The sequence below is a fragment of the Schistocerca nitens genome, chromosome 4, assembly GCF_023898315.1.
Source record: "Schistocerca nitens isolate TAMUIC-IGC-003100 chromosome 4, iqSchNite1.1, whole genome shotgun sequence".
Taxonomy (NCBI): Eukaryota; Metazoa; Arthropoda; class Insecta; order Orthoptera; family Acrididae; genus Schistocerca; species Schistocerca nitens.
This window is the reverse complement of record NC_064617.1, coordinates 929738955-929811043: the sequence shown is the minus strand read 5'-3', so window position 1 is coordinate 929811043 and position 72089 is coordinate 929738955. Positions and strand designations below refer to the sequence as shown.

The 72089-nt window shown below is 37.8% G+C and overlaps 1 protein-coding gene across 1 annotated transcript; it reads left to right on the top strand.

The window, feature by feature from the left end:
• The first annotated feature begins 28642 nt into the window (after positions 1-28642).
• On the top strand, positions 28643-53092 carry LOC126253559 (zinc finger protein 319-like). The gene is made up of 3 exons (XM_049954967.1): positions 28643-28718; positions 52087-52315; positions 52744-53092. Exons 2-3 carry the CDS (start codon positions 52092-52094, stop codon positions 52769-52771), a joined length of 252 nt encoding a protein of 83 aa, XP_049810924.1. The 5' UTR covers positions 28643-28718; positions 52087-52091; the 3' UTR covers positions 52772-53092.
• The last annotated feature ends 18997 nt before the right edge of the window (positions 53093-72089 follow it).

The window sequence follows — 72089 nt, the reverse complement described above, 5'->3', positions numbered from 1 at the left end:
AAACATCGCCACAGTTTAATGCGACATCTTTTTAGCTGTCATCCCGGTGCATTTGCTTAAAGTTGTGTAGGGGTGATTTTTTATTTTAAGATCAAACTTTTCTTCTCCATGTTCTTTTTTTCACCATAAATATGCAGATCATTTAAGTCACTTCAAGCAGTTGTATTAACATGGTATTCAAATATGATCAGAGATGCCTCTCTGTGTATTTTGTTGAGTTTTTGAAGTGAACAATAACTCTTATGTGTTTGAATAGTTACATTTTGCTTTTGTGATACCATATTGTTTTATGATTTTCATCTATACATTATATGCCACAGACTACCAGGGTAGCTGCTATCCCATAAAAGATTACATGTATAGAAACTGGAAAGAATTATATTAAAAAGTGAGTTTAAAAACTTGGCTGAAAATCTTTATTAATATAAATTCACTGTGAGACATTTCAGAGATTGCATTCCTATTATATTTGTAAGCATTGAGAATGTCACATAGCCTACAATATGCATCTGGACTAGTACGATGTAGAAGGTGTGGGAAGCACACTTTTACTTACAAAAGATATTAAATAGGTAAAAAAGGTTGTACTTTAGGATGATGTTTTAAGCAGCAATTCATAATGAAGGACTTTTTTGTCTCTATAAATATGGTTGTAAACAATGAATACACCACTTCTAATTTTATTCTTTGATGAGGTGCCCATCAAATAACCAGTTCCCAATTTATAAAATTACAACTAAAGGTGGCACCACATTACGTAGAAGGTAGTAGTATTTGTACCACGCAAGAATTAAACATTTGTGAAATGAGAAGCGTGCAGTTTGGGCAAAATGATAGTTTCTTTACAAAATACAGCATGTCATTTCTAATGATTTCCCTGTTAAGACATGTACTTTGTGATGACCTACTATGCTGATAACTCCATTATTTTGTATAATATTCTGATGACTGACCTCACCAACATGGGCTACATGTAGTTAACACAGGCAGTTGAACTTGGCTGCTGATATTGGCGTGTTAGCAAAAACGTATCATCCCAGTTTGATTGGACTTCAGGTAGTGAGATGTCCAAGATAGTAGCTGTCAGCAAGTGGTAAGAACAACAAGATAACTCTTAGAAACATTTTGCAGAATAATGAAAATATCAGAATGTTGTGACACCCAGGAGTACATCTATTATGACACATTCTGCAATTTAACAACTGAAAATCCAGTATTGAATACTGATAATATTATGAAAAGGTTAGATTGCTATTCGCCATATTGTGGAGATATTGAGTTGCAGAGGCACAACACAAAGATGTTAACAAGTAAGCTTCTTCCAAATTAGACAACACACACACACACTCACTCACTCACTCACAACTCAAAACCACATGACCACACGACTACTGTCTCTTGCTGCTGAGGCCAGACTCTGTTGGTAACACACCAGTATCAGCAGCCAAGTTCAGCTCCATGTTATGAGCCATAGTGGACCCATCAGATCACATTATGCATGCAGATTCTTGAGTCTCACAGAATAGTGGTCATGTTTGTGTGACTTGCATTTGCGTTAATGGATTGTTGTCTTATTCGTAAGAAGGCCTTTCAACAGTGTTTTTGTTGTGCCAATCTGTGACTCAACATCTCAGCTGTATGGTGAGTAATATTCTGTCCTTTTCATAATGATGACATTCTGAAATTTTTATTTTTTATTAGGATACCTAAGCACACACAGTATATATATTTATGTTAAACTGAAAGTATCAAACAATGTGATTAATAGAGTAAAAATGAGTTGCGGTACAATGTAGGCTGCTGCAAACTGGTTTAAATTTAGAACTTGTAAGCACTGAGTTATGTTTTAAATACTCAAATGCAATACTAAGAAAGCACATTTTAAATTACAAATAAATAGCAAATGATTGACTAAACTTCATCTGGTGTGTAATGATGTCAATAGGAACACTGAATGTTAGATGGTTCTGTGTATCTATTGAGTGGTCTACACACCAGCTGTAAAACATTGTCACCTTGATGCCTGTCACCAATTTATGCATCATGTAACATGAGCATGTGCAGAAGCAGTTAGTTTTTGGATGTTTTGTGAGCTTTTTATTCATAATGACAATTAAAATATATATGTGAAGTGTTCTTATGGGGAAAACAATGTTGAATGGTTTGTCACTCAGACCTTTGGGGGAGGGGGCGACCACTACTATACATTGTTCATCAAAGGCAACGTTGTTTTCTAAACTTTCCAAAGCAATTTCTCTGTCCTCCCTCTGTGTTTGGTGGCAGTATTATAATTTTGTTTTGTGAAGGCAAGTACTGGTCTGCTATGCTCTCAATTTCAGTATTGCACATATTTGACAATGTGAGTTCAAATTAAACATAAAAAGATCCTTAAGATTTTCTTTGATGATAGACCACCTAAGGAAAAATACTAAAGGACAATGAAGAGAATATTATATTCAGTTGTGTTAGTTTGTTGTACTTACTAGTTTAGGACCTGTAATTCCTCCAGTCTTTACTTTCCTCTGTTCTGTTCCTGTTTCGTTAATATGTTCCCAATGATTTGAGACTGAATTCTCTCTTCTGTCACTTCATATGTCATTTAGATTTGAAGCAAGATAATTTTTGGTTGCTGAGGGATAGCGGCCTTGGCGACCAATGTTTCAGATATGTGTGAAAATCAAATGGCAATGTTGTTTTAAAAAATACTAATGGTCTGGAAGAATCACATTAAGGAATTAAATTAAATAATTTTGCAAGAGTTTGCTATATTCTAATGTTTGACCTGTGTTATATGAATATTGGACTGCGACTTGTAAATGGACGAGCAAAATGTGTTTGTACAAGAGTATAAAAGTAGTGATAATTTATGAATATAGAATTATTCCTATTCTTTTTCTGTATGTTCTGATAGTTTGCGCCAGCCGGATAACACCTAAATGACAGGACATGTTTTACAAACCGAGGTAACTAATTTGTAAGAAATTTCCTTTCTTGTGGGAGATATAGCCATTGTCCATTGCTCAGAGAATACTATTTTTGCTCATGGGGGTGAAATTGTGATTCTCACTGCAGCTTGTATTATTGCACTGGGAACTGTAGCTGTGTTTTAATGCGGTCTGCATCGTTGCAGGAAGGCAGTGGGAGTCATGATAGGATAGGTGTTACATACATCCAGAGTGCATACTTTCAGAATTATATTAACATTACTTTTGATAGAAATTGCTTTGTCTCAGGTGCAATGTTTGTGTATTATTTTTGATAAATGTGGAGTAAACAGTTTGCACTTATGCAACATTTAATAACATTGTTGGTGAATTTGAATATATTGCAATTTTACGTGTTCAGGAGTCAGGATAGTATGAAAGCTTTCACGACCGGATGACATACCTTCTGGTAAACCTTCCGGGATGTAAGGTCGTGGTCCATGAAACTCTTCAGCTCCTCTGAAGATGTCCAGCGCAGCTCTGGACGAAACGTTAGGAGCTGAAGAGTTTCACGGACCACGACCTTACGTCCCGGAAGGTTTACCAGAAGACATGATAGGATAGGTGTTACATTCATCAACAGTTCATACTTTCAGAATTATATTAACAATTACTTTTGATAGAAATTGCTGTGTCTCAGGTGTAATGTTTGTGTATTATTTTTGATAAATGTGGAGTAAACAGTTTGCACTTACGCAACATTTAATAACATTGTTGGTGAATTTGAATGTATTGCAATTTTACATGTTCAGTTGTTCGTTATCAATTTAAAAATTCTAAGTTTAATTTTGTTCATGTGGAGGCAATGGTTATGAGGTCTGTATAACTAAATTTAGTGTTTAGTCAGAATCAAATAAATTAATACTATGTTCTGACATGTTTAAAGACATGTGACAAATTATATGGCAGATAGTCTGAAGGCAATTTACTTTTTAATGGTTGTTTTATGAGTGTTGACAGCCATTGAGAGTTGACACTAGCAGTCAACTTACAGCTCTTTGACAAAAGTATATGGGTCTTATATTACCAAAGATGTATCTAGTAGGTTAATTTCTGATGTATAGGTTCATTTCCAAAAGGAAGAGTGATATGAGTTTGGTACATGAAGAGCTACTGGTATTGAAATTGCTTGTGCAGAAAGTATAATGTTAGAAAGATGTTGAGGTTTAGAGATCATCTATTGAATACTGAACAGTGAAATCAGAGACGAAGCTGTTACATAACACTACAGTTGTTTCTGTATTGTTCCAATTCGTAGAACATGTTGGACTAGTACATTTTCTATACACACAGTTTTGATGGTATTAATTTGTAACGCAACAAATATTAAAGGTTGCAGCTGAAATGCAGCAGCATTATTATTGCAAGTTAGTTAATTAGTTATTTAGTTAGTTAGGTTTACATGTTCTATGGATCATTTTGCATGATATATCATAATGATGTGGAATGAGTCATTTGGCAGAAATTAAGAAAATGAAACACATCTGCTGTAAAATCTGAAGAGTATGAACATTGTTGATGAATCCATAAAATAAGTATTGAAGTGTTGAGTTCAATACTTGGGTGTATAAGTTGACGTGGAGACAACAACATAAATTTGATTTAATTTTCATCATTTAATTGATTTTTACCCATCATATTAAAACTTTGTTTGTCATGTTTACATTGTGATTAATATATTCCATAGAAGTGTGGGAATTGCAACTGTGTAACTACAACACTTCACTAAAAGGGCAGATTTGCTTAACATATTAACAGTTATCTTAGTTTTGTAATTTGTTTGAATATTTTCTTTCGTTGTTTTAATTAATTACTGGACACCATCAAAAACTGCAATTCAATACATTTTATTTGTGTTATTGTTCAGGCATTTCCTTACATTACAGCCTGTATGGAGCCTGTCAGATGCCACTTTCTGTATCTTACCAAAAAAGTTAAATCTTTGAACAACTTCATTGGGAATTTGTAATCATTCTTTTGAAACATTGTTTTCTCATAGTATGTAAAACTTGGGTTTTATCTAACAGCATGATGAAAAAGTGTAAAAGATCAACATCATTATAATCATAAATTGCACACAAATTGTTCTGATCCATCACTGAAAGGCACGCACAATAATGATAAAAGAAGACAAAAAATGATGCAGCAGATACTGCTTATACACAATTTGAAAGATACCTGTTTTCAAAATAATATGTTGAAGTAATTTTACATGTAGAAATAGTGTCAACATGAAAAGTTGTCAGGCTTTGATAAATCTTTTCATATAGGCTATAAGGTTGAGGAGAAAAAGGCAGAAAGGACGACATGTAGATGATTTAAAAGAGGAACATCACAAATGAGCTTGTAATTTATGAAGTTTTCTGTGTTTAATTGATGGATAATATATTGTGAGATTCCATTGAAAGATGGTCTGAGCTGCTGAGGTGTAATGCCATGTACTTTTTATTCACAAAATTAATTTCTTATTAACAGCTGTATTCTTGATAATCATAATATATTCAAATATAATGCAGTTCATGGTTGGTAAACTCCAGTATTGGATTCCAAAGCAAAGCTACCATGAAATTGTAGATGTTACACAAGTATTTGTTCAGAATGTATATACTATCTGGTATATTACACATTCTGATAGCACAATGATATGGTGATGTCACACTTGCCCACCTTTTTGCACTTGTCTGCTTGTATAATTTAAAAAACAAGGACTCGTGCTCACCTTGTGTTGTTGTTGATCATATGTTGGAACATAATTAGTGTCAGACTCATGAAATTGCATAATCGGGCCTTTTCCTAGGTGCCATGAAATCATTTTTATTTCCTTATGTGTTATTTAAGTGGCCAGATTCATCTGTGCTATGGCATATGTGACATCACTGTACTGACAATGAGTGAATACTTGTCACATCAATGATTATATGACGTGTTCTCTGAGGCCCCATGACGACAAAATAAATGGTGCTTGAATGTGTGATAATCATGAACATAGATGTTGATAAGAAGCAGATGGTATGAATAAAGGAAAGAAATATTTCTGCATATCCATCTGGATTATCAATTCCATTGATCTGGGCTGTGTTTTGATGACCACTGCAGACATCATCATCATCATCATCATCATCATCATCATTTGCTGTTACTGAGTCTAAGACATACAAAAATGACTGTGCTGACCTTGAAATAGTATGTAGGAGATTGAAATTGTCACACACGTTGGTCAGTTGGAAGTATATTTTTCAAAACCTAGTTTCCAACAGATATGTTAACGAAAAATAAGACTCATCATATTTAACACCTTATATATGGAGTCTGGCTAATGTACTGCACTAGAAAGAGTTGGTTGTATTTGAGAATCAAAGAAGAGGAGAAGGGAGAGAGAAGTAGCTGAAATTCTGATCCCTCCAACATATTTTGGGTTTGCAGTAGATCTCTCAACTATGAGGATAAATAAAAGTGTAATTATTTTGATTAAGGTGTGCATAATTCCTTTTACAATCCTAGAAAAGGCAGAGGTAGTTTCCACCTAATCATTTTGTGTTTGAAGCTTGAAATCTTTAGAACTTCATGTTACATTCAGTGCCACAACCTATGGGTGACATTGGACAGACTGTCATCTTTTTGTGTCCTCTATATTCTTTGAAACATTCGGTTTTATAATTGCGTGACATATTATCAAGCAAAATACCTTGCAAGAGCTCAATATTGTGGTATCATATGACAGTGTACTGTCACACTTTTTTGTCAATGGTAACCAGTTTTGTTTGGTTGCAGAGCTGCTTCATATCAATAGCAGTTGCAGCCACTCAGTTTCTGGTTGCTGTACACATAGTTCATAGGGCACTAAGTCCATAGTTACTTATTATGATGTCCAAACGGATCTGAAACTGATTTCTTGCTCTGCAATTAATGTTTATCTGATGATTTTCTGTAATTAAACAAATCCAATTATCATTGAGGAAAAAATGTGACAGCAGATTCTAATACAAGAAACAGTAAATTTTATTTTTGTAAGATTTGCTGTTTTGTTGCTGTATAATGAAATCTTGAATCCATTTTCCAACTTCTTATCCCATCTCTCTCAAAACATGGAGTTTATTATTTTTGAGTACAAGCTGTGTAAATTTCAGTTTTTGTGTATTTAAGGTAAAACTAGTTCCCAAATAGAGTTTATTTCTCGAAGTATAATTTTCACATTACTACAGTTTGTCTCAGTTTTTTCAAAAGAACTTTATGCCCAGCTTTTATTTCGCACTTTTTAAAATATACTCTAAAGTTTTTCTGATATTGCTTGACACAGAGTGAAATATTCTCATTCACATAATCAGTGGTCAGTTCGAAAGTTACTGCCACAACATGTAGTACCCATGAATGCTGTTGACATTACATTACTTTTGTCATTCCAAAAAATATTTTGATGAAGAAAGTTAGACTTCATCATTGTACAATTTTTTTATTTTTATTTTTTTATTTTTTTAATATTACACCTGATGAGTCTGCACTTCCAACTTATGATACAGTTGTTACTAGGTTTCTGTATATATATATTTATAAGGTACATAGAATTTATCTGGAGATCCTGACAGAATATGCAAAAGTTTTTATTTACAATATGTATTTGCAGCTGAAAAACAGTTTCCATACCATTTAGAATTCTGTCTTCTAAGCCTTACATCGGATTATCTTTTCTTTTATAGTTATTTGTGGTAGCACTGAAGAAATATTTGTGGTCTAAAGTATTGTAATGTCATCACTAGACTGTGTTGTTGCTTGCTGTCTTGACATGACCAGAGAGATGTGATGGTTTTTATTATACTTTGTGTTATGCAATAACATATGTATTTTTAAGATAGTGGTTCATCTGAAGGTAGTCAGGTTTGTGGTTTGCTTTATATATTCTCAGTCTGCCTGTGTTTTTAACAGAACTTCTTTTCATGGAGGCTTTTTAATGCCTTAACAATTGTAGGTTTGCCAGTGGCAGAAGATAACTCTTCTGAAAGGCAGGCCACAGCCACACAGTGGCGTAGTTACACGTGCGCAGAATGTGGACGGTCATATCGACATTTCAGGAATCTGGTTGCTCACCAACGTCGCGAGTGTGGCTTGAAGCCTCAACTGCAATGCCAGTTTTGTTCAATGTGCACTAAACGCAAGGAAAACCTTAAGAGACACATTCTCAGTGTTCATTTTGATAAAGTACAAGAACTGAACATTACGCATGCTTCATCAGCGGACAGTTGTGGTTAATGGCACAGCAGAATTGAAGTGTATAAACATAAACGACATTGTAAGTAAACAATATATATATGTTGTTAAGTTCTTATGATAGTTTTTATTTTATGGAGTTTCTTCTTTTGTGCCGAAAAGACTGTGCTTGTTTGTTTGGTATTCTCAGAACCTTGTGATTGACAGCTAGGAATATGACAGAGTAGTCTCAGTTACCACACCGCTACTGGTATGCTGCAGATTTTGCATATGCACCACTGTGTCAGCGTCTTGTGTCCCAAATTATGAAATGGCTGAAAGTAGAAGTCAAAACTGTTTGAGAATCTGGTTGATCCAAAACTACTATCACAATAGCAACCACAGTGTCATTGTTTAGTGTTAGGCCATGAACCTACTTCTGGTCTGTTACAGAAAAAACCCAGCCACACAATACTTTGATCACTGAAGTTTCAGCTTTGATTGTATGAACTGTTTTCTCCTTTATTACACCCGCATACCAGTTTTAATTTGATGGAAGCTTGAAACGCACTAGGGAATGTATATTCCAATTTTGTTGTTTGTAGAACTAACAAGGGAACCTCCCCATCACACACCCCTCAGATTTAGTTATAAGTTGGCACAGTGGATAGGCCTTGAAAAACTGAACACAGATCAATCAAGAAAACAGGAAGAAGTTGTGTGGAACTGTGAAAAAAATAAGCAAAATATACAAACTGAGAAATCCATGGGTAACATATGCAACATCAAGGAGCGTGTAAGCCCAGGAACACCGTGGTCCCGTGGTTAGCGTGAACAGCTGCAGAACGAGAGGTCCTTGGTTCAAGCACTCCCTCCAGTGAGAATTTTAATTTTTTATTTTCAGACAATTATTATCTCCTTGACAGCTATACAGGACAGAAGGATCAGGCATTGTACAATTTTAGTGTGGGAGAAGACGTGATTACCATTCCTCCAGGGTGTACACCTCTTGTGCAACCAATAGATGTGTTTGGTTTTCAGCAAGTGAAATACTTTATGAAAAGATTCTATGATTTTTCGAAGCTGCACAAGTACACAGAGCAGTATTGTTTACGTGATCGTGTGTCAATTATCAAAGTTCAGGCACTCACACATAATCATCTTCGCTCTCCAAAATTCCAGGACATGTTCAGATTTGCTTGGACATATGCAGGATTTGACGGTCTACACACGGAAAAATTTGAAAACGTTAAAAACACAGGGAAAACTGTGCGACTGTGAACTGTTGCATTCATTTGTTGCAGTTTATGTGACAAACTCTTATGTTTTCATCACTTTTTTGGGAGTGATTATTTCATCCACAAGAAAACCTAATTCGGGCAAGGTAGAAGAATCTTTTTACCCGTTCGCCAAGTGTACAAGTTAGGTGGGTCGACAACATATTCCTGTCATGTGACACACATGCCGTCACCAGTGTCCTATAGACGTGTTTTCCTGTGGAGGAATCGGTTGACCTATGACCTTGCGATCAAATGTGTTCAGTTCCCATTGGAGAGGCATGTCATTTCGTCTACTAATCGCCCGGTTTTGCGGTGCGCTCGCAAAACACAGACACTAAACTTATTACAGTGAACAGAGACATCAATGAACGAACGGACAGATCATAACTTTGCGAAAATAAAATTTTTACTCGAGGGAAGACTTGAACCTAGGACCTCCCAATCCGCAGATGCTGACGCTAATGACGGGACCACGGCGCTCCTGAGCTCATGCTGTCCTTAACGTTGCCTATCTTGCGCATGGACTACTCAGTTTGTATATTTTTCTTATTTTTTTCATAGTTCCACACAACTTCTTCCTGTTTTCTCGATTGGTCTGTGTTCAGTTTTTCAAGGCCTATCCACTGTGCCAACTTATAACTAAATCTGAGGGGGGTGCGATGGGGAGGTTCCCTTGTAAGTACGAAAGCCAAATAGTGCCTTTACTTTTTTCCATTTCTGCGTTCATCCTGTGTAGTTAGATAACTGCATTCTGCAGCATGGCCCTCAGAAAGTGTCAAAGAAAAATTGTTGAGCTAGTATCTCCATAAAGAGAAAACAAATAATCTCGTACTTTTCAACAGTGAGTGGTAATTGGATACTGCTCAACATACTACTATGTCAATCACAAATAATTTAACTATTCACATGTTGTATCTCTAAATGTACACTTGATTTATTATTTTTTGTTTTGTGTAACAGAATTATTTTGGATTATTGTGTTAGAAATTGCTCTTTCTTTTTGTATGCCATGCTAAAAATTACAGTGATTTAATCCCTTGGTTAATTGGTTTTTCCCTCTTTTTCCTTTTCCTTTGCTGTTGCTATTTATCAATACATTTTGGGCTATTCATTGACCTAGCAGATAAAAGTGGACCTGACAGTACAGTAATGATATCATGGTGGAGGGATTCACTTACATTCAGAAACATTGTGTGTTTTTCTCATTTTTTCTTTCTCCATTATGAAAATTCTTGTGCTTGGTTTATGCCATAATTGATATGTTAATTACACAGATTACTAGAATGTTTATGTCTTTGCCCACATATTTTGTTACTCTGTTGATAAATTCTTCTGATAAATGTTTGCATAAAGAAGACCGTTTATGTTAGTCACATTTTATATACATCCTTTTAGTTCAATTTTTAGGATTTTTGTTTTGTGGGGAAGTGTACAACTCTATGCTGATCATTGTCAAATTTTAGCGACAATCCACCTTTGGTAATTTGACTGTTTATGGGCGATATTTTTTGCCCCATAGAGGCTTTGGCTGGGAAGTGGGACAGAATAGAAATGAAAATTATTTTTTTGGATTTACTTTGTGAATTCCCTAACGATGCGCAGGAACAGAGGCTTATGTGGCACTTGTGTAGAGACTTCCCAGACTATTGGCTTATTGAATTACGTTCATTTAAATGTTGGGGTAATTTGAAATAAATACAAATAAATGAGACATTCATATATCAACAAAAATTTAAGGAAAGGATATAATTATGTACATGAGGCTGCATCGAAACACACACACACACACACACACACACACACACACACACAAGCAAAGCGGCTAAATCAGTTTCACAGCAACTGATGCACAGCATGCAGTATTCTTGGATAAGATCACAGACACTCTTATTTACCAGGTGAATGAACATCATCAAACTGTAGCCAGATGCCAACTTGATCACCCAGTTAAGCATATCTTGCTGAAAACAATACAGTGGACTCCAGTGGTTCATTCACAAACTGTTCCATCTGCATCCTCTAGCACTTGGAAGTTTCTTATGTGAATTGCAAAAGTGGGAACCCTCCATTCTATATCTGTTGATTTCCCACAAATCCCTTGGTATGGTTTCTGCTAATCTCCTTCCTCCAACTGCCCCACCCCATCTCGTGTTCCTATCCCATTCCTGTTTATATGTCAATGCCACTCCCAAACATTGCCGGCACCTTTTCTACTCCGCTCTTACCTTTCTTTTCTGAGTGGTCCAGTGGTAAGGTGCCACATCTCAGATCCAGAGGTATCAATCTCAACCCATGGTTAGTTGTAGGATTTTTATCTGTCATTTATCACTTTGTCAATCTCTGGCAATGTTTGTTAATGTGAAAAATGCTAAGTTTCATCATTGTTCAGAGACTCTGTGTGTGTGTGTGTGTGTGTGTGTGTGTGTGTGTGTGTGTGTGTGAGGGGAGGGGGGGGGGCGTGTGTGCTTAACGTTCTGATCACATTTTATTCCAAAATTCACTGTTCAGTCACAACTGGAATTTCATCATTTAAATAAATTTCACAGTTCTTAATAGAGAGTTTCGTAAATAATAAAGTCAATGCCCAATAACCTTTCTGGCAGTTAATCAGTAATGAGCACACCTTTGGGTAATGGTCTAAAACATAATGTGATGAAACAGTTACACTCAACACAAAAATAATAATTCATTGTAATGCAGTTCTTCCTAGAATCCAGCCAGTAAATGTTATGTCATCTATTGTCTCCCTACAACTGATTTTATGCATATGTCCCATTTCATATCACATCATAATATGACCCATAGATATTTTATCAACGTGGCTGAGTTCAGTGATGCTCTTGTTGGAGTGAAAGAGGGTCTACTCTTGTAAAGAAATATTCAACAGATATCAGCAACATATATATGTTTTGTATTAATTACGTTGTTACTTGGTGTATATTGATCCCAATTTCTTGATGGGCAACCAATGTTTGCTCATGATACCCCATAATTATCCAGTTTTGCTTTCTTTTTAAATTTGAAAATAGGAGAATTATTGAGAATAGAATGTTGTTTAAATGTTTGCAAGTGTACTTCTCTTTTTTGTAGCCAATTTACTGGCTCTTATAGTTTGTTCCTTATTCTCCTCTCCGTTTTGAAGAGTGTAAATAAATTTAAAAAACCAAAACAGGAAATAGTGAATGTAGTATAGTATTTAATTTCCTTAATTATTAATTAAAGGTATGTACTAATTACTGAATAAAGACTCTAAACATAAATTAAAAATATGGGTGTCTGTCATGTTAAGTTATAAGGTAAAAGAAAGAGCTTGATATTAGTGGAGAAAGTCAGTGACAAAAATGACTTACTGCCAGATGCTGAATCAAACATCACCTCCATCATAATCAGAACCTTGAGGCAGGTTAATAGAAAGGAATTAGTACAGAAAAATTATATATTAAAAATATTATATTTGGGGTTGAAACCTATTTGTTCATGTCAACTCCCATTCCGTAGACAAATATTTGTATATAAGATTTTATCATATTTTTATGAAAAATGATTTAGATTATTGTAGATGAAGGAAAGTATTTTTTTTCTTGTATGTATTTACCTATAATTGGGTAAATGGGCCCATGCACAAAAAAATAATTATGTTAACAGCCTGTAAACTAGCTTGCTCACATTGTATGTGATCAGAATGATATGTCAGTTGTGTAATTATCAGATATTTATATATAAACCATACAGTTGAGAAGGAAGTTCAGGTATTAATGGAGTACATCCAGGTGTTCAGCCGAGTTTGTATTTCTATTTTCACAGTATTTTGATTTCCAACCCAGTCATCTTCTTCAGATGATACGAGATATGCTGTTATGTGTATTCACTGCCTGGATTCCAACCAACCTGTGAGCTGTTGTTGGTTTCATGCCACTATAACTGATTGTGCGTTTCAGTTTGACTCTCGACACTCTTTACATGCCTTGATGCCCTTTTATTTTTCAGAGCCTGCAACGATTTTCTGTGAAATGCACATTCTCTCAGTGTTTCCATGCTCTGGTGGATGTGATGGATGGAGAGATTGTAATAAATTTAATGCTGGATCCCAAACTCTGTTTAAATTGAAACTTCCAATGTGTTTATTGGATTTTCTGAAAGCTTTATTTGATAGATTCCTTAACTTCACTATCCCAGAAACTTGGTAATTGGATCACAATAGTCACCTCATTATATGTCATTTCATTATTATATTGTATTACTTGTTGGTGGCAGCTGATTTGCTTGGTTGTGTTAGTTGAGTGTGTCACTGATATTCCTTGCGTCTCTGCTAGACAGTTCTAATATTGTGACTCTTCAAGCTTTCCCGGTGGATGTGTTGTAAATAGTTTTCACGGGTTTGCCGCCATATCACGTTGTGCAAATTCCACAATATTTCCTCGGAGCAACTGTCAGACATCTTCAGGTGGTTCAACTTTGCTCGTGGCTAGGTACAGCTGACGGTATCAGCACACCGATGTCCCGTTTTTAGAATACGTGTGCGAAGAATGCGCAGCTGCGGAAATCGCACATGCGCAGTGATTTGCCCTATTCAAACTCCTTCTGCTGAAAATCTCAGAGCTGCTCTCCCGCACGTGCACTGTTTACTGCGTTTGTCAACAGTGCGGCCAGACGTTACTCACCAACAGCCGTACTGTGCCAGTGTTAAGACGGGCCTGTTATCGAAGACTCTTGATTTTCGCATTGTGATTTAGTAGCAGCCAATGCAGGGTTCCAGGCTGTGCTCAGTTGAAATCCCGTATCCTTGTTGATGAGATTATGGATGTATGGTTATGTATTGCTTCCTTAATGACGCAGTCCCAGAAAGATGATGCCGGGGATAAAACTTCCATCTTTTCATAAATCATAAGATGTCCTGTATTCAGGCAGTGTTCCGCAATTGCTGACTTTTCTGGTGGACGAAGGTGTGTATGACACTGATGTCCATTGCAGGGTTCTTGTACTGTGCGGCATGTCTGGCCTATATACGCTGCCCCACACTGACAAGGGATCTTGTACACACCATATTTCCTCAGTCCAAGGTCATCCTTAACTGAACCCAACAGGTTTCTCAGTTTTGCAGATGGTTGAAAAACATACTTAAAACTGTATGTTTCAAGGACTCTTCTGATTCTTGACGACATGGCACCAAAATACAGCAAAAAGGCCGAAGTGGTGGGTGTCTTCGTATCTTCATTCTGCTTCATAGATTGAACTCGCCTGGGCCTGAATGCGTTATGTATATGTCTCTAAGAATAACCATTTTGTCGGAACACTGTCTTCAAATGTTGTATTTCACTCGACAGGCTCTCAGGATCAGATACCACATGTGCTCTATGAACTAACTTACGTAATGCACTACCGCATTGTGCAGGATGATGACAGCTTGTGGCCTGCAAATATAGATCTGTATGCGTTGGCTTGCGGTAGACGCTGTGTCCGAAGGTTACATCTGCTTTCCTTTGTACCAAGACATCAAGAAAATGTAAAGTACCATCTTTTTCCACTTCCTTTGTGAAGTTTATATTCGGATGGAGCGAATTCAGATGCTGAAGAAACATAGGTAGGCTATCAAGTCCATGTGGCCACACCACAAATGTATCATCCACATACTGCAGAAAACAGGAGGGTTTGAGAGTGGCTGACTGTAGTGCTTTTTCTTCAGAGTTCTCCATAAAATAATTGGCCACCAAAGGAGACAGAGGGCTTCCCATTATGACACTGTCCACTTGTTCAAAATATTGGTCTTGAAATAAGAAGTATGTTGAAGTAAGCAAGTGTTTGCATAATGATACTATGTCCTGCTCAAACTTGTTGCTAATGAGCTACAAAAAGTCCTGCAAGGGCACCTTTGTACATAAAGACACAACTTCGAAACTTAGTAATTGATCCGATGATTGCAATCTACGGGTGTTCAGGCGACCTATGAAATATTTCAGAGTTTCGAATGTGATGGTCGTGCTTTCCTACGAGAGGTCCCAATTGTGATGTCAGGTATTTGGCAACAAAGTGAGTATGTGCTCCTATGTTACTTACAATGGGACAGGGAGGCACCCCATTCTTATAGGTCTCGGGTGGGCCATAGAGTCTAGGAGGAACTGCAGCCTGTTGATGCAAACCCTTAGCGGCTATCACTGAATTGAGCTCTTCCTGATGAGTTCCACAGTTTTCCTCTGGATCCTACCCGTTGGATCACTTTTTAATTTTCTATATGTAGGATCGTCGAGCAGATTGTATATCTTGGTGTTATATTGTGTGCGTGAGAGAAGCACAGTAGCATTTCCTTTGTCAGCAGGTAAGATGATGATGTCTTGGTCTTCTCTCAATTCTCTTTAGAGCATTTCTTTCAGCTGAGGTAGTGTTAAACTTGGACCTTTTAGATGAAGCTTGAGTCAAGATGCGGCATACTTCCTATTCATTATTAAACCTACTCCTGCATTACCCCTATTTTATTTTGTATTTATAACCCTGTATTCACCTGACCAAAAGTCTTGTTCCTCCTGCCACAGAACTTCACTAATTCCCACTATATCTAACTTTAACCTATCCATTTCCCTTTTCAAATTTTCTAACCTACCTGCCCGATTAAGGGACCTGACATTCCACGCTCGATCCGTAGAACGCCAGTTTTCTTTCTCCTGATAACGACATCCTCTTGAGTAGTCCCCGCCCGGAGATCCGAATGGGGGACTATTTTACCTCCGGAATATTTTACCCAAGAGGACGCCATCATCATTTAATCATACAGTAAAGCTGCATGCCCTCGGGAAAAATTACGGCCGTAGTTTCCCCTTGCTTTCAGCCGTTCGCAGTACCAGCACAGCAAGGCCGTTTTGGTTATTGTTACAAGGCCAGATCAGTCAATCATCCAGGCTGTTGCCCTTGCAACTACTGAAAAGGCTGCTGCCCCTCTTCAGGAACCACCCGTTTGTCTGGCCTCTCAACAGATACCCCTCCGTTGTGGTTGTACCTACGGTACGGCTATCTGTATCGCTGAGGCACGCAAGCCTCCCCACCAACGGCAAGGTCCATGGCTCATGGGGGGGGGGGGGGGTGTAAATATAAGCATCCCAAATGAATACTAGTCATTATGTGTTTCACGTGATGCCCACTGTCAACAGAAAACATTAGTTTGTTCCTCGTTACTAGCAAAATGTGTTTTTTCTTGTTGACATTTTTTATGCCCATTCTATATTATTTCCTGTAATTAGTCTAATATGATATTTGGCTTAATGTCACTTCTTCACAGGGATGGCAAAACACAAGGAATAAATTGTACTCCAGTAACGTCTATTGGTAGCAAACAAACAGCTCAACATAGGTGGCATACATGACAGAACAAGTTGGACGAGGAACACATTCAAACAAAAGTTTGCTGATATGACAAGTAGAACACTGTAGCTGTGTGTTTTTAAATCTCTGAACATAGTAGAACATTAGCAGAACATTAATGCTTTTGAGAAATGAAACACCAAGTCAGTAAATTTTGAAAAAGTACTCTCACAGGCTACATTAGTTCTACATTGTTACCTCTCCCTTTCATGTTAATACATGCTTTTAAACTGAATATCATACTTACTACTTTTGGAATTATTCCACTGAATGGGCACATACAATTCCCATGTTGTTAGTAAAGGGAAAAACAGAAATTTGGATGGGGGAGGGGGGGGGGGGTGAAGAAAGTCAGAGACCCTGGACATTACGTGAAGTGAAGTGTGATGAGCACTATTTGTGTGGGAAAACTCTATCTACATCATTCAAAATCGAAACTGCAAGCATCTCGAGAATTGAAGAGAAATTCCGCTTTATGCAAGACACCCTTTAAATGGTTGTAATATTATCCAATCACGTTTCAACACTGTAATGGAATTATTTGTTTATTTACTTTCTGAAAAATTATTATTGCATGTTAACGTATTGTGTAGGTTATATGAATTTTTTGTTAAAGGTTATTTAAACTTGCAAAAAAAAGTTATCATTAAGTAACAAATATTTTTCTGTAGTTTGTGTGAGGTATATAGCTGAAGGCCAGCCACTTTGGCCGAGTGGTTCTAGGCGCTTCAGTCCGCAACCGTGCTGCTGCTACGGTCACAGGTTCGAATCCTGCCTTGGGCATGGATGTGTGTGATGTCCTTAGGTTAGTTAGGTTTAAGTGGTTCTAAGTCTAGGGGACTGATGACCTCAGCTGTTAAGTCCCATAGTGCTTAGAGCCAATATAGCTGAAGGCATGTCACAAATTGTGGCATTATTTGTCCACATGTGCTTTACTGAAAGATTTAGGTCTGGGATATTAAATTTGGAAATGAAATGAAATGATCGTATGGCATTGTTGGCCGGGAGGCCCCATTCGGGGGAGTTCGGCCACCGTATTGCAAGTCCTTTTTAGGTGATACCACATCGATGACTTGCGAGTCGATGATGATGAAAATGATGATGAAGGACACACAATACCCAGTCCCCTGCTGGAAATCGAACCCGGGCTTCCTGTGTGGTAGGCGACAATGCTACTGCTACCCCACAATTTGGAAATAATACAGTTATATACAGAGTGATCCATCTGAAGTTTCGGATGAGATTATCTCAAAAACTTAACATTGGGTAAAAATAGAGGGTAAGACAAGTTCGTAAGCTCAAAGGTGGGTAAAAATAGAGGGTAAGACAAGTTCGTAAGCTCAAAGGTGGACATCACCTTGGGTGGGGCGGGGAGCAACTTTTAAATCTTAAATGGAAACCCCCATTTTTTATTGCAGATTCGGATTCTCCATAAAAAAGTAATCAAGTTTTGTCTGAAACATTTTTTCAAACCATTGACAGATGGCGCTGAAATTGAGAAAAATTAAAATTGGGGAAGAACTCCGATTTATTTAGAATGATACAAGAAGGACGCATCAAATTGATACAAAATGTGCACCAGTTCTTTCATTATGCCAAATAAAACTTTTTATTTTTTACAAAATGTATCCCATCCGCCACAGTTTTTGATGGATGGAGGTGGAATGGTATTAAAATCTCATTAGAGAACTCTTCACAATTGCATTACTCACCTGACTGTGGAGCATCCGTGGCCAAACTGTGAACTATGGCTCAGTATAAAGGTTGGTGCAATGTGATCAGGTGTCACTTCACTTTCAAACTGTGAACCGTAAACATCAACTGACGAAAGTAAATTATTCTTTAGTGAAACATGGCTCACTATCCTTCTACAGAGATTGTTGATATGATGTTAATTTTAGATGAATGCCATAACAATTATTCTGCAGCTGTGCAATTGTATGCAGATCGTTTCCCAAACAGACGACATCCAAGTGAAAGCACTATTTGAAATTGCACTCAACGAGCTCAAAATGGATAAATGCACCGTCCACCTCGTCTTCGTAAATACAATGAAAATGATGCTCGTACCCTTACGGTTCTCGCCTGTATTCAACTGGATCCCAAAATGAGTAGTTGTGCGTTTCAGAGACAAACTGGAATACCGAAATCAACTGTTTTGAGGATTTTGAAGGCACATAAATATCATGCGTGTCATATCACGCTGACACAGACATTAATGCCCAAATATATGCAAATATGCGTGCATTTCTGCTAATGGGCCTTGGAAATGATAGAGTTGTCAATGATTTTTTTAAATACGTCATGTTCACCGATGAAGCCATATTCAAAAACAATGGCGAATTAAATTGTCATGATTGTCATTATTGGTCCCCTGTCAATCCACACTTGCACAGACCCATTGACAATCAACACAAATGGTCGTTAATGGTCTGGTGTGGAATTTGAAATGGTTACTTGATTAGACCATATTTGTTTTGATCGAAATGTTACGGGGTAATCTTATTTACAACTTCTCCGCGATCATTTGTTGGAGCTAATGGACGATGTTGGTTTAGAAAATAGGCAACGAATGTGGTTCCAACAGGACGGAGCAGCTCCCCATTATGCTAAAAATGTGCAGAACATTTTAAATTTATGGTGCCCTGGTCGGTGGATATGATGCGGCCGACCAATTCAGTGGCCTCAACATTCATCAGACCTAACATCTCCTAATTTTTTCTTGTGGGGTCATTTAAAAAATATTGTTATGACAGACAGCCCACAACCCGAAACAATATGGAGCAACACATTTTAAGAGCATGTGTAGCCATACCACGGGACGTGCTGCTCAAAACTGTGGACAACTTTTGCAGACGATTGACTTTATGCATTGAAGCAAATGGGGATAATTTTGAACAATTTCTTCGTGGTTAATTTCATTAATTAAGCACCCCAAAGTGTGAGAGGCAAGGGGACTCACACTAATGGAGCACCCCATGGGAACACCATTCTTCTACATTCATGTCGTCATTCCAGGGTAACGCTAAAAGTAGGATACAGTAGATTTTGTACAAAAATAGCTTAATTTGGCATAATGAAAGAATTGGTGCATACTTTTTATCAATTTGATGCGTCATTCTCGGATAATTCTAAATAAATCAGAGTTCTTCCCCAATCTTACTGTTTTCTTGATTTCAGCGCCATCTGTCAATGGTTTAAAAACTGTTTCAGACAAAACTTGATTACTTTTTTATCAAAAATCTGATTCTGCAATAAAAAAAATGGGGTTTCCATGTAAGATTTAAAAGTTGCCCCCACCCCACCCAAGGGGGTGGGGTCTGGAGGTCATGTGTAGTATCATTTGATGTCCCTCTTTGAGGTTACAAACTTGTCTTACCCACTATTTTTACCCGACATATAGTTTTCAAGATAATCTCATCCAAAATTTCAGATGGGCCATCCTGTACATTTCTTCACATACCTCATATGAAACTATTAGTTTTATGTACTGGTAGTTTTATACGTACCATACATTCTACAGCTTGTTATCTGCAGACAACAATACATTTTCTATATTCCTGTTTTCATCCATTTCATGCTGAGTAGTACTATATATCGCATTATTTAGCATCTTGATTACTGTTCTTTTTATGGTGTAGGCTTGCTTCCCTTGTTTAATGTGTGTTAAAATGTTTTAATTACATTTGCTGTTCTTTCATGCTGTTATGCATGCACACTGTTTCTGTCACCATTTCACATGTTGTTTCACTGTGTGTTGTTCATTTGTTTTGTTTGGAGGGTGTCACCCAATTTCAAAGTGTTTTGACATTTGAGATGTGTAGCTTTTGTGTGTGTCGGTGTGTGTGTGTGTGTGTGTGTGTGTGTGTGTGTGTAGTATTTTATCGGATAGTGACGTGTACTCATTTAGTAATTTCATTTCTTGACTTATTGGTTTTTGAATGTGATAATTCTCATCTATTGTCAATTTTTAGTACAAGCTCATTTTAAAAAAATTTAATCAGTTTTCATGTTTGTGGGGTGGTGATATTGGGCTATTAACCCATTATGTACCAAATTAATTTTTTCAAAAAGAATACAAAACATGTCCATAACCATAACCATGTGTGTGTGTGTAGTATTTTATCGGATAGTGACGTGTACTCATTTAGTAATTTCATTTCTTGACTTATTGGTTTTTGAATGTGATAATTCTCATCTATTGTCAATTTTTAGTACAAGCTCATTTTAAAAAAATTTAATCAGTTTTCATGTTTGTGGGGTGGTGATATTGGGCTATTAACCCATTATGTACCAAATTAATTTTTTCAAAAAGAATACAAAACATGTCCATAACCATAACTAGACAGATGCCTTTAACTAAAAACTATCAATACTTTTCTTTTCACACTTCTCACTTTCTCCCAAAAATGCGTTGCGATATGGCAATGCTGGGCCATACACAGGAAAATAATACTCCAACGCATTTTTCATTCCATACTAGCTTTTACCGTGTACAGACATGAGAAAGTTCATTATAAACATGACATATGAACATACAGTAATATTTTACATGTGTTTTGGTACCTTTTTTAAAAATTTTAAATGGTAATTTTATGCATAGTCCAGTTTCACACTTTGAGCATGCAGTTTGACCGATTGTGGAGCAATTTTCACCAGCACATCTCCTTTTCTTCTCAATTGGAACTGGCCAAAGGTTAAGTCCATCTTAACATAGATTTTCATAAGGTGTGTCTTGTAAAGCACACTTGCATTCTGGGCCTTTGGATTTTTCTCCATAGTGGTTGCAGTAGTAGATGGCAATGTGGCAGTGAAATTCTAAGTGAGATATGATATGGTGGGCAATTCTATGTAGCTGCCATGCATTATGCACGCACACATCAACCAACTATGTAAAGATGCCACTCCACCATTTTTTACCACGATTCCCAATTAAATAAAGGTTTACATTCAGGTCCATTCGGCCCTTGCCTCCCATTGATCTGTTCTACTCTTTGATAACACAGGGCTGGTTAACACAGATTTTCTTTTTGTGTTCTCTCGAATAACTCTGCACCAATGAAACAGCACTCTTTCCATATGATGTCGATGCAACATTTACAACAGCATTATCTAACCATTTGGTGACAATTACACCAGTATCCTCCATTTTGATAGAAGTAACATATCCTCTTGGCCTTTTCTTCAGAACACTTGCTTTCAAGTGGGCAGTTTTTCGAAATTCTGTTCTCACAGATAGTTCCTGTTACAGAGGACCCATGAGATTTCAGTTCTGCTGACATTGGAAATCCAGTAAATAAATTATCAAAATAAAATGGACACCTGTTTCGAACTCATGAATCATAGTCACAAGTGGAGCTGCCGATTTTCCAAATCTTGCTTCACACTCTTGAACTGTTTGTGAATTTTTACCCTGATATATTTCGAAATTTATTAGGTAACCTGCTTGTGCGCATAAAGACCAAACCTTGTATCCAAATCACAATGGTTTTCTCCTTTATAAACTGCTTACAGCCATGACGTCCAAAGTACGCTATTGTACTTTCATCAGATGAAAGATTCTGCTTGGGATGGAAATGTTTTAGCATATTTGCTTTCAGATGGTCTGTAATGGGATGTAATTTCCACATTTTATCCCCCTCACTTCCTTTTTTCTGACTGTCCTCAAAGTGAAGAAACTGCAGTATCTGTTGAAAGCAATTTCTTCGCATAGCATTTGAGACCATTTCATTCTTTAGATCACCATCATTACTCCAAAATGATTGTACACATGGGTGATAGTTGTATCTAGTTACAAGTAAAAGACCAATAAAGACTTTCAACTCTTCCTCAGTAATGTTAGTATTAGGCTTCCCAAGAAATAAAGCATACTTTCCTGACTCATCACAATTATGTTGTAATAGAGTGTCATTGAAAAATTTCTCAAATTGTTCATTGGGTGGCATTCCAAAACAATCCTGGTAATTAGCGGGAGGAAATACTGCAGCAATTGATTCAGATTTGTCTTCCACCCATTTGAAATTTGCGTTCTTGTTGAATGATGGAATTGTACATGTAGACCTCGTTGACTGAACACATTGTAACTTCACTGAAGGCTTGCAAGATGGTTTGTTTATAATATCTCCATTATTAGTACTCACAGTTCGTTGAGAACATTCTAAAACTTCAGCCAAAATTTTGTCATCTATTCGAATTTCTGCTTCCATGTTTTGTTGTGATTTCATTTATTCAATAGCTCAATACGGCTGCCACTTTTCATAACTATTTCACAATTACCTTTTAACTGTTCACGGCACACATTATCTGGTAACCCACCTTCTTCATCTCCCTCATCCTCTTCTCTGCTAACATCTCCATATTCGGGTTCAGGGAGTTGTAAATACAATGCTGTTGGCTCGTCATCTTCACCCATAATTTCCCCGAAGTAATCAAGGGCTTCTTTCAGTGAAATGGGCCTAAAATAACGTGAAAACGGAGAGAAAGTTATCCATCTATTGTAATCAAGCTTCAGTTCTAAATAAACTATTCAAAACACCTTAAAATATGTAATAGCGTACCAAAAATGTCAACAATAGGGAGAAGCTCTTTATGACCTAGCATTGCCATATGGCAACAAAAATACAATATACCATAAAACTACTTTTAAAATAGTTTTTTTTTTTTTGGGAAATGACAATACTAAAATAAGCACACATGTATCAACAAGAATCTCCAATAGGTATAATTACTGCATTGAATACGTAAATAATTCAAAAGTAACTTTTACCTTGTCATATACGAGGGATCATCTTTCTCCGACATCGCGCTGATTTTCCAAGTCTTCTCACACTGGTGGCAAAGCAACAACTGACCCAAGCTTGTACCAGATGCCTGCTCAAGTTTCCAACAATGTAATTCTGATGCGATTATCTGTGACGCAACAAGCGTGTAGCGCCAATTCGCAGAAACGACGACGCTTGCGCTGCGTTGCCATATGGCAGTGCTGGGATGATTTGGGTTAAGTGAGCAGCAAATGTTGTTCTGAGATGTTCTGTATATCTCGTTCTAAAAGTTCTACATGTTTGGCTCACATATACAGATTGACAGCAATTACAAATTAATTGGCAGATACAAGATTGGCTGCATTTATCATGTTACTGGTTTGTCTTCCAAGTCTGTTCTGTATTGTGTTGTTAGTTCAGCATGGTAGCTTGAGTCCTTGTTTCTTCAGTATGTTATCTACACTGTGTGTGACTTTCTTGTTTATATCATTATGTCTCATTTGTTACCTACTGTATGCTGATTTGTTGTGTTGTATGTTTTTGTGTTGTGTGCATGTTTCCTGATTATGAGTTATCTGCGTCTGTATTTTGTTATTTATTTTAGCTACTGTCTGTGGATTATAGCCATTGTCTTGTGCAGTTTGCTTTGTTGTGGTTGCTCATCGGTGTTCCATTCATTGTGTTTTTTTTGTGATATGCAGTGATTGGATTATTTGTTGATAACTGTGCTGGTGTTTGTGGGCTTCCTGTATATTGTGAATTCATGTTCGTTGTTTCTGTTGTGTATCCAAGGTCTGAGAAAACACCTGTTGAAAGACCATAGAAAGCATATATACAGATATCAAATGATTCTTTTGGCTACATCATCATGTGCTGCACTTCCTCTTCCTACACCCTGTCTCACACCACCTACCTTCTCAGCTGCACAATCTTCTTATTATTTACATTGCCCTCACATTTATCACTTTCATAGCTACCCAGTGGCTGTTGTTGCCTAGGTTGATACGTCTTTTAAGGCATCTAAGTATGGTCCTCATTGTTCCACATCCTGTATGTGATCTCTTGTTTTTTATATTTGTAATTCCTTCTTTACTCCTAGTTTTGTTTTCTGTCTCTTGTGTACTCTTTTATTCTCCTAAGAAACTTCATTTCTGTAAATAGTTCTTTTTGTTTCATTGGAAGCTGTATATTACTTCTGTTTAACAGATTAGGAATGGATATGGTTTTGTAAAATATTGTCTTTGTCACTGTTCTTTGTGTTTTTAAAATTTTGTAAACTGTGCTGTGAATGTAACTGAACTCTTTCTCACTGCATTATCAGTGTCTCCATCTTAAAAAATACATAGTTTTTAACTTCACCCTTCCTATTTGATTAATTATTTTCAGTTACTGTAGTACTGGTTCTGTAAATGCTGCAAATTTAGTACTGTTAAGAGACAGGACTCAGTTTTTGTTGTATTGGGATTTAGTTTTCTGTCAAGACATTCATATTAGTGTTGTCCATAGTTTCCTTAAATTTCTGGGGGCAAATGCTGGGAAGCAGAATGACTGCTGCAATTGAACCAAAAAACTCATATAGTCTACAATAAAATTTTGAGTTCAGTTTATGATTTATGGCTATAAATGTTGTATATGTTGCTCCTACTTACATGACAGTGATACTGTGATAGAAGATGCAGATTAATCGCTGATGGAAGCAGAGTAGAGTCAAGTCGGGGGGAGTTAATGGAGACAGAATAGAAAGAAGGACTGACAATAAACTTGAGTGATTCAAGGCCTGCGGGGACCGAGGCTACTCAACAGAAAACCAGAGTCAGTGGTGGATCGTACTGATGTCATGGCACCAGGTCTAGAGAAAAATGTTTTCTTGCGTCACTGACTGCAACTTTAACAGAGTTTTGAGAGAAAATTAGTAAATATACTAAACAAAATAATGGTCAGATCAGCTCCAGTGTTAAACTGGAAGTGGCAAATTTGCACAAGATGTCATAAGCAATTTGGTAAGTGTAGGTTGTAATGGGAACAGCAAGTATAGCTAAAATATAGCAAATAGTAGATAAAGTGGGTACTGATCTGGATAAAGTGAATAAGGAGTGTGATGCAGAGCACAAGGAAGTGTTAAGTCAAATAAAAGAAGGCAGTGACAAGTAAATATAGTCTTATTGAGTATAATGAAAATGCTGGAGAGGAGAGCGGGGGGGGGGGGTTAAAAGGTTACAAAGATAAATAGAAAAAAAAATTATATCCTGTAGCTCAGAAGGAAGAGAGGACTCCATCCATCCTGTTCCTTGGTCTTCGCCTGACATGAGTTGTAGTTGCGAATGTTATATCCTTTTATTTCCATCAATGATTCCTCTTTTTCTTTTGTTCTTTCCCTATCTTTATAAGATATTTCTTATTCACTTTCCAAAGTAACTGTGTTACCTATGTCTGTGAAATGTTACCTGTGTCTCAATATGCAAAAACTACAGTCCAGTGAAAGAGTCATCTCATTAAACTGGAAATCGCAGGCAGTACAGAACTTGCATGTAACTGAAATATACTGTGAATATTCGTGTGTGTACTGTTTGTGTCCATTAGGTAATCACATGTCATGTACATTGTACTGTTAAAGAGCTAGAATAGCAATGGCTTATTCTGCATGGACCACAATATGTTTTATTGATAACCAGATGTGTCTCATAACCCAACTTCAGAATCTGAACAGTACTAAAGTGGCCATTGTTTCATGTACCTGCAATACATAAGAGGGAAACTGCTGAACTTTGTGGATAACAAAATGCTATGACTGAATGTATGGATATACAGTTAGTGTATCAAAAGGAGGGTTCACTATAGAAAACTAAAATTATGTTATCTTCAAAAGATGAAATTAAGGTACTGCTGATGGGCACATGTTAAAATACATTACAAAATTTGACAACAATTGCAGCACTCGTGGAATTGTATAGGGAGGACTAACTTTACCTCAAAGCAGCAGATTTCCTTTTTTTTCCCCCATAATGGAGGCACAATAATAGTAGTGTCATATATGTGGTTGGACTGTGGTGATGACTACCTACACAAACAAGCTTAGTGCCATAGTATACTGTATTGCTGTGGTCCACCATGATGTTTCAATTGCTAAAAAGAGCATATAGCATTAGCTGCAGCCACTGTTTTGGAAAAATTACTTAGGACTAAAGTTCACTCTTAGTACTATGTTTCACCAAGATACTATCTGCTTTGCAATATATTCAAGCAAAACATTAACTAAACACTTTGTTGTGAGCAATTTCCAAGCTTCCGTCACGGCATAACACTCACCATTTCATCAGTAGCACCCATGTTAACCGTACTTGTTACCGATACACTGCACATTGATTGAAACTGTTAAAAGCAAGACTGACCGTCATCTTGGTCAATTTGTGACACTGAACTGTGAATTCTGATGAATACATACTGCTAGGCAGGTGCATATTCACTCCACTTTTTCAGCATTGCAACATGAAGAAGCTGTTAATTGTTATTAATGATGGCTTCAAGAGAACTGTTTTGTGATGGTGTGTGCTAGATTTATGTCGATATTTGTAGTCTCAGTGTGGCACGTGTTTTAACTTACAATGAATCTTCACTTCACTGAATGCTCTGAAAAAGAGAAAGAAATTTCATTCTTATATTACTGTAAGTCATACACAAGATAAAGCTCATTCTCTGATATTCATTTATGGTTTTGCAGTTTTCTTATATGAAGACTGCGGAAAAATGGGCTAACTCTCAAACGTAAAAGCTTAGAGATAAGTGTTGCCATCTGTTGCTGGGTATGGGAACTATCAAAATTAACATTTCTCTCATGCCTAAATATCCTAATGTGATATTTAGGGGTGAGACCGGTGTGAATTTTGATAGTTCCCGTAGCCAGCAACAGATGGCAACACTTATCTCTAAGCTTTTACGTTTGAGGGTTATCCCGTTTGGCCATGTGTGTCTTCATATATAGCATGCATTAACGCAACAATGGAAAAAGGGTCTCCATCTCATTTGTTTTAGCTGTGTGCCTCCACATTTTCAGGGATATGTAAACAGCTGTTGTTTATTACTTTAGTTCATCTACACCTACATGACTACTCTGCATTTCACACAAGTGCTTCACAGAGGTTATGTTTAGCAATAAAGAAAAGAGTTTCATTGCAATATCATTCAGTAGAAAAGTGCATTTAGTCGCCCCTAACGCATAGTTCAGTAAGCAAGAGCTGTAAAAATAATGTAGGAAAATAGAATATATATTTCTATACACAATTTCATGCTATTCAGTTTATTTCCTGTAAAGCAAAAGTATCTTAACCACATTATATTATGTGAGTTACCAGTGAACTAAAATATGTTGTGACTTAAAACTGGATTCAGTGATATGATTTGGTGCCAGTTTTGTGACTTAGTATATTTTTTCTATTGATTCAAGCAAGCAGTTTTACAAGGGTTGTCCAATGTTGTGTAAACCATACATTTTCGCTCCACCCTGCCCCAACACATTCATTCATATAATTTACTGGGACTACTTCCAGTCATGTCCTGAATTGTATATAACGTATGTTTTGTGAAAGACTGCTGTAAGTGTGGACACTCAAATATTTACAGCATGATGACCTCTGCCTAGTTTGTTGTCTGTGTTGGATGTCACTGATATGATTTGTAATTCATGTTTAATACAAAATTTCAAGATTGGAGATTGGAAAATAATTCAAAAATAGATTCAGAAAGTATGATCATATCTGAAATATGTTTCTGCAGAATCTCTTAGAACCTGTATAAATAACATCTAGAAAATGTAAAAACAAGGCAATGTTATATGAATGTGGTGAATTGTGGTTCATATTAAAAAAAAGTAAGAAAGAAAGGAGAAAAGAAAATGTGGTAGTGAGAATAATTTGCCAGTCTCTATGTTATACAGATTTTAAACTTGTGTTTTCACAGAGAATCACTACAAAAATTAAAACAACTTTAGTCTAATGTAAAATTATTTGTTCCAGGAATACTGCTACTGAAAGATTGGCTGCCACTGCATGCTGCAGCATGGAGGTACGGGATTGATCAACGCCCAAAGTTTCAGCATGTGTGTCCCAGGTGTAAGAAACAATATAAGTTTCAAACGTCTCTTGCCCGTCACCTTAAATATGAATGTGGTAAAGAACCAACTTTTTCATGCCCAGTGTGTCCGTACAGAGCAAAACAAAAGGCACCAATGCAGAGACATGTCTTGCATGTTCATGGCTTAACATATTGACCATTTCCAAGTAGAAAATCTAGTATTTACACTGGAAAATTAACTGTGGTTTGTTTTATTATTTGTGAAAGAAGAGTAGTGATCAAGATTTTCATCGTGGTATGAATGCAGAAAATTGTTATATTTTTAGTCGATACTCCTTAGTATAATTTTTGCAGATAGAGGTATGGTGTGAAAGACCACCACCTAAACAGTGTGTCTGGTGTGTCTGTTGTGTGTTTGTTTTTGTTACATACAGCATTTGTATATTGTCTAGTGTTCTCAACGTAGTTATGAAGTGCGTCGAAACTCACTCATGGAAACAAATATTATTAACACATGGGTGTGAGTCAGCAACATAGCCTTAGGGTTTTATTGTGTAAATGAGAGTTTCATCCCCACATGTCCAACTATAATATAGATTTTTTTTCTATTCTTAATTGTTTTGTGATCTGATTTAATTTAACAGTTAGGTTTGTCACAATTAGTTTTTTTTAATTCCTTTTCCTAATGATGCCAATTTTTATGTATTTGTGTTATTTTCTTTAATTTTAAGTAAGTTTATTTACTGGATTGGGCTCTTGACTGGCTTTTTTCAATCCTGGTGATTCACTCCTGCCAGCAGCAGCTATTCCCCCCATCCTCTCTCTTATTCACCTGTCTAAACCAAAAATACTTGATAGATGAAATAGTGTGTCTATTTCTGTCCACTGTTTATACCAATACTAAATGGTATTTTTAGTGTGACTTTCTGATATGTGTGTTAACAGTAAGAATGGAATACTAATATTTTTTGTGGACGCTTTAAAGCTGACAGCAAATTTCACCCAAGTTACCCAGCAAGTGATGTTTATCATGTCTTATTGCGTGATTTCAAAACTTGTTGACTCTCCTGATATTGGAATCCTGGAACACCCTACTGTCATGACTGATTATTTTAAACTAAACATACCGCAGTGTCAAAATGCTTGCTTACATAGTTCTCATAAGCTGATGTTTAGATGTCATGAGGTGCCCAACCTGCATTTGTTGCCTCAAAGTTGTACTGTTCTCAGCAGTGGCTTGTATTTCTTAACCTTAAATTTTACTATAGGCTGTGAAACTCTTGTTGTCATCTTTAATATTGGGATTAGCCCACCTGAAACTGCCTGAATGGGAACTACAGCTGTTAATTTTGTACTACTTTGTACAAGTCACTTGAAACTTATCAAAATAAACCTTTGCTCTATGTGAAGTGGGACAGGATACTGTGAATTATTTAAATTACAAGTATTACATTTTACTACGTGATTATGCAGAAATAAAAACTATGTTGTAGCTGCCATTCCAAGAAACAGAGAAAGCGTTATCCCTTTATTGGATGTATGATGTATAGTGTCAAAGTGAGTTTGTGAAGACATCGTTAGATTAGAGAGATCTCCATAGTTTTATTTTGACATTTTGATAATATTGGTTGTCAAGATTGGTGCAGGTATGTACATGTGGAGAATCATGTTAAAAAAAGATTCCTGCCACCAGAAAGTACATTATAATATTAAGGATATTTGTTTTTGCAATGTCATTTATATGATCTGAAATAGCAGACTTAAGAGCTGTATGGAGACTGCCACAAATATTTATAGTCTAAGTTTGTACAATAATGTTAGACTTACTTTTTGTTATGTTATTTGCCATAAAAACATGGTCGAGTCAAAACCAGGAAATTAAAGAAACTATTAAACATATACATATTTATTTTAATTAGTGCTATAAATAATAGTAATGATGATAATAATATTAATAAAGTTAAGTGGTCAAAGAAATTTTTGAGCATTAATATCAAATCATATCAGTTTATTTCTCTGAACATCCATCTATTGTACTGTGTTCAAAATACCGGAAAAAAAAAACATAAAATTGCATCTTGTTCTAAGTGTAGAGGACAAAACAGTTTTATAACACCAACAGTATAAATTGAGGAACTCTCATTATCTTAATTTTAAGCATGAATTGCAACTATACTGTTAGAAAAAGGTCATCGTCTGAAAATGTCACACACTCTCCAATTTGAGACCTTTGAGTAAAATGTTCTTCTTGATTCTCTGATGTCAATCAAATAATTTGATATGTATATTAATCATAAATATAATGTGATTTGGAAATAAATGTTTGTTTACGTAGAGGTAGGTAACATATGTTAATAGAAGATGGCAATTAATTTCTTATGTATATTTTTGTGTGAATTAGAAATACTGTGACAAGATAAGAAGTTTTTTTATCTTTGAGTCGAACATTAATTATTTGGAGTTCACCTAAAGCACTGAAGACTCGTAAGTGATCTTAGCAGTTTTTAACATAGACTGATTTTCTCATGTTACTTTATTGATAACTGGAGCAGTAGTGTTTTAATGTATGAAATATGAAAATTATATTTGACCATCATATCAAATGATCTTTTTATTTCAGTGACTTTCTGTTAACACTTTCTCCATGCGATGTAATCATTACAGCTCTTTGAACTCTCTCATCTCACTTTCTTTGAATGTTCGGCTTTCTGAACACAGAGCCAAATTAGATGAGTATATCTAATCTCTACTGAAAAGTGTAAAGTATGAAAACTGAAAAGTTGAAATTTGAAGTAATACAGATTTCAGGTGTCTACCTGTTTGCTATCAAGACTGTAACACATTCAGCACAATTGTGAAACAGTGATAATCCCTAATGGAAGTATGGTCAGTGAGCAACATTTATGCACTGGATCTGCTGTAGGTGTTAAACTTAAGTTAATTATTGTACTGAATATTTTGTTCTGTTTTCAGTGTGAAGCATACATAAACACAAAATCTTTTAAATGTCAAAGTTGGAATAGTTTAGATAACAGCAACAAATTGGTTATTTTTTTAAACAATATTATGTTAACTTTTTCATAAGTTTCTTTTTAAATTTTGCTCTGGAGCTAAACATCTAGATTTCTGACTCCCATATGCATTTAACGTGCTATAGTGTGTGCCAATTTTCATATATAAATATGTATTATTCTGTTCTCTTATTAGCTGTTTCGTTGCTTTTGTTCAGTTTGCTTTTTCCACACTTTGGTAATAATTGCAACCACATTAGCTGGTTACTGCCCTAGGGATACTCCTATTGGGAAGTGACTGGTATTTTTAAATTTTTGGCTTTCATTGTTGTGTTTGTTTATTTATTGTTTTATTTATCAGCAGGATGATGTATATTTGTGTGTGAGACATTCCCTTATTGCCGTAAAAGAAGAATGGCTAGGTTTTCCGTAAATTCATTCAGTAACTATTAATTTCAGTAGTGTTTCAGTTTCAGTTCACTTCATTAAAACATCATTCCCAATGTTTTAAACAATACACTTGGTCACATAAAAGAAAAGAGAAAGAAAAAATGAATTACGTTCCTGAATATTTTCAAGGGTTGGTTTCAGTAAACTTGCAAAAAAGTGATTTACAGCAAAGTATATGTTTGCAAGTCAACTGGCATTTACAGCAAAGAATATGTTTATAATCTACCAGTATGAATAATTTAAATATGAAATCATTGGTTTGCTCCAATAAAAATTTATCAACATGTTCTAAATTGTTATTGAAATTATTGTGAGCTTTAACTGTTGTTAAAAATATTGCAAAATTCATTTGTGTTACAAAAATTGCAGTACCATCAAAAAATTATCATAAAATTCAAAATTTCAAAAAAATTCAAAATTTCAACTGCACATGACTTACAGTGATAAACTTTGTCCAGCAAATGTAGACAAACTGGCATTTACCAAATGCAGTATATATTACATCAAACTGAAGAAGATATAAGTGCTGCCTTTTGGAACCAAGTATTCATTAATCAGGTTTACGAGAAATGCATTTTTCAAGTCTTCAGTAACAAAATTATCCAGGACATGGGTCATAAGAGAGATGGCAGATGAGGACATGAAGGAAATAAACAGTTGTGGTGACATGTCATAGTTTTTGTATTTATTATATTTTTGTATTATTCAAGGTTGTTGAACAACACATGATAATTAAGACAGCAGTCAATCTCGCTCAAAGTTCTTTGTTTCCTGCTACATTCCAAAATTCTTCTTACCCAAATAATATTACTTTCCATTTTTTAGATTGCAGGATTGGCTTGCTCCATCTCTAGAAGGAAAAGATAACATATGTAGAACAATAATAATAACTGTGGTAAACTTCATATCTATCTGTTTATAACAGTTTTCATTAAATCACGTCTGAGTAGCACAGAACATCTATATAAGGTAGACAAATAAAAAATCAAATTCTTCTCTCGCATAAAATATACTTAAACTTTTCCAGAATCCAACACTTTATTTTAAAAATTCTGTAACTACTTTATCTGTCTTCTCATCTGGTAAAAATAAAATATATCTCTAGATAAAAATAATATTCAACATCTCAATAAATCAGTACATTACTTCCATTAATATATAACTTTTAATGTGAGTGAACAACACCAACTCTCATACAACTTTTATTATCTTCAAAGTTGGCTGACAAAGTCTCAATGACATATCAATAAATAATGAACTAAGATTTCCCAAATTCATTAACATAATGTTATGAATTCATGATATGTCTCTCAGAAAAAGTAGGAACAATGTGATGAATTGTTATGCTCCAAAAACATCAAGATACACAGAGACAATATGTGATTGTCGCTCTGAAGGATGATAACGTAATGTGTGTTGGCTTGTGACCATTTGACAGTGCGACCCGTCTTCAAAGGCATCACACATTCTTCATGTGATCAGCCGTTACATGGAAACAGAAAAATACAATTTCTCTAATCACAAAAGATACATACATGTAATTAAAAAGATAATAATAATTATTTGAATAAAATGTGTTGAACATATGTGTAATCAGCGATTGTGAAAATTCTTCGTCTTCTTCTTCTTGCATTATGGTCTCAGTAAGACCACGGGTAGCCCCTTTGTGGACTGCATTTTCCTCTTCTTTTCCCAGAACCTCTTCATTCTTTCTCTTCTTCCCTCCCGCTCTTCTTCCGAGATCTTCTGATTCCATTTCTCTTGTTGGCTCCACTGGTGACACTCTGATCTTTTCCTGTATTCTTCTTTGTCATTGATCTCCGGCATATTGGTCATTGTATATTTGTTCCTTCAATTTTCCTTTCCTTCGACCTTGATCCCCAATTCCAACCAGTCCTTCTGAAGTTCAACAACCCACTTGGTTCCTGTCTTTCCCCATATCCTCCCCTTTGTTTGCCACACTCTTTTCGTCATTCAGTCCATACTCATCCTACATGTCCAGCAAACCTTGATCTTTTGGGTCTGATTTCCCCGGATATTGTTCTCATGTTCTGGTACAATTCTTCCCTACGTCTTCTTTGCATCCACCTCTCTTCACCTCTTTTGGGACCATGTATTTTTCTCAGTATTTTTCTCTCTTCTTTCTTTAGTTGATCTGTCCCATTTCTTCCTAGTGTCATCGTCTCAGTAGCATATAATACTGCATTCCTTACCGTTGCCTTGTAGTGGCTTATCTTTTCCTCTGTGGATATATTCTTTTTATTATATATCTCTCTCGTCATGCAGAAGGCTGACCTCATCTTCTTTATCCTCTCTGTTATTCCCTCCTTGCTCCTGTTCCTTCCTGTTATAAATTCTCCCAGGTATTTAAATTTGTCCACCATTTGCACAGTGCCTTCCGGTGTTTCCCAGTCTGCAGTGGTATTCAATGTCTTTGTCTTGTTATAGGCGATCCTCAGTCCCACCTTTCTGGCTACCTTACTTAAGTTGTCGAGTTGTGTCTTTGTGTCTTTTTCCGTCTTGCTTACTATTGCTATGTCATCTGGAAAGGCTAGACAGTCCACTTGAGCCCTGTTGTCCTTTTTGTCCCCCACATGGGTCTTTGGTATTCCCAATTCCTCGTTTATTGCTCTCCACTGCCTGATCACTTCGTCCAGTGCTATATTGAACAACAGTGATGACAATCCATCTTCCTGTTTAACACCAGTCTTGATCTCAAATTCTTCTGACAGCACCCCTCTGAATTCGACCCTTGCTTTTGTGTCTGTCAGAATTTCTTTTATGAGTTCTTGTGTAGTTCCATCAAGTCCTCTGTTCTTCAGGATCCTAACAAGAGTCTGTCTGTCGATGGAGTCATATGCCTTCGTGAAGTCCACGAAGGTTATTACTGTCTTTTTGTTTTTTAATGCCCTATGTTCTATCAGTTGCTTCATGATAAATATCTGTTCTATACAACTTCTTCCCTTCCTGAATCCCACTTGGTAGTCACCAAGTGTACTTTCTGCCTGTTCATTTACTCTCTTGAGCAATAGTTTTGACAGCACCTTGTATCCGACCTCTAGTAGTGATATTCCTCTATAGTTGTTTGCATCTCTCTTGTCCCCCTTCTTATGTCTTGGTACTACAATTGCATTCTTCCATCCTTGTGGCAACTTCTTTGTTCACCAGATCTGCTGAATTATGTTGGTCATGTTGTCTATTGCTTTATTGCCTCCCCACTTTTTTATCATCTGGGCTGCTATACCATCTTCTCCAGTTGCCTTATTAGTCTTTAGATCGCTTATAGCTTGTGCGACTTCATCCCTGGTTGGAGGATGTGACTCTCTCTCTTGTGTGTCAGTCCCCAGTTCCAGCTCTTCTTGAGGTGGTTCACAGTTCAGCAGGTCGTGAAAGTGCTCTGCAAAAATCTGACAGTTCTCCTTCACACTGACAGCCAGCTCCCCTTTCTTATCTCTTATAAACAGTTCTCTACCCTTGTATCCAATCAGACTCTTTTTGAATTTCCCAAAAGAGTGTCTGCTGTTGTTTTCCCTGAAGTTGGTCTCAATCTCATCCAGTTCCTGCTTCATCTTTTGTCTTCTGGTCCGTCTTATTGTTCGGGCAGCTTCCTTTCTTGCTCCTAAGGAAACTTCCCATTTTTCCGGGTCCTTCTTGCTGCTCCAGTCTCTCCAGGCTTTCCTCTGAGTCTCTACTGCTTCCTCACATTCCTTGTTCCACCACCAGTGCTTCCTTTCCCCATAGTTCAGCCTGTTTCACCATATTTCGTTTCATGTCGTCCCATTCATTGAATGATTCAATTCCTTCCTCATATCTGGATTGATTGTGTCTTAATTTGCCTCTGTATACGTTTATGTTTTCTGTTCTTCTATTCGTGTGTGGCAGTCTGTCCCTGTCTGGAATCCAAAGGCACTTAACTTCTATAAGATAGTGATCCGATTCTATTCTTGTGTTCTTTCTGACCTTTGTGTTCATGATCTCTTTAGCATTTGTCCAGCTGATTGCTATGTGGTCGATTTGTTATTCCCAAAGGTGGGTGCATGGATTTGCCCATGTCTTTTTCTTACACGGTTTGGCCCTGAAGTGTATTGTCATCAATCTCATTTTGTGTTCTCGACACAGTTCAATTAGTCTTTCCCCATTTTTATTTGTCTGCTGGTGTGCAGGGTACTCGCCCACTGCTCCTTTATGTTGCTTCTTTCTTCCAATCTGTACATTGTAATCTCCGACGAGTATCTTTACATGTCTATACGGTATGTTTTTCAGTGTATCATCTAGCTCTTCCCAGAAACTATCTGCAACTTTCTTGTCTTTCCTGTTTTTGTCATTTGTAGGTGCATGTGCATTTATTATTGTATACTTTTTGTTCTCTGCTTGAAATGTCAGTGTTGATATCCTTTCTGACCTGCTCTTCATTTCAGTTATGCCATCCTCATTTCTCTTGTCTACTATGAACCCTGTACCAAAGCATCTAGGTGCATGTCTTTCTTTTCCCACTTTAACTCCTGGTTTCCCCTTCAGTATTATGAAGCCTTCTGACTTCACTGTATCTTCATCAGTGTATCTTGTTTCTTGCATTGCTGATATTTCAATGCTTCTCTCTTTCATCTCATTTATTACCTGTTTAAGTTTACCAGTCTTAATCATTGTCTGTACATTTATGGTTCCAATTCTGAAAGTCTTTTAAGTTTTAATCTTCTTTTAGGTTCTTGGGAGCTCCGACTCTTCCATTATGCACTTTTTGGCAGGTCCCCCAGAATCCGAATGCCTGCTTGCGTTGACCTTGCTCAACGGGTCCCCCTAGGGTAATCTCGATTCCATAGTGCAATCCATTCCATGAGCTAAAAAATTTTTTTGATGGGACAGCTCATGTCCGTCCAGTTATACGACTGTAGTTGTTAGCCCCAGAAGATGGGTTCAGGTCGCCCCTGACATGGGGACACAGACGCCTTTGGTAGCTGCCCCTAACATGGAGTACAGCCACTACCTGATTTGTTTCAGTGGCTCTTCCACTCTCTCTGCCGTTGGGAAGCGACGTTCCTTTTCCGCCTTCGAGACTGTTGACTGGGCTTCGCTAGGCTAGGTAGGAGCCCTAACTGGATGCTACCATCCGGAGCCAGATGGACCAGGTTTTTTTACGAGGTTGTTACTCCTCCCCCTCCTCCTTCCCATGGCTTGTGAGATGGGGCACTGGGCTTGGAACCGGCAATGGCAGAGTTCGATTGCGAAAATTGAGAGTCACAAATAAATTTCTGATATCTTGCCACATATTAATTGATTCCTTCCTCCCTTTATTTGATTATAGGCTCATTTATTGATGTCCCATTCATTAATAACCATGTTACTGATACTTAGTGTTTTTTGAATGTACATCAAGCTTGACACCCCCCAGGGGGCTCACATCTCTTTTGTGAGTACGTGCTTGGCCACCACGGGGCCCCAGCCCTTGCAGTGCTACTTCCCTTTCTATGCTGCAAGTCTATCTTTCTCCTATTCTGGTTTTTCCTCTCTACCTTTCTGTTGGATGGTCTTCTTGGTGCCAATTGTGCTTGGACCTGGTTTGTGTTTTGGAACTTCATTTTCTTACCTTCTACAACATTTCGTTATTAATTGTATGGTCCCCTTGTTGCTGGATTTCCCTTGCTACTTCTTTTCTAAATTTCACAGAAGTGCACGTCATGCATGGAAGGCTGCCCAGTGCGGTGTATATTCCAAAATTTTGCCTTTTTCTCTTTCTACCCTTCTTTCTTGTAATGGCTACCACCCAGTAGTCACACCATTGTGCTGGGGAGGGGGTGGGGGGGGGGGAGGGGGAGGTCGCATTGTCAAGTGGGTAGCCCCACACAGGGATCACACTGTTGGTGCCTGATTTGCTGAAAGCTCCCCACACAAGCCTTGTGCCCCCTCCCCCCCCCCCCCCCCCCCCCCCACAATCTGGGTCAGTGGCATGAAACCTTTCTCTGTTCACCAGACTGCACCGTTTTAAAACGTGAAAAGAAAATCGAGGAATACAAGACCCTTGACCACCTCACATATCAAGAGGCCAAGAAGAAATGCAGTCACCTACTTTGTATGCATGTAACAGTGAAATCTCCTACTACTATGAAACAATGAAATCTCCTACTACTATGATGACATTGCCTTCTTTAGTGACTGCGCCATCACCCTCTGTGTCGTCTATGTCAGGCCTCGGGCTGTCCTACTGCTTCTCCCACACACCCCTTAGGAATCATCGACTCCCTATCCTCTGGAGATGACAGTCCCCAGAGAAGCAGCATCCTACTCCAGCACCCCTTACCAGGAAGGCGTCCTTTGGGACACTCCCTTCCCAGAGCTCTACTGCCCTGCAGCTGGATGCCAACAGGTGGCTGTAGGAGCCAAAAGTTGCAGGTTGTAGGACTTGATGTTCCTCCTTTGTCCCAGAATATGGGGCAGACAAGTCCTTGCAGAAGTCTAAATCATCTAAGGACAGAAAGTTGTCCTCCAAAAGCAGGGAGATTCTGATAGCTCCCATGCCATTACACTTCACATGTTCCACCTCTGTATCCAAGGCAGTATTCCTGTTGGCACCTATAGCTCCAGCACCCCCCCCCCCCCCCCGCTTCCCCCCCCCTCCCGCCCCCCCCCCCCCACACACACACACACATGCCTTGATTCGAAACAAATGTGTATTGATTGAATATCTTCATAGCCAGTGGCAACAGGCAGCACTGAGGCATGGCGTGCCTCCTCGGTCCCTTCACACCCCAACAGGATACTGGTAGCATGATGCAATGGGACTGTAGCAGTTTTTTTCACCAAGTGAGTGAACTGCATCATCTTTTATTCACTTCCCCTGTTTTTTGTGTGATCCTCCAGGAAACTTGTTTCCCCAGCAATGAGGACCCCTCCCCTCCATGGCGGTGGGGGCTATTTTAAGAATTGCACTGACAATGAAAGAGCATCAGGTGGTGTTTGCGTGTACATTCTGTACTCTGTCTACAGCAAACAAGTGCCTCTCAACAAGACTTTGGAAGCTGTGACTGTTCATGTGAAGAAGTCTGTAGAATTTACCTTCTAATACCTGACAATGAAACGTCCCAGAATGTTTTGTCTGCGTGGTTTTCTCAGTCCCCCCCCCCTCCACCCCCTCCTCTTTCCACCCTTCCTAATACTGGGTTACTTCAATGCCCATAACCCTTTGTCAAGTGGAACAATGACACTGGCCGTGGTAAAGTTGTTGAAAACTTTCTCGTTGAGCTCAGTCTGTGACTTTTGAATACTGATGTTACCATACACTTCAGTGTGACATATGGGTCATATTCGGCCGCTGACCTTTCTATTTGTAGCCCAGGCCTTCTCCCATCCATCCATTGGAGAGTCCATGATCACATTTGCAACAGTGATCATTTTCCGATTGTTTTGACCCTCCTCGAAAGTCTCTCTCCAAAGCTGACATGGTGCTTTCACAACAGCCATTGCCCTCAGCACAACTGCAGCCATTCTATTTGCAGCTGAGACTTAGCGATCCCCTCTTCCTTGGGTGCCCCTGTTGGAAGACAGTATCTTTGTTGGAAGACAGTATCTTGGTGGACCTCTGAAATCGCTGCAACCATTGGCGATTGCAGGCAAGTTCTCCAGTGTAAAATAATAATAATAATAATAATAAAAGAAAAGAAAAGAAAAGAATAGGCCTCCGGTATGTTCTGCCAGTCGTAAAAGGCGACGAAAAGAACAAACCACTAATATGACTAACCCCCTTTTAGTGTGATGAGTTGGTTCAGGACAGAACTAAAGAAGCCTCGGACAAATGCCGTCATGGTCGGGGACGACGCGTGAACCCTATGCCCGCCCACAATGGTAACAACACTGCTAGCCAACTGGAAAATGATTTAAATCCAAATAGAGGTGTTTTGCAGGATATGCTTCCTGCAACCACCCTAGAAGGAAAACAAAGGCAGAGGATGAGATGGTCCGATGAAGTTAATCGACACCTCATGTTCTGTTATTACCAAGCAACAAACCTAGGAACCAACACAACTGGATACAGATCACAAGTATACACAACATTTATTACCAGATACCCAGAATTAAAATTTTTAATAGAACGACGACTAGCTGATCAGATCCATGTAATAATCAAAAATAACAGGATACCCCAGTCAGAATTAGAAAACATCAAACAACAAGTACAACAAATACTGGAACAAAATAATGTGCAATCAGAAGAAGAAGAAGAAGAAAATACAGTAATGGACTCAAACATCCCAGAGCAAACAAACAAAGAACAACATGCATCAATTAAACAATCAGAGGAAAACAAAATCTTACGACAGCCGCCAGAACAAGCACAAATAGAACACAAAGTGACACACATGTTAGATATAGAAGAAAAATTTCAGCTGACATATATAGAATACAAAGACACAAATACAGACATTAGACCATTCTTGCATAGACTGCCAAGTAACCCACAAGTCGAAACAACAATAAAAACTATCAACACAATCATACACAACAAAATAAATGAAAACACAACTATGGAAGAGTTACAACTACTGGTTTATATAGGAGCACTCACTACACTAAATATACACACTAGGCAGAGATCAGAACCAACCAACACACAGAAGAAACCCACAAAACCAGCATGGCAACACAGGCTACAGATCAGAATAGAAAAACTGAGAAAGGACATCGGACAGCTAACACAATTTATAAGAAATGAAATGTCAGAAAAAAAACGAAAAAAGTTAGGTAAAATCTCACAACAAGAAGCGATAGAGCAATTAGATGAGAAGAATCAGAAATTACAAGCATTGGCCAAACGACTTAGAAGATACAAAAAAAGTGAAAATAGAAGGAAACAAAACCAAACATTCAACACAAACCAAAAGAAATTTTACCAGACAATAGATAACACACACATTAAAATAGACAATCCACCAAACATAACAGACATGGAACACTTCTGGAGCAACATATGGTCAAACCCGGTACAACATAACAGGCATGCACGGTGGATACAAGCAGAAACAGACACATACAAGATGATACCACAAATGCCTGAAGTGATAATTTTGCAACATGAAGTCACCCAAGCTATTAATTCTACTCACAATTGGAAAGCCCCTGGAAAAGATAAAATAGGAAATTTCTGGCTAAAGAAGTTCACCTCAACACATTCACATCTAACTAAATTATTTAACAGTTACATTGCAGATCCATACACATTCCCTGATACACTTACACATGGAATAACTTATCTGAAACCTAAAGATCAAGCAGACACAGCAAACCCAGCTAAATATCGCCCCATAACATGCCTACCAACAATATACAAAATATTAACTTCAGTCATTACACAGAAATTAATGACACATACAACACAGAACAAAATTATAAATGAAGAACAAAAAGGCTGTTGCAACTGATAATAGATGCAGAGGTGACATATCAAGCTAAAACTAAACAAAGGTCACTACACTACGCATACATTGATTACCAAAAAGCTTTTGATAGTGTACCCCACTCATGGTTACTACAAATATTGGAAATATACAAAGTAGATCCTAAATTGATACAGTTCCTAAACATAGTAATGAAAAATTGGAAAACCACACTTAATATCCAAACAAATTCAAATAATATCACATCACAGCCAATACAGATTAAGCGTGGAATATACCAAGGAGATTCATTAAGTCCTTTCTGGTTCTGCCTTGCTCTGAACCCACTATCCAACATGCTAAATAATACAAATTATGGATACAATATCACAGGAACATACCCACACAAAATCACACATTTGCTATACATGGATGATCTAAAACTACTGGCAGCAACAAATCAACAACTCAACCAATTACTAAAGATAACAGAAGTATTCAGCAATGATATAAATATGGCTTTTGGAACAGACAAATGTAAGAAAAATAGCATAGTCAAGGGAAAACACACTAAACGAGAAGATTACATATTGGATAACCACAGTGACTGCATAGAAGCGATGGAAAAAACAGACGCCTATAAATATCTAGGATACAGACAAAAAATAGGAATAGATAATACAAATATTAAAGAAGAACTAAAAGAAAAATATAGACAAAGACTAACAAAAATACTGAAAACAGAATTGACAGCAAGAAACAAGACAAAAGCTATAAATACCTATGCTATACCAATATTGACCTACTCATTTGGAGTAGTAAAATGGAGTAACACAGACCTAGAAGCACTCAATACACTTACACGATAACAGTGCCACAAATGTAGAATACATCACATACATTCAGCAACAGAAAGATTCACATTAAGCAGAAAGGAAGGAGGAAGAGGATTTATTGACATAAAAAACCTACATTATGGACAGGTAGACAATTTAAGAAAATTCTTTATAGAACGAGCGGAAATCAGCAAAATACACAAAGCAATCACTCATATAAATACATCTGCTACACCACTGCAATTTCATAACCACTTCTACAACCCTTTAGATCACATAACATCAACAGATACGAAGAAAGTAAATTGGAAAAAGAAAACACTACATGGCAAGCACCCGTATCATCTAACACAGCCACACGTCGATCAAGACGCATCCAACACATGGCTAAGAAAAGGCAATGTATACAGTGAGACGGAAGGATTCATGATTGCAATACAGGATAAAACAATAAACACCAGGTATTACAGCAAGCATATTATTAAAGATCCCAATACCACAACAGATAAATGCAGACTTTGCAAACAACAAATAGAAACAGTAGATCACATCACAAGCGGATGTACAATACTAGCAAATACAGAATACCCCAGAAGACATGACAATGTTGCAAAAATAATTCATCAACAGCTTGCCTTACAACATAAACTTATAAAACAACACGTTCCTACATACAAGTATGCACCACAAAATGTACTGGAGAATGATGAATACAAATTATACTGGAACAGAACCATTATAACAGATAAAACAACACCACATAACAAACCTGACATCATACTCACCAATAAAAAGAAGAAATTAACACAACTAATCGAAATATCCATACCCAATACAACAAATATACAAAAGAAAACAGGAGAAAAAATTGAAAAATACATCCAACTGGCTGAGGAAGTCAAGGACATGTGGCATCAGGATAAAGTTGACATCATACCAATTATATTATCAACTACAGGAGTCATACCACACAATATCCACCAGTACATCAACACAATACAGCTACATCCAAACTTATATATACAACTACAGAAATCCGTAATTATTGATACATGTTCAATTACCCGAAAGTTCCTAAACGCAATGTAGCATATACCGTACAATTAAAAGGAAGTGACGCTTGATCAAGGTCCGCGTCACTTTCATTTCGAACCAGACCTAAGGTCTGAGAAAGGAAAGAAATAATAATAATAATCCATCATGGAAGCAATTCATTGCCTTTAAATGGCTCCATGCTCAGGTCCACCACCTCGTAAAATGACAGAAACAAGGATGCTGGGTGCAGGGTGTGGAAACCATTGGACCACATAGCCCCCCTTCGCAGGTTTGGGTGAGGATTTGATGCCTCTATGGATACCAGTAGGCCATGGGTGTACCTGGTATCTCTATGAATGATGATGCCTACACTGATCCAGACACTGTTGCCAAACATTCTGCTTTTCATTATGCATGGGCCTCTGCACCTGATAATTGTCAGCCTGTATTTTGTACCCTCGTCGTCTGTAGCGTGTAGAGTGACTTCCTACACCATTTCCTGTATGTCTTGTGGAACCTTATAATGCTCCATTCAGTGAGTGGGAATTCATCAGTGCCCTAACCCTTTGCCCTGACATGGGTCCAGGGCCAGACTGCATCCACAGCCAAACACTCAATCAATCATCGATAATGGATTAACTTCTCACGGTCAGGGTTCATAGTCGTGTAGAACATTTTAAAGGAGATTATATTTGCTGTTGACAGTAGAAATTATTTATTTCACAATTGCAATTTTGGCTTTGGGCCATTTTCAATTGGGACTTCAAAAGATTTTGCGTACTGTATTTCTGCAATGAAAAGGCTCGTTTTTGACGATGTCGTGTATAGATGTCGGAGAATTTGAAAGTTCGACATGTGCTGAAGCAAAATCTTTTGCAGTGCCATTTGAAAATGGCTCAAAACCCAAAATTGCAACTGCGAAACAAATAATTTCTACAGTTATCAGCAAATATGATGTCCTTTAAAAAGTTCTACATGACTGCGAACCGTGACCACCTTATTGGTGAATTGCCAGCATCACATCCTTGCCTTTTCAACCATAACAGGATGACTTCCCTAATCAGTGGCCAGAAAGTGTGATTGTATCATCCCCTCGATATGGACAGTTATCGCCCAATTAACATCACCAATGTTCTCACGAATGTTCTCTGCAAGTTGCTCGATTGTATGGTGATGTGATGGCTGTGTCGGTACGTTGTGTCAGGCGTCTTCAGGTGCCATCCGAGAGCAGTTTTCACCAAGGCCATTCTCCTGTTGACAGTTTGGTATGCCTAGAGTCTGATACTCTGTCAGCTTATGCCTGGTACTGACATCTTATTGCTGTCTTCCTTTGGCTGACATAGGACTTAAAAGATGACATGTCATCACCACATCCCTTCTATCCTCCATGTGTGGGTCTCCAGGGTCAACTCCTGATTTTTGTCTCAAACTTCTTGCCTTACTATACTTTCTGGGTTCGACAGTATTGCCCATATACAAGAAAATAGGGTCCCCAAGACTCTGTATAGCGTGTGCCCCTTTTTATAATGGGTATCAATGGTCTAGCTTCAGCTGTGGGGTCTGCAGTGTCACCTTCCTCGTATGCTGATGACTTTTGCATCCACTATTGCTCCTGAACTGTAGGTGTTGTTGAATGCCAACTGCCGGGTGCTGTTCAAAATGCGCAGTCCTCGGCTGTCACCCATGGCTTCTGGTTTTCTGCTGCAAAGATGTGTCGTGCACTTCTGTTGCTGTCGTTCTGTCTATCCCCAACCTGAAATCTACTCCAAAGACCAAATGCTCAGTGTGGTGTAGTCTTATCATTTTTTCGGACTGGTCATCAGTGCCTGGTTAATGTGGCTTCCTCATCTTCCCCAACTTAAGCAAATGTGCTGGTCACACCTTAACACTCATCACTGTCTCGGTTACACCAACTGCGGTGAAGACTGTTCTACACTTTTGGCCTCTAAAAGGCTCTGATTCTTTCACATCCTGATTATGGAAGCCTGGCATCATCTTCAGCGTTTCAGACACTGGCTGGACCCGATATACCATTATGGTTTCCAACTTGCAACAGGTAGCTTTTGGACTAGCCCTGTGAACAGCCTGGTCACAGAGCTGGCGTCTATCCCATATAGATCGGCCGTCATCAGCTACTGCTCAACTGAGCATCTGAACTACCGTGTACTTTTTCCTGTTAAGGAGATTGACCTCCCATAACAGAGGTCATGGTTTGGCATCATGATTGCAGTTCACATACAAAATCTCTGCCCTGAACTCCATCTTTCTCCACTGTTGCTTCGTGTCAGGGAGCAATCACATGCACTCCCAGGGTGTGTAACCCATCCTCAGATCTGCCTTGGCCTCTCCTATGGACTAAAAGACTCTATAGACCCTTTGGTTTCTCATAACCTGTTCCTGGATGTCCTCAGTGCATTTCCAGGCTCAGACATGGTGTATACTAATGGTTCTAAAGTCAGTGGGTGAACCAGTTTTGCCTACACTTATGCAAGATGCAGTGAACTACACCTATGCTGAGTGGATGCAGTGTACTGACTGTGGAATTGGTGACCATTGCTCGAGGCCTGAACCACATTCATTCTTGCACTGGCAAGCTGTTCTTAATCAGCAGTGACTCCGTGAGTAGTCTTCAGGCTGTCGACCAACTCATTGGTTGTCATTATCCAGGATCTCCTGTATAATCTCCACCATGCTGGATGGTCAGACATCTTTGTATGGGCCCCTGGTCACATTAGGATTCTTGGGAATGAACATGCTGACTGGATGGCTAAATTGGCTACCAGGATGTCAACTTTGGAGGTGGGGGTAGCAGAACCAGACCTTCGGTTGACTCCATGCTGACAGTTGTTGGAGACTAGGAATCAATTGTCACATCATTGGCACAAAGTCAACTGCCATATCTTCCCTAACTTTAAGCCTTTTTCTTTTCTGTTAAAATTATTGTGATGTTTATAAATCTCTATGGCTTTTCTGTACGTACATGCATAATAATGCTATGTCATAACTAGCATGCTTTTCTCACTACATTTTAATTCATGATCACCATCTTCAAAAACATGTTCTGCTACAGCCGATTTGTCAGTGATTCCCAGGTGACAGTTTCGTTTTCGTTCGGTTAGGCGGATATTAACACTTCTTTTCATTGTTCCAATATAAACTTCAGTAGGGGATCCAGTAGTACTCACTATTGGTCTCAGTGGGACAGAAGGCATATGCACCTTAGGTAGCCCGTAAAATCTAGGAGGGTATGCTTTCTTTTTTTTGCAAGGGTATTTTTTATCATCTGTAGGAATGGAAGACTTTTTTTATTAAATGATTGGTAGCTGTTAACACTTTTATTGTAGGATCCTTTTTCAACTTTTTATAAGTGGTAGGCTCCAAAACATCACTGATCTTCGTATGGTTGCCTTCACTCTTCAAGTGCTATTGGAGTGCTATTGGATCCACTCCTCAAGAGTTGGCTAGACATCTCACCTTCTATTTACAACTGTATATTGGAAAAACTAACCATCATATTAAGAAGTCTATGCACTTTATTGAAAAATTGAAGGAGATTACTGTCAGCCCAAGTAATGTTCTTGTCAGTTTTGATTTGGTATCCCTGTTCACCATGGTTCTGATTAACGAAGCTCTTTCTTACGTGGCTGATAAGTTTCCCACTGTTACAGTATCTTTGTTTTGACATTCCCTATCCATGATTATTTTCAGTATAATTATGAGTTCTGTGAGCAGATTGAAGGAGTGACAATGGAAAGCCCTCTAAGTCCAGTTGCTAATCTTTTTATGGAATTTTTTGAACAGCAGGCGCTGCAGTCAGCCAATAAAAGTCCTCTGAAGTGGTATTGATGTTGTGGATGATGCTTTTGTGATATCACAGTGAAGAGGAATTGAATGGTTTCTTGGTGCATTTAAATAGTGTCAGAGAGCAATGGACAGCTTAATTTTTTGAATGTTTCAGTAATTAAAAGGGCAGATTGGACCTTAGGTCATAAAGTATATAGGAAAGATACACGTACCGACCATTACCTCCATAACAATTTGAACCATCATCCCAGGCAGAAGAGAGGTGTTATTAAAACTTTGATGGACAAGGCTAATGAAATCTGTGAGCCAGTTTATTTGCATGAGAAACTAGATCATTTGCAAACAGCTTGTAAGATAAATGGATACACTGATAATGAGATAGGCTGAGCACTCCATCGCAGAAGAAAAGTGTCCAAAAACATGGAACAACAACAACAACAACAGCAACCAATGACTGGGAAAATTTTTCTTCCATTTATCCACAATATTATGGACCGTATTGGGAAAGTTATGGCCCAAGTTTTCCAAGTTGAAACAATCTTTAGACACACCAAGAAGATTTATAAACACCACAATAATTTTAACAGAAAAGAAGAAGCCTTAAAGTTAGATAAGATATGGCTGCTAACTTTGACTGTCAGAGATAGTTTCACTGGTGACAGCATGTGACAAGTGATGGCACCCTCTATGCACTCTACATAAACGGGACCTCCACAGTCCAGGAGCCAGTTGTTGACTCGCCTTGGAAGATGTTGCCTGCAGCTAGCAACGAAACATCAGGAAGAATTTCTACTGTTCAACCGTGGCATCTTAGCCCAGAAGTTTTAATTAATTAGAGAATCTACTGTCCTGGCCACCTTTTGGTGAAACTTTAAATATATTGATGCAAAACACTGGTGCTAGCAGACGACACCATAGCAGTTGATTTGGTTTAATTTTTTACTTGTGAGTTTAGTTTTTCGTCCTCTCTGTGTCATACAGACAGCACATTAGCCTCATTGGCTGCGTGAGGGATTGGAGGGATGCCCCCATCACCTGCTCCGAACCGAGGGTCCTACAGCTGCCCTTGGTCAGTGGTCCATCCTAGCTCATGCCCTTTTCACCTTTTTAAATCATGTTATTCTTTCACATCTATTGTCGGTTGACAGACTTGATGTAATTGTTCTCTTTCCTGAGATTTTATCTTGTCCATGTAGCTAGTTTACTTGTGGTTATAGAGGGTATGGCAGCACCATTCAGGTGCAGAGGACTTGTTTCTAGCTGCATAATGTGTCACTGGGTCTCCAGCTGCTTCCTAGACAGGGAAACTCTTCCACCTTCACCCTTTTACCCCTCTCTCACTTCTACTTGTTTCTGACTCTTTATTCTCAGATACAGTCGAGCCCATTGTGATTTGTCTTTTGTGTCCTTCCTCTCTGATTCCCAGATTGTCACACAAAGGATTAAGGGAGTGGTGACCTCATGGTTTGGTTCCTTTAACCCCACCCACCCATCCATCCACACGTCCATCCATCCATCCATCCATCCATCCATCCATCCATCCATCCATCAACCTTAACACTATTTGCTGTAAGTAGCAGCCTTAAATTAAAGATATGGTGAAGTTATATGAAGTTATGGTTGAGATACCACAAATGAAGTTCGTGTGAATATGAGTTCACAGTTCACTGGTACATGACTGCTTGGTGATGAAACATGTTTCTTACACATTACGTTCGCAGCAAGTATGACAAACATTCATCAAGATCTGCATGTTGCTTCCTGTCAAGCTGGATGTTTTGAGGGCACATAGTGTACCAGTATCATTTTAGCTCCTATCGATTCCATCCTCATAACGTGTGCAGGAAGAATGATTTTTGTCTTCTTCTGCATAAGTACAAATTTTTCTGGTATTACCGTCGTGGATATTATTATCTGAACTGTATGTGGAAGAAGGTAGTTTGGAAAATTCAATTATTTTGTGTTGTTTTCCAAATATCACAGATTGTTGTTTCACCAACATTGTAAATCAGTGCCAGATTCTACTTATCAGTGTTGCCTTCTTCAAGTTTGTGTATTATTTACAGTTTCTGCTGTATCATGATAACAACACATTTTTGCTTTTAAGACTGTGTGTAGCAATAACAGAAACCAAATGACTACAGTATCCACCGCAACAGTACAGTCCAGCACTTGATGTGTTTGAACAGCACATCGTTTACTACACTCGTGTTGTAACATGGACATTATCCTTCCAGGTAGAAGAAAAATTTTCAGCATCCAGCAGCTAAAAAAAAGGAAGGAAGAAAGTTGGGAGAAATAGGCCACATATAATCCGCTCGCAGCTAATAGTGAGTTTACTACATACCTGAGTACACAAAAAGTTTTATTTTCTCTTTTACTGGTGTTTTTGGTGTGTTTTGTAAGATGCAGTTTATGCAGAGTTGCCAGTCAATTACAATCCTAGCTTGAATCCCTATTCAACAGTTTTTGATAGAACTGGACTGTAATGACAACTGAACTTACTTCAGAAAAGTTAACTGACAATTTCTCAACAAGATCGCCATATGCATCCAAATCCGCCACTGTTTTCAGTTTATTGTCAGTAAATCCTTCTTCAAAGTAATGATTAATTTGTTAATTATGTAATTAATTATTCATTGAAGTGGTTCATGCAAATACACTGTCAGCAGTATGTCTAATTGCTGTTTTTGTGGTTATTATTATGTATAGACAAATAATGTTGAATTGTTGCTATCAAACGTTTTCACAGTTTTGAAGGGGGAAGATGAGTCTTAACATTCTGTTGATGGTTCATCATCAGGGTGAAGTACAAGCTTTAATTGGGGAAGAAAATCAGCAACATCCTTTTCAAGGAACATTCTCAGCATTTAATGTAAAGGATATTAGAAACCACAGAAAATTTAGATTGGGATGATTGGACAAGGATTAGAAACTCCTGTCCTCCTGAATGCCAGTCTGGTCTCATATCCACTGTGGCAATTCACTCGATACAATTACTTTTTGGGAGTTCAGGGAATTCATTCTGGATATGACATCCATTAATACATGAGAATGCAAGCACAGTCTCGTATACACAATGGCTCTTCACTCAGTAAAACTACTTGCAGAGGGGTCAGAGAATTATTTCTGGGTGTGGTATTCATTAATGCATGGAGAATTGTTTCTTGACATTTTCCCAGTGGACAGGATATACCATCATCTTTCTGGTGTGCATGTTGCATGTTAAAATTTCTTCTTCTGATATATTTGCAGACAACCTTGCAGCCATCTTCAGTGGGAGTGAATGATAGAATTACAACCACTTGGCACAATTCTTTGGGATAAATGTGCCTACATCAAAGATAAGACTGTCAGTGTCAGTCACAGACAAAACTTTATGCTTCTAAGAATGAAACATAGAAGGTGTCAAGTCAGTAAATCCACAGTGCTATTGAATTATGTGGTTAATTATTAAAATGGATTGCATGTGTTAGAATACCATGAGGTGAAGACTCAGAAGAATAATTATTCTGATTGCGCAATTTTGGTTTTGCGCAAAGTATGTTTAATGTGTGTGCAGTGCCCTCAGAATGTGAAAGAAGAAGGGTCAGTCCCAGCAAAACATGACAAGGTATCAGTGTAGGACACCATACAGATGACCCTGCAACACCAAATAATGTAAAATCAAGTTGTTCAATAAACAAAACCCACTGATGGTGGCACAGAGGTGCCAAAACATGTTTGGGTAACAAGAAAATACAGTGTTTTGCATAAAAGGCGGAACCCATATCCAATAATTTTAACTGCGAACACAGAAAAAAATACAAGAACTGCAAAATCCAAAAGATGAATAATTTTCTATTGGTTAATATGAATTTTTAAATGTGAAAATTTGATTACTATATATTAATGGATTGAGACTAATTGCTGTTAAGGGAATGATCTTTCCTAAAATGTAATTTGTCTCAATAATCAATAGGTAAGTCTTGGACGCACATAGAGAATTGAGACTTTGTTGCGATTCTGAGAAGGGGAGATTCTTGTTCATCAGGAGTTTTTAAATATGGCTTGTCCATCATGTTTTTGTATGGAATTTATTTTTGGAAAAGAATTTGGGTACCTTTGCAGTCAGTGTCAACAAACATTAACTAATGAATAAGTAATGCTGTAATTTATTACCTATTTTTTCCATTAACGGCTTATAAATTTTACATATGTTCGCACAGTTTTTCCTTTTAATTTGTTTTCATTTTTACAAATTTGAGGTGTAGTGATGCTAATTTTTATTTTATAGACTATCATTATAAAAGAAAATGCAGTAATCTTGTTGATGTTATTATAACACAAATCTGGATGCTATTTACAAGAATCAATGTATTAAATGTGATTGCATATATCGTGAGAAACCACATTGTAGATATAAGCTACAAGCGCAATAATTATTGTTACAATGTTGGCATTTCTTTTGAGATTTAATTTTCATTTCTGTTATTTTATAGGTGCTGCAGTTTCCAAAATTAATTTCTAATTAAATTCCTTATTTATCTCCTTTATACAAAGCATACAGGCATCATTAAGTATATTAGACCCATATACGTGCCATTATTCAGTCACAAATGTATTCACACTTGAGCGCATTCCAGCGTTTCTAAAATATGTATTTAAATTATTTGTAGTTATCTGTGGATCAAAATGTTGGAGCTATAATGTCAGATACTGATTTTGTGTAATGATAAATGCATTTCACTTGGTCGTTTAGGCTGTAGTAACAGGAGAAACAGGAAAATCTTGTTCCTGACGGACTGCATTTACATTTCAGAATTCGGTATAGTGTTGTTAGTGTTGAATATAAAATTTGAAATAAGTGCCACACAGACTATATTATTTGAGGCTTATAGCATGCTTATGTATCCATTATACAGTAGGAGAATACCTCCAGGTGTTCTGTGATGGTGTAATACAGGATAATCAATTTTGTAGGCCAGATGCTAACTGTTCCACACATACAAAGCTGGGCTGCTCCAGACAGCAATTGGAATCAGCAGTATTCATGCCCTAATTGCTTCAAAGTATATCGCTGGATGATCTCATTGCGCAGACATATGAGATTAGAATGTGGAAAAGAGGGAAACCTTTGTTGCTCCATCTGCAGTCGTCGCTTCAAGCATAAGCATCACCTTGTTAATCACTTAGGTGTTCACAGACGCAGGTGGGAATAGCCACTTCTTGTTTATGCTGACAGAGAACCCCACACATTCTCTGCTCTATTCTTCTTTTTTGTTCTTTGTATCTTTGTATTATCGTTTCTTACAAGTAGCTTTGATGTTATGTATCATTTCTGACATTTACATCCAGTGTGCCTTGAGTAATAACTTCTGTATCATTTCACTCAATTGATACTGTGAAAGCAATGAACCAGTGGTTTTTTTTAAAGATAATTAAAAGAAAGAGAGCGGCTTACACTTCGAACAAATACTTGACTGAGACGATTCAAATCACAGTTTGTATGAAACAAGGAGTCATCATTCCTTTCACAGATATTCAACATATTAAATGTACATGTTTAAAACTCAAGTAAAGCTTTTGTTAGTATTAGAAAATTTATAGAATTTTACTGACATTTAGTTTTTCATTTAGGGATTACATGGCCAGTGGAAGCAGTTAACTGGTCTGAAAATTGTGTGGAAGGCTCTGATGAAAGAATTGGTTTAGAGGCAAGATTTGTGTGCAATAACTGCGGAAAATATTATCACCTGAATACTTCTCTCCAACGCCATCTGCGTGTAGAATGTGGACAAGAAGGAAGACATGCATGTTTCTCATGTGGTCGCAAATTTAAGCATAGGTTTACTCTCGCAACACATGTAAGAAGAAACATCTGTGACAGATTCAGGAACTTACAGTGAAATAAGAGCAATTTTGACTGTAAAAGGATTTTACAGTGTGATTGCAAGCATTTCAATAAATCAATATCGCATATGAGGCATTTTGTTGAGTCAGTTTGTGTATTATTTTCGTAGTTAAGCACATCATTTTACTTACCATTGATTGAGAGCAAAGTATGCTGTACATATATAAATTAAACCTTATTCTTCAGAAAGTGTAAATTATTCATCACTGTTTAATTGTAACTGATGAACTCCTGTGATTTTGGATAAATGAATTTGGAAGAGAAGTGTGATATTGTTGAACACACAAGAAAATGTGAGAATAACCCTAATCTTCTGATATTCAACCATCGCACTTCAATAACAACTGTTTTTTCTTTTATGAATGTCATACAAGTTCACACAACAGTAGAATGCTAAACATGATGACATGATCACAAACCAAACATTCTTGTTTGTATGTTTCTTTAATATGTTGTTGATTACTTACCACCAAGGATATCATTGAATCATCTGCAGCAATGGCCAGTCGCAATGAATGTGCACTCATTCACACTTTCTATTGCAGACCTTCCATCAAAAAACTTAACAATTCAAATGTATAAAATCATAGAGGTGTAGCTATGATCAGCTGCTTTTTCTGACAACATTAATAGCAAACTATCACTATTGATCTGAATCTGATTGTTACATGGTAAAGGTACTTATTATGATACAGCATTTGCCATCAAAATGAGCATAAGTAAATGTCTTTCAGAGTCAGTGGGAAGGCTACAACTTCTAGGAATACTATTCTGCTGTTATTTGATCATCACTATGAACTAATAAGTAGATATACTCATTGCTGTCAAAAGATGACAGGTAATATGTAGCATATTAATTGAAGCTTATTATCATCAACCTCCACTGGTGTGTTTTTACAAACAGAATACAAATATTTAGATAATTCATGGGAACTGCTTAAAAGATACAATTTTAATTTAGTTTTCAATTTATGAAGTATCCTACCACTTCTTTGTGTGCAACTTGCTAAAGCCTCTTCATTAGAATAAAGCTTGTTTGTTTGTGCATAGTTCTTATGAAAATAATCTTCATAAATTGTATTGTGTTAATCTATGACATTTAATTTGAAATGAACTATGTTGTTTGTTATGAGTAACATTGATGAGCATATTTGTCAGACACACATTTAAAAATCCCAAGATTCATGAAAATATTTCTGCACCATGCTTGATTATTTACTGTACATAATGTTCTTATCAACAATGTTACAAGAAGGATAGATTGCTACTCACCATATAGAGGGTAGAATAGTGGGTAGGATATTCCTCATTGCAGGGCATGACGAGAGAGAATTGAAATTGTGGCAGAGAATGTGATTCAGTTTCTCCAGTCCTGGGCAGTACTGAGTCACGAGAGGAATGCTCCTTTGTGGCCAGACGGTGGCTATGTGGGGGGTAGTTGGTGACAGGAGAGACAAGACACAGGGGTTCTGTTTCTGTAAAAGTTGGTGGGTAACTTTGGTCTGTGAATGCCCCTGTGAGACCTTTGGTGTACTTGGAGAGGGGCTGCTAATCACTGCAGATGTGACAAAAGTGAGTGCCTTGGCCTAGCCATTATCCTTCCCAACTTCCCCATAGCGGTATTCTGCCAACCACCAAATGTTTGCAATATCCTTGTCCACCCGTACTCCACCTGTACTCCCAGCACCTTGCCCCATGGCTCATATCCCTGCAATACACCTAGATGATAGACCTGTCCCATACAATCCCCCCCCCCCCTCCACCACCACCACCACCACCACCACCACCTAGTCCAATCCTGTCACAGACGTCTCCTGTCCTACTAAAGGCAGGGCTACCTGTGATACTAGTCTTGTGGTCTACAAACTTAGCTCTAATCACTATGTGTAGAAAGCTGTCAGTCTGCATTAATAGCTGCCGATGAACTGTGGCCAAGACACAGCTGGACCACCTGAATGCTAAACATGTGGCCCAATGCAATGTGCTTCTCAGTGACTGCTTCACAGCCTACACCATTTAGATCCTTCCTACCAACACCAGCTTTTCTGAACTGTGCAAATGGGTACTCTCCCAGCAATATATCCTGTGTTGTTGTAACCCTTCTCCACTCTGGTCTCAACCTTTGCTAGTCCCTGTCCTCCACTTACCTATCCCCTTCCCTGCTCCCACTCCAGCACAATACAGCCTTCTATTTCACCAACACTCTCACTAGTGCTTTTCCCTCTCTCTACTTTTGCACTCCCCCCTCCCCCTGCCCCCTCCCCCTCCCGCACACCCTTCCCCACTTCTCCACTCCCCCCCTCTCCCTCCCGCACCCCCATCCCCATCCAGACCTTCCGACTGCAGATAGTAGCCCCTATTCTGTCCCCTTGATGTGCCTTTATACTCCCACAGGCAGCACTATCCTTTCTCCCATGCCACCTTGTTATCCTTTCCCCCAAGCCAGCCGGCCGGTGTGGCCGAGTGGTTCTAGGCGCTTCAGTCTGGAACCGCGCGACCGCTACGGTCGCAGGTTCGAATCCTGCCTTGGGAATTGATGTGTGTTATGTCCTTAGGTTAGTTAGGTTTAAGTAGTTCTAAGTTCTAGGGGACAGATGACCTCAGACTTTAAGTCCCATAGTGCTCAGAGCCATTTGAACCAACCCCCAAGCCACCCTGCTATCCTTCCCTTCCCACACCATTTCTCCTCCTTACCCCCTCAGTCAAATAGCTGCTCGCATCAGGTACAGCTACGACTCAGTCTGGCCACAGCGGCCAGAGATAGTGGTGGCCAGAGAAAGTGGTCATGTGTGTGAGAGTTGTGCTTGTGTGACTGTGTGTGTGTTTTCTGCTTCAGAAGCAAGTCTTTTGGCTGAAAGCTAAAAATGTATAGCTGTCTTTTTACTGTGCCTGTTTGCAACTCGTTGTTTCCTGTACGAGACAAGTAGCAGTCTATCCTTTTCGATAATATAATGTAAATGGATACATAAAAAAAAAATCTACTCACCAAGCAGTGGCAAGGGAACTGTACCCCTTTCCTTAAACCTCTCCAGTCCTTTCCCTTCATCCCTCTTGCTTCCCCTTTGACTCTTCTGCCAGAAGAAGGAGCCACTGGTTCCAAAAGCTTGTAAACATTAAATCCTTATGTGTGTGTTCCCCTGCCGCCGCTTGGTGAGTAGATTTTTTATCTATCCATTTACATTATAGTCTGTCCTTGTCATAATATTGTTGTTGTTCCATCCTGGAATTTCCATTGTTTAATATTCTTATTACTTATTTTTGTAGAATAAATTTTTTGTGCCCATTGCATCATTGTCCCCAGAAGGTAATTTTGCAATATACCAATGAGTGAAAAATTTAAGAATATGCTAATATATTTATCAGATAGTCCACACAATGAAAAATATTTCCCACATGCAGATCATTTTTTCAGGTTATAGATATGATGGTTTCATTTTAATTTGTTATCTACTCGAACACAAAAAAATTTAACACATTGAATTTCTTCTCGTAAAACAATAACAGTGCTTAGCACAAATAAATTTTATTGTCAGATAGGATGTGTGTAATTTTTGTGAGATTTAATGATACACTGGTTTACTGTAAACTTCTTACTATGATTGTAGCCTGGTATAGTTGAATTCAAGATTTTTATGCATCGTCAGTGGGCAGTGTACTATTTTTTATTTTTTAAAATGTTTACTGTTGACTCTGCAAGTACTCTGTGTAAGTCAAGAACATTAGCAGATGAAATGTGGTATCATATTGAATGCTAAACTACATTTTCTTCCAAGTCAAGAATAGTCTTACCGATTTGTTGCAGCATGTCCCTAGGACAAAATGTTTTCCATTTTGAATGCAATACTTCAACCATGCAAATAGATTGCCATTGGTATGGACATCACCTAGGTTATCTAGCAAAATTTTGTGATGATAACTCTTATAAACACTTCATCTGAAGATGAAATATGGCATCCATTGTAAAAGAGCCTATTTGGACACAAGCTGAAAAGTGGTCTGTTTTTACTAAAAGTCACATGTGCAAAGCATTTTTTAATCCTTGAGCATGTGCGCTGTTCTCTATAACATAAACAGGTGTGTGATGTACTTTGTATACATGTCAAGAATAGCTGTCTGTTTTTTACCAAGGTAATCATGTATGAGGAATATCAGAATTCATCTTAGTTACTTTATTCAAACCAAATCACTTTTTAATTAAATAATAATAAAATAAACTTTCATTATATCACCCTGTTGCCTCAAACAAGTGTTTCCCACGGTAATGGCCAGCTCTAATCATTAAACAGAAAAGATGCATTTGATCGCAGCCAACCGTTTATTCGATTGCTAATTATCTCGTAAACAGTTTCCTTGTTATGGGGTCGTGCTGCTATTTACATTACTACTGCTCTCTGGGGCATATGACAACACATCACATTGTTAGTTGAAGCAATAATGAAGGAATACATATGAGCTCACAGTTGTAAAACAACAGTGGAGCGGTACAAGACTGTGTTATTTGTAGTTGGTGCAGCACTCTTCATACTTAGGCATGCCGCTCAAGTGTTAAAAAGGAGTTGAAAAGAGTTACATTTTTGTTTTAAGAAAAGGTACCTCCTGATCTCAGTTTTCACCCTCCATGGTCTTGTCATTAACCAAAAAACTGTGCTAATGAGTAAAACCAAATGGACGTACGTAGTCATTGTCCAAAACATATTATAAAAACTTTATACTTTCTTAACTTGAAGTCTGGTATACTTTCTGTCTATCAGACATTTTTTGCACATTTTGATGCTGCTTTATCAAGTCTGTTCAAAAATGTTTGAATTAGTTGTGTATTGTGTGTGTGTCTGATGTGTTTGATATGTAAAATATTATCATGTTTGTTCTCATCCTGGCACTTGACTGTCCAATGACAATGATATTAACATGATGTGTACTGGGTACACTTTATTTATTCTATATTATATTCCTTTACAAGGAGACAGAATGGCTGGCCGATACTTGTCTTCATGTTACAAAATTCCAGTACTGCCAAAAGACAGGTGTGGTTTGGAATCTGAATGACTTGCTCTTCCTTTCTAACCTTCCCCAACCAAACTCTCTTTCATCCTTTAAAAAAAAAAAAAAAAAAAAAAATGCAGTTCCAAGAACTAGATATAATTTTTGTGCTTTTTGTATGTGCCTACTGGCAGTTCTTGACTAATGCCTCCTGAAGAAAAGGATTGGCAAGATATTTTGTCTTGTGTTTTTGTTTTCCTCGTCTGAACTTTCCTTTTGATATGAGATTGTATGTCTGAGATGGCAACTCTGTTAGCTGTAAAAATTCATCATCTGCCATGTAGTGATGTTCTTTTGAGTCTGAAAAAATGTATCTTAGTGGTAATTAGATTCTGTACTATGAAATGAATGCTTTTTGTGGTTAATTATAATAATTAATTTTGTTGTATAAATGAAAAGCACAAAAATATGGATGTTCTAGAGTATACTTTTTTTACCACATCCTGTGGAATATCTGCATTTTTGTGCATTTATTCATAAGAATGAAATTGTTCTACAAAGCAGTGATGGGAGAATCAATTAACCATTAATTTTATTTAAAATATTTTTGTGGAATACTGTATATTTTATGTATGTCATAGTTTATTGAAGTAAATAAAAAAAAATATATGCCAGAATGGACTGTTACAGGCACAATAACTTCTCTGTAGATTTAAAGGATAAATGCTCTCTTTAAAGTTTAAATTAGATTTATAACTGTGTAATTTAGTATTTGTTCCAACAATAACATGGTCACACACATACTGCTCATTGCTGCCTTCCATTTACTAAATGTTGTATAACTGATGTAGAAGGTTAAAGCTGATCTCTATTTTATACTGTTAATGCCGTGCACATATCGTCAGGAATATAAGGTACTGGCAACAGTTGCCAGCTAAATAATGTACTGATGCAATGATTAAGACACAGAATTCATAGTCAGGAAGAGTATTGCTGAAATTGATGTCTGATTTTAAAAAATGAGTTTTTTATGTAGTTTTCTTAAAATACTTAAGGTGAATGTTGGAATGATTCCTTAAGAAATATCATGGTCAGTTTTTGGCCCCATCCTTGATCCGTGCCCAGCTTGTCACATATGCTGTCTCTAAAGAACTCATTGACTTTAAACTCTAACTTTCCTGCCTTTCATCCTTCAACATCATCATCTTTTGGGTATTTGGAACTACATACCTGCTATCTATGGATCTCTTTCCTTTGTAGAAACTCTTGGCTTATTAAGTTAATTAATGAAAAACCACCCCAGTTGCTGTTGAGAACTTCATTGAGACTGTTGCCAGTTTCAGCATGTATGTTAGACAATTTTCAAGAGTTTTTCAAACATTATGATGCAGAGAAACGATGTCCAAATGAGAAAAGTACAAGCCAGATGGGTTTAAAATGTTAAGTGCCCAGTAGTATCATAAGAAACATAAGAGTGTCAAGAATCTGATTCTCACATGTTTCTACTGATATCCTTGGACATATAACATTTTAAATCCACCTGTCTTGTACCTGTCTTATTTGGAAGTTTTTTCTCTTCAGCATAATTTTTCAGAGGCACTTGAACATAGTCTTCGGGAGAATTGATTGTGTTTATACATGAGAATTGTTTCTATTACTGCAGCAGACTATGTTAACTATGGAGTGTTGTAGTCTAAAGGAACTAGGGATAACCTGATGGAGCTTTTAATGCATTGGCTTCCCATTGCTTTACTAGAAAAATCTGACATTGAGACTAGAGTATTGCGTTTTACTGGCTTGTTAAAACCAAGAAGTTAGTTGAGAAAAAGTGAATGTGAGTATTTCTTGATTAAATCACCTTAACATTGTGGAATAATAATAAAAAAAGGTTTACATGTAATAATATGCTATTTTAAATGATGTTGTTATTTTTTCCAAACCAAAGACCACTTAGTGTTTCCGGATAACTACTGTGACCTCGGTCCATCTGTACGAGCTTACTGTTGTCTAACTGTGGTCTCCCTTTACAATTTTACGTGCCCAAACTTCCTTCCACGAACCAGTTAATTATTCCTTGATGCTTCAGGGTGTGTCCTATCATTAAATTTCTTTTCTTCTTGAATCAGTTCATTATCTTGTCATTAGCTATCCTCTCTACCCATTACAATGTAAACATTCTTCTGTGCAACCACATTCCAAAAGCTTTTAACTTCCACATAATGCTGTACTCCTATCATATATTTTAGAAAATGATTTAACACTGAAATTTATATTCAGTATTAATTTTTATTCAGAATAATTTGGCATGCTTTTGCCAGGCTACATTTTATATCTCCTTTCTCTTATACCCTCATCAGTTTTTATGTTGCACAAATAGCAAAACTCTTCTACAAATCCTAGAGTCAGATTTTTAATCAAGTTTCCCTAGTATCATTAGACTAAATTACATCATCTGTTTTTTATTGATATTCATGTTATCGCCTGTTTTCAAGTCATCATCCATTCCATTCAACAGATCTTTTGAGTCCTAAGCCATCTCTGACAGAATTACAATGTCATCAACAATCTTAAAACTTGAATTTCTTCTCTCTGAACTCAAATTCCTCTTCCAGCTTTTTCCTCCCTTTCTGTTACCATACTTTTGTTGTTCTTTTTGATCCTGTCTAGATTCCTCCTAGGCTTAACTAGACCTTTATGATTTTACTTTCCTATATTTGTCTTGTTTCTACATTTTACATACTCTCATTCTTATCAAATTTTCCGGTGTTTTGCGATAACAGGAGGGTCATACCAGATCCCCCAACCAAATTATGATTAGACAATAGCTTTACACATGGTTTGCAGTTTAATGTGTTTTTGTGTGATTTTTATTATGTATTTAAATAGGGATACTTGATTATTGTTTATACATGAATACCTTGAAGATAAAAAAAAAATAGTTTAATAACACAAGTAAGTTTGCTGATGTTTTGAGCAGCACTAGTTACAGGTTTGTAAGTAAAAACTCTTCTCTGAAATACAAGCAGTTGTCCAAAATTATCTGTTTCACCTTGTTTATAAATCAAGTTTAAAATGATATTGAACTAACTTTTCTGACAGATGTGCTGCATTAATAGGAACTGATTCAAAGGGATACTCAAGTGTTACTGCACCCTTTGTTATTGTTCCCAAGGTAATATTATGAACCAGGAGAGTGCAGTGGATTGAAGACAGTTGCTTCACACTTAAAATCTTCTCCTACATATTTTGCATGTAACCATTTATTCTAGCATTTTACATCCCATCATTAACCACAGAGCAACCAGTCACTGGGTTGTGTGTTACTTGTATAGTTCCCAAAGTGTTCAGAAAATTTAAAAAAAAAATTGTTTCTATCAGTGAAATATATAGAGTTCTTAATGTGTGGAACTACTGATAAAAACATGCAGTGGCTAAAAATCGTATGTCCTTCTGACTGCTTGTTTGTTATGTGACCAAATTGTTTGTTTTTTTGTTTTATTATTGGTGGGAGCTGATTGATTCCAAGTTGCTTACAATTCTTGATTGGTCATTTAGGCCTGAGTGCTCTTCTAATTTTGATGTATACAGCCCTTTTATCTCGTACACACCTTTGTTACTCATTTTCTTTTGTGGCTTCAAATAATTTTTTTATTCTTTAGATAATGTTTTAAACAGTATTGTGTTGCATGATGGGAAAAAGGCTTGCATTGAAAATTTCTAGCAGACTAAAACTATGTAGACCAATTGCCTGAAAAAAGGCAGATATTTCAGGTTCAAGTTTCAGTCCGTGCTGCATAGTGAAAATTCATTCTAGAAAGCTTTCACTGCTTGAAATGTGTTGCAGGCAAATTTTGAATGCCCATCTTACTTGCGTGTATTTTGTATGTTCGGTGATTTGTATTACAGCAACATGCCCCTTAATGAAGTCCAATGAACAATGTAAATAGTTTCTTTTCTTTCACTATCTTGTTGAGCTCCATATAAAATAAGTTTTAACTAACTTAATGTTACCTATTAGGATATATTGTAAGCAGTTCACTGTTGTAAGTAAGTAAAGTGCTTTTCACTACTTAAATGTGTCACAAATGTGTTGTTATGAAACCTACTTGTGTTAATGTATTTTCTTTGTGCGACAGTGATCACTGTAATTTACATTGTAGTCACATGTTGATAGAAATAGAGTAATGAACAATATGCCAGTTATAAATTAAGTAAATAATTTTTACATTTTCTGCAGAGTCATATCGAAGAGAAATGAAATTTCGAGGAAAAGCACTGCTGCCTTCAAATATCTACATGAAGCTTCTCACAACTGGTGTATCTGCATCTACTGCATATCAGCATCAAACAGTAGCCAGCTTTACTTGTTCACGCTGTGGTAATTCCTATGCGAGACCTCACAGTTTGAACAGGCACCTGCGATTTGAGTGTGGTGTCGAGCCTAAGTTTGAGTGCCCTATTTGCCATAAGAAGTCAAAACACAAACATAATCTTTTGTTACACATGCGGACACATCAGAATCGTTAAAAAGTTTGTTATATCTACAAAATTTTTAAAATTATAACTTACCTCATATGCTTTTTGTTGTTAAAATTACTGCTCTCTGAATAAGCAGTAAGAATTTGGAAATAAATATGTAGCTGGTGCAGATATTAAATCAAATGTAGGTACGGATTAGAAGAAAAGTTGTAAGTTGAAAGCAGATGTATGGATAGCCGGTAAAACTACTAGTACTCAGCAGAATAAAAATTGAAACTATTAGTGCCAAATTGTGATTGCAAGTATATATTAAACATAGGAGATTGTGAAAAAGAAACAGAAGTAAATGAAAGAAACAGGTAAGAAAAGGAGTTATGAAAAGGCATTCAAGAAAGAGCTGAAGAACAAAAGGTAAAGACAGACACTACACTTTGGTCACTCAGTGCCATATTGTAAAAGTCTGCTACACTGTTGAAGTTATAATACTCTTTTGACTTTGACGTGTGTGTTCCAGCTTTTGTGCCATTCAAAATGTTGTGTATTATTAACATTGTACTTACAACATTGTCAACAGAATCTGTGAATTGTGTGTTTATCGTAGCATATTTTTCAGTAAAAATTTATAAATAAATTATATTTAAGTGTGTATTGTACAAATCTCTGTATAATTTGCATCTATTGATAAAATAGCCTTTGTAGCAAATTATGCCTTTCTACTTTATAGGTTTTGCTCTTTATTGTTTCTGCCTGTTTAAATAGTTGGCAGTGTTGATCTGAAAGCATTTTAATAATGTATGTGAAATTGATTAATGTGATGATTATATTTAAAGAAAGGAAAATATGTCTTTCTCCTAAGGGAATGATATTCATAGCCCATTGGTAGTGTTTTCATATATAGATAGGAAATATATGGAGCTACAGGTAAAATTTTGGTAATTTCAAATTTCGCTTTTAAAATATTGTTTAATGTTCTAATCAGCAATGTGTGGTTTCACACTGTTGTGATAAAGAATCCCACTTAATGACTCTTGCATATGAAATTGCATATGTATGGGATACCTACCAGGTTTGTTACCACACCAAATACTTCTTTATAGGCAGAATATGTTATTCTGGGTACAGAGTTATTCGCAGTAATTTGAGGTGTGATTCAGGGAAATGTAATAGGATCATTACTCACCATCTCATATATTAATTATGTAGTGGATACTATTAGTTGCAATCCCAAACTTTTTGCTGTTGACAACATGTCGTTGACTTCTGCATCAGAATATAAAACTCCATTCTGAACACTAGTGCAAGATGCATAGTCCATTAGGAAATCATTTCTACTTCTATGTACGGTGGTTGTGAATCACTTTGTTGATTGTAAATTCACTCGTGTTACTAAACACAAGTACCATTAGGGAGTATACGTATTAGCATGGAAGTGTAAGAATTCTTAGGTCCCTGAAGAGGTCTCTGTAAGATGTTCAATTAGCAACTACACAACATGTATATTACACACTTCTATAGAATAAATACTTTTTGCTCCTTAGCTGCAATGCTCAGAAGATTGTGCCGTAGGATGGAACTGAATGAAATTATACTAACAATCCTGTCGGTGATTCAAAGCAATGAAAAATATTCTAAGTGCAAAGCAGGCAGAACTGAACCATTTGCTGATTCTAACTCAGTTTATTATCCATCAGCATGCCCAGGAACTTCACACGTAGAGTCCCGTCCAGAGTATACCCATTGATCTCTACTCTAGTACCTGTATGTCGTTATGATTTGTTTGGAGTTGTACAATGTGAGATTTTATAAGGGACATGATGATGTCGGAGAACCAGTTGTAAGCTTGTTCCATTATTCTTCTGGTTGTGTCTGTATGGGTGGGGTTTTGGTCCTTTAACAATGTACTTGTGTTATCAGCAAACTTTAGATTTTTTGAAGCATCCTCCAGTGTTGAGGGTAAATTATTTATGTAGACTAAGAACAGGAGTGGGCTGAGCAGCTGGACATTGCAGCTACCCATATTTGATGTTCCTACACTTCGAATTTAAACTTATCCCTTTTTTCAAATGTGACCCTTTCCTTCAATGCCATACCATTTTAGTTTCTGTAGCAGAATTTTGTGATCTACTCAAAGATCTTAGCAGGATCACAGAAAATACCAGCAGGGTAATTTTTATTGTTCAGTTCTTCTAGAATCGAGTTCATGAGCTCATATATTGCCTTTTCAGAAGAGAAACCAAACTGAGCTATTGTTAAGAGATTATTTGCAGAGAATTGATTCAGTAATCTGTTGAACTTACTTTCTCAAAAAATTTTGAAAACTTGGGAAGGAGGCATATCACAGTATAATCAGAGGTCAGTACATTTCTCCACTTTTGTATATTGGTCTTACTGCTGCATACTTCAATCCTTCACTAAATACACCTTGACTCATTGATTGGTTGCAAATGTACTCAAGGATGGTGCTGCCAAGTCAGTACATGATTTCAGTGCTTAAGGTGATGTAGCATCATAGCCAGAAGAGTTACTGCTTTTTACTGACCTAATGATTTTTGTGATCTTCCTATTAAGTCAGTTGGAAAGCTGGTATTTTTTTGTCCTCATGTTTACAGCTACTGTTATGAAAAATTCATTGAATTTAGTAGTCAGTGATTTAAATTTAACTGTCATCATTCAGGAGCTCAGTATCGTGTACCCTGCAGAGTTTGTTTAGTGACTAAAAGCTCTCCATATTGACCTTGCTACATCCTTGTAATTTTGAATTTTTAGTGTGTAGTGTTTTAGTTTTTGCCATTTTTATGGCATGCAGAAGAATTTTGTAATTCTGCTTTTAGTGCAATTTGAAGTCTTGATTAGAGCTAATCATTTGCATTAAATGAAGCCCTTCCTCCATAATACATGACAGTTTGATATCAGTTGTTGGCCACCCTTTTTCTCAGCTTCCACTGTAAATATCCCTGACCTGCTGTAAAACAAAACTGGATTTATAATGTTGTAAAAATATTCTTAGAAAGGGATTAAATTTCTCATATACTGTATATCCTTGTTAACTTCTTCCCAATTTGTAAATTATCTTTAAATAGTGTAGTCAGGATTTACACTTTTGTGAAATGTTTCTTTTCTTTCTTAGTTAAATGCTTTATAGCTGCCATTTAACCATCAAGTTCAGCTAAAGCATTTATTATGAGGGTCGCATCTGTTCATTAAAGACAATGAAATTCAGAAATAAACGCTCAGTTACTGTTGCGCTGTGTACTTCTATTCTTGTTGGGAATGTTACTGTGGCAGCCACACTAAAGGTGGACATCACTAACTTGAGATGCCTTTGAAGAGAAATACCTAGGATGAAATTGATACTGAAATCTCCACAGACACACACTTCCAAGTTATTTATACTAAGCCTTGTTAGTACCCCATTTAATTTCTCAATAAAGTAAAAACCTGCTGGGGGCTTCCAGATCAGTAAAAAGATTATATACTGGTCATACTATGTCCCGATCCTGACATATGCATCCAAAACCTGGGTCATGAAAGGAAGAGAGAAAAGCAAAGTACAAGCTAGTGAGATGAAATTCTTGAGGAACAGTATCGGAGTGACAAAGACTGACAGGTAAAGAAATGAGAGGATCAGAGAGTAAATGAAGGTGGAACCGTTACAGGATGGAACAGAGAAATCAAGGCTGAGATGGTATGTGCATCTTAAATGAATGGAGGAGAAGAAGATACCCAGGAGGATACACGAGATGAAACTGAAAGGAAAGAAGCCAAGAGGAAGACTGAGAGACAGATGGCTGAAAGGAGTGGAGGAATTAATCCAAAGGAAAGGAGAAGACTGGACAAAGGTGAAGGAAGGCAGAGAGATGGTGGCAAGACAAAAGACGATGGAGAGGCTTATGCTCCAAACAGACTTGGCCAGAGGCTGGAAACTGTCCAGGATGATGAGGATGACCTGGAACAATCAGCATAATTAAAAATAGTTCCAGTCCCCAGGTCCTGACAAGGGGTTTTGGGAGTTTTCTCTTGTTTGTACAGCAGATGCCACCATTGGTAATCTCTCCCCTATTTCATTTACTCTCAATTTGGAATCCCTCTGCCCCACTGCTAGCTAGCCTGGTATTTGGTTGAAAAGATCTGAGATTTTTTAATGGGCTGATTCTTAAACTGCCCAGTCTATCCCTTGTTAAAAAAAAAAAGTTTCAACAGTCATAAATTCATCTTGCTCAAAGAAATTTGCACAGATATGTGTTTATACAAAAAAAAGGGTCACCTTTTAATCATATTGCAAGTATGTATGTTCTTGTGATTTGTAGAATTAGATGACTTTGAAAGTATACAAAGGAGGACACAGACACAGGTGTTTTTTGTACAGAATGCTTCTTTGTCTTAAATTATTAACTTACACTGTTTCCTAATAGGGCAAGTATGTGTTATTGTTCTTCGAAATCTCAGTTGTATTCTGTTTTATAATACAGAATCCCAAGCCACCATTCTTTTGACAGAGTGGACAATATATTCTGACAGTGAAGTTCTATAGTGTTGCCACTGTTTTAACTTGTATTCATTACTCTACTTCTTGGTACATTACAAGCATTACAACAGAAAGCCTCTCACTGATTCTGTCTAAATTAACAACAGAGATTATAGCATTTCAAATAGTAAGATAACTAAAGCAGTCATATACACAGACATTCAAGAGCCATTTATATCCACAGGCTATAATATGGCACTTTAAGTGTAGCCACCATCCTTGGCTAAACATATATTTATCTACATCATCATTTCATGCTTAGAAGACAGCTTTGTCAAGATCTGAACCTGTACTAAATTTACACACACACACACACACACACACACACACACACACACACACACAACCACTAGTGTCTCCAGGAGCTTGGGTCTCAATGCAACTGTGTCTGAATTGAGCAGCTGTCTAGCTAGGGTAGGTGGGTAGTGGGGGGGATAGAAGAGGTATGGGGCAGGGATGGGAAGAGATAGTATGGGGGGGGTGGGGTGGCAGGGGGGGGGGGAGATGCTAATACTGTCTGTGGGAGTATGCAAGGATGTGCTGCCAGGTCCAGTACTGGGAGGCTGCTGCTGAGGGGAGAGGCCGGCCACTGGCCGAGCGGTTCTAGGCGCTTCAGTCTAGAACCGCACGACTGCTATGGCCGCAGCTTCGAATCCTGCCTCGGGCATGGACATGTGTGATGTCCTTAGGTTTAAGTAGTTCTAACTTCTAGGGGACTGATGACCTCAGATGTTAAGTCCCATAGGGCTCAGAGCCATTTGAACAAGAGGAGGGAGGGGACTGGAGACAAGAAGAGAAGGGGCCAGGACCATGTACATGCATTGGCGGGATAGAAGGCTTATAAAATACTGGAGTGGGAGTGGGGCAGAGGGTAGACAAGACAGGGTCTAGTGAAGGTTGAGGCCAGCGGTTTTATAGGAACAAATGATGTGTTCCAGGAAGAGTTCCCACCAGTGCAGTTCAGAAAAGTTGATGTTGGTGGGAAGTATCCATATGGCACAGCCTGTGAAGCAGTCGTGAAAGTGAAGTACATTGTGTTAGGTGGCATGCTTGGCAAGAGGGTGGCCCAGCGGTCTCTTGGCTACAGTTTGGTGGTGGCCATTCATGCAGACAGATGGCTTGTTAGTAGCCATGCCCACATACAGTGTGGTACAGTGGCTGCAGCTCCGTTTGTAGATGGCATGCTTGCTTTCACAGGTGGCTCTGCCTTTGACAGGATAGGAGATGCCTGTGTGAGGACTAGAGTTGGTGGAAATGGGAGGATTTATGAGAAATATCTTGCTTCTATGTATATTTTAGGGATATGAGCCTTGGGGTTGGGAGGAGGAGTGGAGTAGGGATGGCCAAGGATAAAGTGTAGGTTTGGTGTGTGGCGGAATACCATTTTGTGAGTGTGGGTAAGATTGTGTGGAGGCTTTTTCTAATTTCAGGCCATAATGAGAGGTAGTCAAAACTGTGTCGGAGAATGTTATCCAGTTGCTCCAGTCCTGGTGGCACTGTGTGACAAGAGGAGTGGTCCTTTGTAGCTGGACGGTGAGTGTGTGGACGGGTAGGTGACTGGGGAGACAAAGTATGGGAAATCTGTTTCTGGCCAAGGTTGGGAGGGTAATTATGGTCGGTGAAGGCCTCAGTGAGACCCTTGGCATATTTGGAGAGGAGCTCTTTGTCACGACAGATGCAACGACCATGGGTGGCTAGGCTGTGTGGATGAGATGTCTTGAGTGTCTGCAGTCAAAGAGGAAGGACATTAGACTCTCGCTAATCCGGCCCCCGGTTGTCGAACCTCTCAGAATCCGGCACACATACAAAAACACATGCACAATAAATCATCGACCAAAAAAATGCTTAGTTACACAATGCTTTATATAAGTTAAATTGAGGTGGTAACTTGCTTGCAATGACCGAAGGTTGGCTATCAAACTGGAAAAAATGACAAGGCATTCGACAGCTGATAGTCACTGGGGAAAGTCGCTCAGCTAACCATAAGGATGCTGATGAAGAAGATAATAGAGGAAGAAGATTTAACTGCTGATTCCTTGTATAATGCTGATGGAACAGGACTCTTTTACAAGATGCTTCCTTCAAAAACATTAGCTGCCAAGAACAAGAAGGAACCTCATGGTTACAAACAACAGAAACAACGTGTAACATTAATGGTGTGTTGTAATGCAAATGTGAGTCATAAACTAATGCTTATGGTGAACGGAAAATCCCAACATCCACATTGTTTTCAACACACTGACATAAATTCTCTACCAGTGCAGTATTGCACTCGGAGGAAAGCGTGGGTGGACAGACAAATATTCTCTCGGTGGTTCCATGAAATGTTTTTACGAGCAGTGGGAAAAAAGCTAAAGAAGAAAAAGCTTCCACTGAAAGCTATCTTTATAACTGACACTGCTCCCACTTACTTCAGATGTTTTTCTAAAGTCCAATGGTATACATGTACAAGCACTCTTTCTCCCACCCAATGTGGTAGCCCTAATTCAGCCCTTGGGCCATGGAATTTTGGAATCAATTAAACATCATTATTGACATTCACTTCTCGTCTCCTTGCTGAATGAAAGTGAAAACGACTCTATTGAGACAATGCTGAAGGTGTGGAAAGCAATTAACATAAGTGATGTTTTTGAAGCAGCCAAAGCATGGGATTCTGAGTTGGATCCAGTAGTGTGTGGCAGCGATGTGCCAGTCAATTCAGAATTATCCATTACTTTGTACACTGACATGTAGCACAACTTTCCAGGAGGAGGAGAAATTGATGATGAACATGATACTAACTGGCTGAATGAAGAAAACTATGGTATGGACCAAACTTTAACAGATGAAGAAATAATCAAAAGAGTGCAAGAAAGTAATGATGAAAGTGATGAAGAAGAGGACACAGGAGGGGACAGTATGAAGATTTCTCACACTGCTGGTGCTGAAGCTGTCAAGGTCTTCCTGGAGTACATTATGCAACAACCATATACAGGCAGTACCGATGTAATGCTTCTAAAGCGGTTGCGTGATAAAGCATGCCACCGTTGCGTATCATGATTGCGACAGTTAAAAATTAGGGACATGTTTCATAGTGAGTGATACGACTATAATTATGTACAGTATACACTCGAGGACTAAGTTTTCTTTGAAAATTAATGTATTTTTGGATTTAATAAAAGTATATCCTCTATGTTTTAAAACTGTATCCTTAATTTTAATAAGGTACAGTACACTGTATCCCATATATTTTCAAAATAAATAAAAAACAAAATAAATGAATAAAACAAATTTCAGACACTCAATAATGCGGCACTTCTGCTAATCCGGCACCCATATGTGCCAGGAATGGAGGAGGAGATTAGTGTTTAACGTCCCGTCGACAACGAGGTCATTAGATACGGAGCGCAAGCTCGGGTTAGGGAAGGATGGGGAAGGAAATCGGCCGTGCCCTTTCAAAGGAACCATCCCGGCATTTGCCTGTAGCGATTTAGGGAAATCACGGAAAACCTAAATCAGCATGGCCGGAGACGGGATTGAACCGTCGTCCTCCCGAATGCGAGTCCAGTGTGCTAACCACTGCGCCACCTCGCTCGGTGCCAGGAATGGTCAGATTAGCGAGACTCTAGTGTATTGTTGGTGATTGGCAGTTTTGATGTTGACAGAGGTGCAGATGTAGCCATCCTTCAGGTAGAGATAGACATGAGGGATGTGGAGGACCAGGTAGAGTAAATAGGTGAGACGGTGTAGAGGTTTTGGAGGAATGTGATTGATTGTCCTCGCCATCAGTCCAGATCATGAAGGTGTCCTCAGTGAATCTGAACTAGGTGAGGGGTTTGGGATTCTGGATGATTAGAATCCGTTGGTTAGAAAGGATTGCTCTAGATGGCCTATGAATAGGTTAACATGCCGGTTACCATTGCTGTACCATGAATTTGTTATCCTCACCTATGGTTTCTGATGCATTCCACGTGTGCCAATACAGAAAAATTTCCATATTCCTAGGCAGAACCGTATTCCCGCATTGTATCCTAGCTCATGGGATTCCCCCAAATGGCCTGACCATCAAAATACACATCACCAACTGCAGTCCCTCCTCCCACAATGACCCCTAGCTGTTCAAATTACATCAGTCCATAACCCTCACCAACCTAGTCCTGCAAAACCATATAACTCAGGCTCAGACCTTCTTGTTCTACCTTCTCGCCATCTGTAAAATTCTCCCCTCTGCAATATCAGACTGCTGCATCCCATCTCTCAGATTGAAACCTTTGTGCTCCAGAAAGTGGTGCAGCAAGCACAAGGCCACTTCAAAAAACTCTTGAATCACTTCGCCTAATACTCCCACATTGGACTACAACCATCCATCACCACTGCAAGAGCCTCCATCAAACCTCTCCCACAGTTACTCTTAGCCACTGAACTGTTTGTAGACATACGAGGTCTTCCATACCCTCAGAAGCTCTCTCCTTTCACCCTACAGAACCTGTAGTCTAAAGAGCCCTGTAACACAATCATGAACCTGTCCTCCGAAAGCCTCTTTCTCACAGAAATATCAATCCTTTCCAAAGACCTTGTTTTGCCCTGCTTCCAAATTCATTGATGCTGGGCTTGTTAAAGGTCTTCCCTACTTCTCCCAATCCCTACAGTGGAAACATTTTTTTCACCAATATCACTATCAGACTCAATCCAGAATCAACATTGAATCATGACTGATTCAATTTACGCTATCCCCACTGCCTCCAAAGTGTTAGCTTACAGAATTTCCTAACTTTGAATCTTGCCTCACTGTCTTTCCCAATACCCTCATTTCTGCAGAAAGTGTCACACTTCACCGTATCAAAACTGATCCTGACCTTATAATCCTACCTGTTGACAAAGGTTCCACCACTTCAGCTATGAACCACAGGAATTACCGGACAGAGGGACTCCCATCAGTTTCGGATACATCCACATACAAACCCTGACACAGTATTCCCATTCCAGAAATCCAGCAGGATCGCCATTCCCTTCTCAAATCCTGAGTTCCATCCCAGATCCTCTCCCCTGGTTCTATATCTTTCCTCACAATCACCATTTCCTGCACCACCACCTCCTGAGTGCTTCCTA

Bases quoted from the DNA above. Each gene is read 5' to 3' on its own strand.
- LOC126253559 (XM_049954967.1), top strand. From the start codon at position 52,092: ATGCTAACTGTTCCACACATACAAAGCTGGGCTGCTCCAGACAGCAAT. The intron at 52,316-52,743 runs GTGGGAATAGCC...TTTTTCATTTAG, and splicing joins TTAGGTGTTCACAGACGCAG to GGATTACATGGCCAGTGGAA.